This window comes from Chlorocebus sabaeus, chromosome 11, assembly GCF_047675955.1.
Source record: "Chlorocebus sabaeus isolate Y175 chromosome 11, mChlSab1.0.hap1, whole genome shotgun sequence".
NCBI lineage: Eukaryota > Metazoa > Chordata > Mammalia > Primates > Cercopithecidae > Chlorocebus > Chlorocebus sabaeus.
Window position 1 is genome coordinate 64,764,788 of NC_132914.1, and position 72,089 is coordinate 64,836,876.

General features: G+C 39.7%; 1 long non-coding RNA gene across 1 annotated transcript; it reads right to left on the reverse strand.

The window, feature by feature from the left end:
* Nucleotides 1-29,221: 29,221 nt before the first annotated feature.
* On the reverse strand, nucleotides 29,222-49,181 carry LOC140712863 (uncharacterized). The gene is made up of 3 exons (XR_012094666.1): nucleotides 49,057-49,181; nucleotides 46,328-46,478; nucleotides 29,222-29,836 (listed from the first exon to the last, which is right to left on the reverse strand). It is a non-coding gene; the product is annotated as an uncharacterized lncRNA (long non-coding RNA).
* Between the last annotated feature and the right edge of the window lie 22,908 nt (nucleotides 49,182-72,089).

The following is a 72,089-nucleotide window of genomic DNA, read 5'->3' on the forward strand; positions in this document are numbered from 1 at the left end:
GTCTACCCTTGGTAACCTTTGGGGAGTCACGCAAGCAGTTTGACTTAGGCCATCCCATGTGTCCTAATAACACTGTCTCATGTGAATTAAATAGCTTATTTTTAAAAATTCTCTCTCACTAAATTGTCATCTTCTTGTGGGCAAGGACTGTGTCTTATTCATCCTTGCAGCCTCAACACTGTGCCTGGCATCCACGGACAATGCATTTTGCTTAGTTGAATAGAATGCTCAAGACCCTCAAGAAAGGGAGAAGAGAAATTACATTTACAAAGCACCTACTGTGTGCCAATCACTATAGTAGTCCACTTTATGTTTTGTTAAACTCAGTCCTTAGAGCTAGAGTCAGCTGCAAGGGAAGCTGATAACCACTATTTTACTGAGGAAGAAGATAGACTCCCTCCCTCAGAGGCTGAGGAGTGTGCTAGAGGTCACACAACCACGAAATGGCAACATTAAATTCAAACCTGGTGACTCCAAAGCCTATTCTCTTCACATCATGACACAGCCTCCAAGTCTGGTTGTAAGAAAGCATCAGACAGCAGGCATCCATTCCTTCATGTGTTCTTCAGTTCACCTAGATAAGTACTGAGTGTTAATTATGCATTACATACTGTGCTAAGTTCTAAAGCACAAAAATAAATAAGACATAGCTCAGCCTAGGAAGGGAGATAAGTGAAAACAATCATTAATTATATCAGAATGTCAGGTATGGCACTGTGAAGGATCTGATAGGAGAACCACCAACCTCAGCTTCTGGGCCACAAGAAATGCCATCAATAATTAGTGCCAGAAGAGTGTCTCTAGGGACCTACAGGAGTCAGCCAGTGAGTCAGAGGGGTAAAGGGATGGGCTTAGATCCTCATTGGTAACTTGGGGACAATGATACTCTCTACCCCATAGGAATTTTGTGGGGATTAAATGAGTTAATTCAAGAGCATAAAATAGTGCCTGACACACAATATGTTCTCAGTCTGTTGTAGCAGCTGTTATCATTATTTATCTTAGATGAGCCAATCATTTGATGAAAAGTATCATAGAACTGTCCAGAATAAACCAGAGATGAGAACGTGGCTGCAGAGTGCATTTGCCCAGAATCCTGAATCCTGAATCCTCCCGACTTGCTGACTGTCTGACTTGAGCTGTTTAACCATTCTGGCCTCTGGTTTCTCCTCTGTACCTTCTCAGGGTTGTTGTAAGGATTGAGATAAAACAGGTCATATGCTTAGATCAGCACTTGGCAAACAGTAAATACCGTCAGCTTCTGGGCTGCTGCAAGGTGCTGTGGAAGCACTGAGAAGGGTTACATGAACTAGACTGTCAGGGAAAGCTTCCCCCAGGAGCCAAAGCTTGCCTGGGTATGGAAAGCACCACAAGGTGAGCCAAAGCTTACCTGGGTGTGGAAAGTTAATGGGTAGGCTAACCAGTCCTGAGGAGCAAGGACAGTAGCCTGGTCAGAATGACACTGTTAAAACAGAAATGTGGTATGGCTTAGTGAGTCCTGAGAACTGGAAGCAGCTGAAAGATGTTGGAAAATAGAGGGTGATGGCCACAGTGTCAGCAGGTCTGGAGAATGGGGGTGCATATTGCAGAGTAAGCAAAAGGGTTGGAACTCTATGCTGGAAACTGCCTGGCTCTGTTTCACGCATCTGAAGGGGGTGCTCTCAACTTCTTAATGGGAATTCCCTAGAATATTACTAGTCTGCTATTGTTTGCCAACACATGCCATCCATTTTGAGTTACACCATTGTTTTTTTTCCCCTATTTCTAAGTCTCTGAGATGGGGGCACATCTTCCAGTTGATGCTGGTACAATTCCTGCCCACCTGGACTGAAGGTGAGGTCTTCCAGGGAGGGTTTGCCTTTGCTTTGGCCAGTCATCAAGGACACTATCTTAAGTTCTCTGGTTAGGGGTTTTGGAGTTACACTGGCAGTGTCAATTCCAACAACAAAGCCGCATGAACAGCTTGCAGTTCAAATTCTCCAGGGAGATTTGCTCCTTCCCCCATCAGCAACTTTCAGACATATAAACAAGTTTTCTTGCTGTCTCTTTTTTGTAAGTTGTGTTCATTTCTCATTTAAACTTGCACTGAAGAATAGCTGCTTCGTATCCCAGCTTTATATAAGGCTTCCTATTAGACTACCCATTTGGAGCATATTTTTTCTTTCTTATTAGTTACTTTTCTGTCACAATCAATAGCACCTCAGGTTCAGTGGAAAACAGTACTTAATTTCATGAATGGATGGTCTCCTTAATACCTATTGATTTCCAAAAGGAAAGTCAATGCTGAGGTGATGTTTATTTAGTGTGTGCAAATCTATCCTTTACCCATGTGATACAGGATGTTGTCCTAAACACAGAAGTCACTCTATGTATTCCAGACATAAAGCATTTAGCACAGAATTGAGAGTTTTCATGGAAGAGCTGGGGATGCAGAGGTAAGGGTAGCTGCTTGCTGGAGACCAGGGTTGATGATGATGGTGATCTTAGCCAGGACACCGGAGCAGGATGCTCTCAAATGCTTGTGGAAATGGCTGCAATTCTCAAGAATCTTAGAGACACTTCATAAACTACCTCAATCTGCTGAGGCGAAGCAGGTGGTTCTTAGAGTTCTTTGGGAACCACTGGGAATCTCCCTTCTGCCTCCACATCTGTCTGCAACCGCCTCTGGAAAATAATAACGGTTTCTGCACCATTTCTGCATTCCAAATCTCCAGTGAGTTTCTTTCAGTGGCAAATTCTAACCTGGATCCATGCTGGGAAGAAAATTCACAAAACCTGGTTGCCAGACTTAGAGTGGCAGCAGTGCTGAGTTGATAACTGATCAACCAACACACAGGGGAACCAATGCCTTTTTCCAAGAGCAGTATATTACTCTCTCTCTCTCTCTCTCTCTCTCTCTCTCTCTCTATTATATATATATATATATATATATATATATATATATATTTTTTTTTTTTTTTTTTTTTAAATACCACTGGTGAAGAGGAACAGTGGGCATGTGACATTGAAAGACTCCACCAACCACATTTCTCCCATTTCAATTTTTGACTCTTCTACCATCAATGATAGTTAATAGGGACCCACTGGGTCTGAATTAATGCTAATGAATTATAAAATTCATCTACATATGTCCAAAAAGCAAAATTCTGAGATTCTCCAAGATGTATTAAAGTCTCTGATCTTTGGGCTTAGTCCCTGGCTGGCATGTGAGGGGTTGCGTGAGGAGGTGGGAGAGGGGACAGAGAAGGGTGCTGATACTGGGACCTCACATGGCCCCTGAGTGACCAACATGCAAACGCCAGCAGTGTCTCAGCACCTCTCTTCAATCAGCATTCATAAAGCAACCTCTATGTCGACAGGTTCGTGTTAGTCTCTTAAAGGATAGAGGAAAGACGTGACCACATGACCTTGACTTTCTGGGAATTCATAATTGACTTGGGCAGATATATGAAGCAGTCCTGTCTCCTTCTCCTGTCTCTCTTTCGAGGAGGATGCTCCTGGAAATCTGGGCCAGCCACAGAACCCTGTTTGTGCTGCGGATGCTGTGTGGAGAGGTTTTGCAATGCCTGAGGGAAGCTGGCACACCAGGGATGGAGAGACAGTCAGCCGGAGCCCAGTGAGAGCTGGCAAGTTTCTCCTGCCCCAGGCAGGAAACTCTGCACTATTTAGAAGTGTCACAGCAACCCCTGAAAATGTTAATCAGATTGCACACACAACAAAGAAGGAGGGAGGGGGAGTATGACTGATCAGGAACACCTTTTTTTTTGTTTTTTTTTTTGGACATGTATAATAGTTTACTGTTGTAATTCCTTTATACCATGTGTTAGACAACTTAGCTAATATGTTAATTGATTTATACAATTCCTTTCCATTTTCAAATGGAATCTTATGTAAGAAACACCTCTTAATAAGACAGCTGTAAATGTCCTATTCGAAAAGCAACTGGTCCCTGCCATGTTCAGGCATCAGTATATTTCACATCATTTTAAGACCATAGAGGTAATCTGTACTAAGCCACTCTTATTATTTCTATTTGGTATTTATTTTAGTCAGCTGGGGGTTTTTTGACAATTACATTTAATTTGGATATTTATGAATAGGAGTTCAAAGAAACAAACTCTGCTACTTTTATGCCTCCCTACCTGTTTTCTTAAGCACTTGTAGAAATAAATAACCAAATTACTCCTATAGGAGGAGTTCAGCAAGCTACATCGTTTGGGTCAAATCTGGTTTGCTACCTGTTCTGTAAATAAAGTTTTATTTACAAATAAGACTTCATTTGTAAATAAAGTCTTATTTACAAGCCATGCTTATTCATAAGCCATGCTTATTCATTTGCATATTGTCGAACTACTTGCATGCTGAGTTGTGCAGTTATGAGAGACTTGTATGGCCTACGAAGCTTAAATATATTCACTATGTAACTGTTTCAAGAAAAAAAAAGCTCTCCAGATACTGCTGTTTAAGAATATAATTCTTAGTGTAATAACTCAACTCCAGTTCAAAACAAATTTCCCTTTTAAAGGTTACCTTCCTAATCTCTCACTCTTTCTTGGCAAAAAGCATCTTTTGACATTGATTTTGACCAGACTTGGGTTCTAATCCCAAACTTTCACAGACATCTAACAACAGCCAAATAGAATTAAAAATAAATTTTATACATAGATTCCACAATGCTGCTTCCTGCAATGCATGCAAAGTATTCAGAATTAAACATGTTGAATTTTAGCAGAAATTCACAAGGAGGGGAATCAGAGCAGTTCTAAACCAAAATCATGGCAGCAACACCACATGTGAATCTCATGCACATCACATAGTCAGGGCAGTGAGAATGCATTTCACGATAGGGAACAAAGCTCCAAGTTATAATTAAGCTAATTGAACATTTCAAATGTTTAGTCTTCTCTGCTTGATAAAAGCAATAATGGGAGAGCTTATCAAGCAGATGTGTAAGTTAATCATAAACTTCTTCCGGCTTCCCATTTCCCAAGGACCAAGTGTATCTTTGTCTTTGAGTACAGCAGGCCTGTGTGATTCCAGTCTGCAGTCCTATTGTGCAGCTCTCTACTGAGAACACAAGAGCATATAATGCCCTTCTGCTCAAAGGTCAGCTCAGTGCTGTCTCGTAGACAATGGCACCAAAATGTATTTTGTTCACGCATGGTAGATGGATGATTTCCCCACATGTACTGGGCTCTCCTGTTTCTCTGACCCCATTTTCCACCTCTCTGACTCTGGCCCCCTGCTTGCTACTTTCTTCCTAAATATCAACTTGGCTCTCTAACCTGCCTCAGGTATCTGCTTAAATGTCCCCTTAACACAGAAGCCTTCCTTGATTGCAGTTTCTAACAGAGAACCCTGGCCCTTTACAGGCAAAAGGCTTTTCCAACCCCTGCTGTTTAGGAACATAACCTCTCCAACACTCTCTATTCTCTTTAAATGCCTTTTTATATTTTTCATAGCATGTATTGCCATCTGGCATGTTATATGCTTATTCATTTGTTTTGTGCTGCTTGTTTCCTCCATTGAGGGCAGACACTTTGACACTTAGATTTATTGACTGATGAATAACCGGCTTCCAGATCATCTACCTGGCAAATAGTAGGTATTTGGTAAAAGTTTTTGAATGGATAAATGTGCGTTTCTATATGTAGTAAAGTTTGCTTTTCATTTAGAAGGGGGGAAAAAAAGAGGTACCGTGTCTTATGCTTATTAAGCCTTCCATTTTATTAATGGCAGTGCAATGAGCTCATTGAGAAAACATATGTTATTCACAAACAAACCCGAGTTCAAGTCTTTACTCTGCCATTTAACAACTACGTCTGTAACTTAACCTCTCCAGCCCTCAATTTCTTAAACTGTAAAATAAGTACACTAGTACTTATTTCACGGATTTGTTGGGATTACATGAGATGATAAACATGAAGTATTTACTGTGACATGTAATTTGTATTTTAAAACATCTGCTGGGCGTGGTGGCTCACGCCTGTAATCCCAGCACTTTGGGAGGCCAAGATGGGAGGATTGCTTGACTTCAGGAGTTTGAGACCAGCCCGGGCAACATGGTGAGACCCCATCTCTACAAAAAAATTAAAAAATTAGCCAGGCATGGGCAGGGCGCAGTGGTGCACATCTGTAATCCCAGCACTTTAGGAGGCCGAGGTGGGAGGATCACAAGGTCAGGAGTTTGAGACAAGCCAGCCCAATATGGTGAAACCCCATCTCTACTAAAAATACAAAAAACTAGCCGGGCATGGTGGCAGGTGCCTGTAGTCCCAGCTACTCGGGAGGCTGAGGCAGGAGGATGGCATATACCCGGGAGGTGGAGCTTGCAGTGAGCCAAGATGGTGCCACTGCACTCCAGCCTGGGCGACAGAGCCAGACTCTGTCTCAAACAAAACAAAACAAAAAAACACACACAAAAAAAAAACAGAAAAAAATAAAATTAAAAAAAAAATTAGCCAGGCATGGTGATCTGTGCCTGTAGTGTCAGCTACTCAGGTGGCTGAGGTGGGAGGATCACTTGAGCTTGGCAGATAGAGGATGTGGTGAGCTGTGTTTGCACCACTGCACTCCATCCTGGGCAACAGAACAAGACCCTGTCTCAAAGAACAAACAAAAACAGAAACAAAAACACATGTGACTAATGCCTGTTATCCCAGCACTTTGGTAGTCTGAGGAAGGTGGATTGCTTGAACTCTGGAGCTCTGTAGCGGGGCAGCATGGCAAAACTCTGTCTCTACAAAAAATACAAAAATTATCCAGGTGTAGTGGTGCTTGCCTGTGGTTCCAGGTACTTGGGGGACTGAGGTGGGAGAATTACCTGAGCCTGGGAGACGGAGGTTGCATTGAGCTGAGATCATGCCACTGCATTCCAGCCTGGGTGACAGAGGGAGACACCCCTCTCAAAAAACAAAAACAAAAACAAAACAAAACCCATTATCTTTGTTATTTCACAGAATTCAATAATGCACACATTTCAGTTTAAGTTGACTGTCACCTGATTCCTGAATCTGGATTGATATTGGATAAGGAACTGCTAAAACAGAACCTTTACTGTGATTTCAGGAAAAATGCTTAACATGATTATATGACAGATTGAAAGTGAAGTTATTAAAGAATAGAAGAAAACTGAAAATGAGTTCAGTTGAGGGGTCATGTGTTTGATATTTTTGCTCTATGTAAACCTTTTAAAATGTATTTAGTCAAATTGATCTGTCTTTTCCTTTATGACTTTTAGGTTTTGTACCATAGAAAAAAGGCTTTCCCTACTCAAAGATCGTAAGTACATTAATACAATATTTTCTTCTAAAATTGTCATGGCTATTTTTTTACATTTAAATTTTAGATATGTCTAGAATTTATTTTCATATATGATTTTTTTGAAATAGCTCTCCATGTATCCATAATGAAATAATTCACTGTCCCAGTATGGCAGTATTGATAATTTATACTATCATTAATACTCTTAAATAGCTAGTAGAGTTCATCTTTTTCTTTTAGGGTTTTTCAGAAATTTCATGATTTTTCTCAGATGTTAATTTCAGTTGTAAATAAGCCTTTTGATAGTTTGTTCACTATCATACAAAGTTTATTAAAAATTTTCTTATTACAATATTGAATCTTTATGAACAAGATAACTACTTCTTTTTATTTGGCTACTTTTATGCCCTTTGGTCAAATTTTAAAGTTCTAAAAATAGGTATGTTAAGTTTGTTCTTAGATATTTTATAATGTTTTCAGATATTATTATAAATGAGCCATTGTCTTCCATTACATTTTTATAATTCGCTATTATTTGACATAGAAAAACTTTAAAAAAATTTTTTTAATGTTTTTCTTTTCTGTTATTATACTTTGAGTTCTGGGGTACATGTGCAGAATGTGCAGGTTTGTTACATAGGTATACATGTGCCATGGTGGTTTGCTGCACCCATCAACCTGTCATCTACATTAGGTATTTCTCCTAATGCTATCTCTCGCCTAGCCCCCCACCCCCTAGTAGGCCCCGGTGTGTGGTGTTCCCCTCCCTCTGTCCATGTGTTCTCATTGTTCACCTTCCACCTATGAGTGAGAACATACAGTGTTTGGTTTTCTGTTCTTGTTTTAGTTTGCTGAGAATGATGGTTTCCAGCTTCATCCATGTCCCTGCAAAGGACATGAACTCATCGTTTTTATGGCTGCATAGTATTCCATGGTATATATGTGCCACATTTTCTTTATCTAGTCTATCATTGATGAACATTTGGGTTGGTTCCAAGTCTTTGCTATCGTGAACAGTGCCACAATAAACATACATGTGCATGTGTCTTTATAGTAGAATGATTTACAATCCTTTGGGTATATACTCAGTAATGGGATTGCTGGGTCAAATGGTATTTCTGGTTCTAGATACTTGAGGAATCACCACACTGTCTTCCACAATGGTTGAACTAATTTACACTCCCACCAACAGTGTAATAGCATTCCTATTTCTCCACATCCTCTCCAGCATGTGTAGTTTCCTGACTTTTTAATGATAGCCATTCTAACTGGCGTGAGATGGTATCTCATTGCTTTTTTGGTTTGCATTTCTCTAATGACCAGTGATGATGAGCTTTTTTTCATATGGTTGTTGGCTGTATAAATATCTTCTTTTGAAAAGTGTCTGTTCATATCCTTTGCCCACTTTTTGATGAGGTTTTTTTTTTTTTTTTTTGTAAATTTAAGTTCTTTGTAGATTCTGGATATTAGCCTTTTGTCAGATGGATAGATTGCAAAAATTTTCTCTCATTCTGTAGGTTGCCTGTTCACTCTGATGATAGTTTCTTTTGCTGTGCAGAAGCTCTTTAGTTTAATTAGATCCCATTTGCCAATTTTGGCTTTTGTTGCCATTGCTTTTGGTGTTTTAGTCATGAAGTCTTTGACCATGCCTATGTCCTGAATGGTATTGCCTAGGTTTTCTTCTAGGGTTTTTATAGTTTTAGGTCTTACATTTAAGTCTTTAATCCATCTTGAGTTAATTTTTGTATAAGGTGTAAGGAAGGGGTCCAGTTTCAGTTTTCTGCGTATGACTAGTCAGTTTTCCCAGCACCATTTATTCAATAGAGAATCCTTTCCCTGTTGCTTGTTTTTGTCAGGTTTGTCAAAGATCAGATGGTTGTAGATGTGTGGTGTTATTTCTGAGGCCTCTGTTCTGTCCCATTGGTCTATATATTTGTTTTGGTAACAGTACCGTGCTGTTTTGGTTACTGTAGCCTTGTAGTATAGTTTGAAGTCAGGTAGCATGATGCCTCCAGCTTTGTTCTTTTTGTTTAGGATTGTCTTGGCTATGCGGGCTCTTTTTCGGTTCCATATGAAATTTAAAGTAGTTTTTTCCAATTCAGTGAAGAAAGTCAATGGTAGCTTGATGGGGAGAGCATTGAATCTGTAAATTACTTTGGGCAGTAAGGCCATTTTCATGATATTGATTATTCCTATCCATGAACATGGAATGTTTTTCCATTTATTTGTGTCCTCTCTTATTTCCTTGAGCAGTGGTTTTGTAGTTCTCCTTGAAGAGGTCCTTCACATCCCTTGTAAGTTGTATTCCTAGGTATTTTATTCTTTTTGTAGCAATTGTGAATGGGAGTTCTCTCATGATTTGGCTCTCTGTTTGTCTGTTGTTAGTGTATAGGAATGCTTGTGATTTTTCACATTGATTTTGTATCCTGAGACTTTGCTGAAGTTGCTAATCAGCTTGAGGAGATTTGGGGCTGAGATGATGGGGTTTTCTAAATATACAATCATGTCATCTGCAAACAAAGAAAATTTGACTTCCTCTTTTCCTATTTGAATACCTTTCTTTCTTTCTCTTGCCTGATTGCCCTGGCCAGAACTTCCAATACTATGTTGAATAGGAGTGGTGAGAGAGGGTATCCTTGTCTTGTGCTGGTTTTCAAAGGAAATGCTTCCAGTTTTTGCCCATTCAGAATGATATTGGCTGTGGGTTTGTCATAAATAGCTCTTATTATTTTGAGATACATTTCATCAATTCCTAGTTTATTGAGAGTTTTTAGCATGAAGGGCTGTCAAAGGCCTTTTCTGCATCTATTGAGATAATCATGTGGTTTTTGTCAGTGGTTCTGTTTATATGATGGATTACATTTATTGATTTGCATATGTTGAACCCGCCTTGCATCCCAGGGATGAAGCTGACTTGATCATGGTGGATAAGCTTTTTGAGGTGCTGCTGGATTCAGTTTGCCAGTATTTTATTGAGGATTTTCACATCGATGTCCATCAGGGATACTGGCCTGAAATTTTCTTTTTTGTTGTTGTAGTGTCTCTGCCAGGTTTTGGTATCAGGATGATGCTGGCCTCATAAAATGAGTTAGGAATGATTCCCCTTTTTTCTACTGTTTGAAATAGTTTCAGAAGGAACGGTACCGTTCCTCTTTGTACCTCTGGTAGAATTTGGCTGTGAATCTGTCTGGTCCTGGACTTTTTTCTGTTAGTAAGCTATTAATTACTGCCTCAATTTCAGAACTTGTTATTGGTCCATTCAGAGATTTGACTTCTCCCTGGTTTAGACTTGGGAGGGTGTATATGTCCATTAATTTATCCATTTCTTCTAGATTTTCTAGTTTATTTGCATAGAGGTGTTTCTCTGATGGTAGTTTGTATTTCTGTGGGATCAATACTGATGTCCCCTTTATCATTTTTTACTCTGTCTTTTTGATTCTTCTCTCTTTTGTTCTTTATTAGTCTGGCTAGTAGTCTATCTATTTTGTTGATCTTTTCAAAAAACAAGCTCCTGGATTCACTGATTTTTTGAAGGGTTTTTCATATCTCTGTCTCCTTCAGTTCTGCTCTGATCTTAATTATTTCTTGTCTTCTGCTAGCTTTTGAATTTGTTTGCTTTTGCTTCTCTAGTTCTTTTCATTGTGATGTTAGGGTGTCGATTTTAGATCTTTCCTGATTTCTCTTGTGGACATTTAGTGTTATAAATTTCTCTCTAAACACTGCTTTAAATGTGTCTCAGAGATTCTGGTACATTGTGTCTTTGTTCTCATTGGTTTCAAAGAACATCTTTATTTCTGTCTTCATTTTGTTATTTACTCAGTAAGTCATTCAGGAGCAGATTATTCAGTTTCCATGTAGTTGTGTGATTTTGAGTGAGTTTCTTAATCCTGAGGTCTAACTTGATTGCACTATGATCTGAGAGGCTGTTTGTTATGATTTCTGTTCTTTTGCATTTGCTCAGGAGTGTTTTACTTCCAATTATGTGGTCAATTTTAGAATAAGTGCGATGTGGTGCTGAGAAGAATGTATATTCTATTGATTTGGGGTGGGGAGTTCTGTAGATGTCTGTTAGGTCTACTTGATCCAGAGCTGAATTCAAGTCCTAGATATCCTTGTTAATGTTCTGTCTCATTGATCTGTCTAATATTGATGCTGGAGTGTTAAAGTCTCCCACTACTATTGTGTGGGAATCTAAGTTTCTTTGTAGGTCTCTAAGAACTTGTTTTATGAATCTGGGTGCTCCTGTATTGGGTGCATATTTATTCAGGATAGTTAGCTCTTCTTGTTGCATTGATCCCTTTACCATTAAGTAATGCCCTTCTTTGTCTCTTTTGATCTTTGTTGGTATAAAGTCTGTTTTATCAGAGGCTAGGATTACAATCCCTGCTTTTTTTGTTTTGTTTTGTTTTCCATTTGCTTGGTAAATATTCCTCCATCCCTTTATTTTGAGCCTATGGGTGTCTTTGCAAGTGAGATGGGTCTCCTGAATACAGTACACTGATGGGTCTTGATTCTTTATCCAATTTGCCAGTCTGTGTCTTTTAACTGGGGCATTTAGCCTGTTTACATTTAAGGTTAATATTGTTATGTGTGAATTTGACCCTGTCATTATGATGCTAGCTGGTTGTTTTGCCCATTAGTTGATGTAATTTTTTCATAGTGTTGATGGTCTTTCCAATTTGGTATGTTTTTGCAGTGGCTGGTACTGGTTGTTCCTTTCCATGTGTAGTGCTTCCTTCAGGAGCTCTTGTAAGGCAGGGCAGGTGGTGATGAAATCTCTCAGCATTTGCTTGTCTGTAAAGGATTTTATTTTTCCTTTGCTTATGAAGCTTAGTTTGGCTGAATATGAAATTCTGGGTTGAAAATTCTTTTCTTTATGAATGTTGAATATTGGCCCCCACTCTTTTCTGGCTTGTAGGGTTTCTGCCGAGAGATCTGCTGTTGGTCTGATGGGCTTCCTTTTGTGGGTAACCTGTCCTTTCTTTGTGGTTGCCCTTAACCTTTTTTCCTTCATTACAACCTTGGTGAATCTGATGATTATGTGTCTTGAGGTTGTTCTTCTCAAGGAGTATCTTTGTGGTGTTCTCTGTATTTCCTGAATCTGAATGTTAGCCTGCCTTGCTAGGTTGGGGACGTTCTCCTGGATAATATCCTGAAGAGTGTTTTCCAACTCGGTTCCATTCTTCCCATCACTTTCAGGTATACCAATCAAATGTAGATTTGGTCTTTTCACATAGTCCTATATTTCTTGGAGGCTTTGTTTGTTTCTTTTAATTTTTTTTCTCTAATCTTGTCTTCTCACTTTATTTCATTAAGTTGATCTTCAATCTCTGATATCCTTTCTTCTGCTTAATCAATTTGGTTATTGATACTTGTGGATGCTTCACGAAGTTCTTGTGCTGTGTTTTTCAGCTCCATCAGGTCATTTATGTTCTTCTCTAAACTGGTCATTCTAGTCAGCAATTCCTCTAACCTTTTTTCAAGGTTCTTAGCTTCCTTGCATTGGGTTAGAACATGCTCCTTTAGCTCAGAGGAGTTTGTTATTACCTACCTTCTGAAGCCTACTTCTGTCAATTCGTCAAACTCATTTTCTATCCAGTTTTGTTCCCTTGCTCGCAAGGAGTTGTGATCCTTTGGAGGAGAAGAGGCATTCTGGTTTTTGGAATTTTCAGCCATTTTGCGCTGGTTTCTCCCCATCTTCATGGATTTATCTACCTTTGGTCTTTGATGTTGGTGACCTTTGGATGGGGTCTCTGAATGGATGTCCCTTTTGTTGATGTTGATGCTATTCCTTCCTGTTTGTTAGTTTTCCTTCTAACAGTCGGGCCCCTCTGCTGCAGGTCTGCTAGAGTTTGCTGGAGGTCCACTCCAGACCCTGTTTGCCTGGGTATCACCAGCAGAGACTGCAGAACAGCAAAGATTGCTGCCAGTTCCTTCCTCTGGAAGCTTCGTCCCAGAGGGGTGCCCGTCAGATGCTAGCGGGAGCTCTCCTGTATGAGGTGTCTGTTGGCCCCTACTGTGAGGTGTCCCCCAGTTATAACACACAGGGGCCAGGGACCCACTTGAGGAGGCAGTCTCACCCTTAGCAGAGCTTGACTGCTGTGCTGGGAGATCTGCTCTCTTCTTAGCCATCAGGCAGGGACGTTTAAGTCTGCTGAAGCTGCACCCACAGCCACCCCTTCTCCCAGGTACTCTGTCCCAGGGAGATGGGGGGTTTATAAGTCCCTGACTGGGGCTGCTGCCTTTTTTTCAGAGATGCCCTGTCCAGAGAGGAGGAATCTAGAGAGGCAGTCTGGCTACAGCAGCCTTGCTGAGCTGTGGTGGGCTCCACCCAGTTTGAATTTCCGGGTGGCTTTGTTTACACTGTGAGGGTAAAACCACCTACTCAAGCCTCAGCAATGGCAGACGACCCTCCCCTCAGCAAGCTCTAGCATCCTAGGTTGACCTCGGACTGCTGTGCTGGCAGCCAGAATTTCAAGCCAGTGGATCTTAGCTTCTGGTCTCCAGGGAGGTGGGACCCAGTGAGCCAGACCACTTGGCTCCACGGCTTCAGCCCCCCTTTCCAGGGGAGTGAACAGTTCTGTCTTGCTGGCATTCCAGGTGGCACTGGGGTATGAAAAAACCTCCTGCAGCTAGCTCAGTGTCTGCCCATATGGCTGCCCAGTTTTGTGCTTGAAACCCAGGGCCCTGGTGGCATAGGCACCGGAGGGAATCCCCTGTTCTGCAGGTTGCGAAGACCATGGGAAAAGCTCAGTATCTGGGCCAGAGTGTATTGTTCCTCATGGCATAGTCCCTCAGGGCTTCCCTTGGCTGGGGGTTGGGGGAATCCCCCAACCCTTGTGCTTCCCAGGTGAGGTGACGCCCCATCCTGCTTTGGCTCGCTCTCCATAGGCTGCACCCACTGTCCAACCAGTCCCAGTGAGATGAACCAAGTACCTCAGTTGGAAATGCAGAAATCACCTGCCTTCTGTGTCGATCTTGCTGGGAGCTGGAGACCCAAGCTGTTCCTATTCAGCCATGTTGCCAGCAAATATAGAAAAACTTTTGATAAACTTACTAAGTTCTCTTTTTGCCAATAATATACTTATTTTCATTTTTTTTTAATTTGTTTGTTTTTAGAGATTGGGACGCCCTGTGTTACTCAGGCTGGTCTCAAATTCCTGGCCTTAAATGATCCTCCCACTCTGGCCTCCCAAAGTGCTGGAATTGCAGGTGTGAGCCAATCATTTATTCTTTTGAGTTCTCTAGGTATGGGAAAAATAATTTTTCTACTTCTATCCCATTTCTATACTGGATAGTATTGTTTGAAAAGCTGAATAATACTGGAGTTACTGGATATCCTTATCACGTTCCCAATGGTAATGAGAATTTTTCTACCATCTCATCATTAGGCATGAGGTTCTTTATGTCTACTTTACTAAGACTTTGTATCATAAAAGTCAGGTATGGCCAGGTGCAGTGGCTCACGCCTATAATCCTAGCACTTTAGGAGGCCGAGGCGGGTGGATCATGAGGTCAGGAGTTCAAGACCAGCGTGGCCATGATGGTGAAACCCTGTCTCTACTAAAAATACAAAAATTAGCCAGGCATGGTGGTGGGTGCCTATAATCCCAGTGAATAGTTTCTACTCAGGAGGCTGAGGCAGAGAATTGCCTGAACCCAGGAGGTGGAGGTTGCAGTGAGCCGAGATTGCGCCACTGTACTCCAGCCTGGGCCACAGAGTGAGACTCCGTCTCCAAAAACAAAAAAGTCAAGTATATATATATATTTTTGTATACAATTAATTAATTTATTTTTAAGAGACAAGGCCTTGCTCTGTCATCCAGGCTGGGAGTGCAGTGGTGTAATCACAGCTCATTACAATCTGGAGCTCCCAGGCTCAAGGGATTCTCCCACCTCAGCTTCTTGAGTAGCTAGAACTACAGGCATGAGTCACCAGGCCTGGCTGATTTTTTCCATTTTTTGTGAAGTCAGGGTCTCACTATGTTGCTCAGGCTGGTCTCAAACTCCTGACCTCAAGTGATCCTCGTGCCTTGGCCCCCGCAAAGTGCTGGGATTATAGGTGTGAGCCACCACACTCAGCCAGGGGTAGATTTTTTATCTGGTCAAAAAATAACAGATACATATTTACATAATTTATCATTTATATTTATTTAATAATATATATTTTATATATATATTGATTTTATAGCATGTAGGACCTTGAACTTTTTATTATTTTCTTACTTGACTCATAAATATGGTAAATTATATAAACATATTTGTTAACTTTGAACCATTTTTGCATTCTAGAATCTCTTGACTTGGTTATGGTGTAATACTCTTTAATACACTATCCAATTATAGTTGCTAAAATCACACTTAAGATTTTAATGTCAACATTCATAAGTGAGCTTGGTCTTTTCTTTTTAGACTCTATTTAGGTCAGATTTTTGTATAAGTGTTATGCGGACTTTGCAGAACAAGCCTTTCTTTTCACAGCCCTTTTTTCCCCATGCACTCTTGGAAAGTTTAAATAGTATTGAAATTAATTTTTCCTCAAAAGTTTTGAGGATTTCCCTTATGAAACATAGTACTTTTAGGCAATTTAGGATTTTGGTAAGTTTCTCAATTTATTCCATAGTTATCAGTCTGTGTTTTCTGTCTCTTCAGGGTTCAGCTTTGATGATTTTTTTTTCTGAAAAAAATATTTGTTTTCAGATTTATTTGCTTTCAATGTTGCAAAGACTTTGTTAGGAGCCTTCCTATTTCCCATTCCTCAGATTTCTATTGATGGAAGAGAATGTATGAGTATGATATTTCTGACTGCTTTGTCACCCTTGCTGCCTCTCCCCAAGGGAGGGGGAGTGACTTCTCTGGCTGTGAAACTGGGAGCTTAGCTGAACATGAGTGGCTTGGCTTTCTCTCTTCCAAAGGAGCTGCTCCTCAGAATTCACATGCTCACTTTGGTTCCAGGAGAGTGGCCTGGCCCTGCAGGACCTGACAGTGGGTTGGACGGTTTTTTATCTCTGGAGTGTTGGGTTGCAATTCTAAGCCTTGTATTCTAATCAGCTTAACAACAACAGGTCTGACTTTTGATCTTTATTGATTTAATGCCTCTCTGTTAGTTCTCCATATTTTCTCACTTGGGAGGAGGAAAGAGTGGTTTTATTTGTTAGGACCTTCAGACCCTTAATATTGACTTTAATAGATGACTAAGGACTAGAATTTAGGGGATAAAATAAAACATAGAAATGGAGACTTCTTAAAAGCCAGCTTGGGTAGTTTGGGACTATGTCAAGACACCTAGGTATTTGAGAAGTAGTTTATAACCATTGTTGTCCTGTACCTGGTCTTCACCTGGCATGGGCCTTAGTATGGAGAGAAAGAGAGGGCAGCTCTATAGTTCATTGACACCAAATGCTGCACCTTTGCTTTCACCAAAGCAAACAGCTAGGACAAGGATTAAATGATCAGAGAAGAATCTTTTAGATTCAGTTAAAGCAGATTAAGATTCAGTGTGCAGATTTTGTAAGTATTGTGGGTGCAATGAATTTCTCTCTGTAACTTTTTATTCTCAGCAAGGACTGCCGAGAGCTAAGTTATATAAGAGCTCTCAAACTTAAATGTGCAAACAAATCTCTCAGGGGGTCTTGTTAAAATGCAGATTTGGATTCTGTAATTCTGGGGGAGAACCCAAGATTTTGCATTTCTAGCAAGTTTCAGGTAATGCTGCTGCTGCTGATCTGAGAGATGCACATTAGTGAGGTGTTAGACTTTGCTTAGCAGACATTAGATTAGCAGACCCCAGTTTGATTTCTTGTTACCTTGTTTTGAACAGCATTCAAGGTGAAAGAGGCCATTTTGGACTCATGCAGCTTGTCATAGGCTTTGGTTTCAGATTAAGCTCCGCCATGTGGCCTCCAGTTGGCGCTGCATGCGCTAATCACGTAAATTCTGATCTGGCTCCAAATGTCAGTGACCCAGACTATCTCTTTACCATGCAGAAGTGGTAGATTTCATTAACAATAAAAAAAATTAAAAGTAAACTGAACTTTTGTTGTACAGCAAATATGTCATCTTCTTGGTGTGAAATGGAGAAACAATTCAGTGAACTTATTTCAAATTTGTAGGCTAAAGCAGGCGATTTTAGAAGACTTGTGCCTGGAATACTCGGAGAATCATGTTTCCTGGAGAAATCCAGGAGGAACTAAATTGGTATTTAAAAATATGCTTTCCACTACCGTTGGTATTTAAAAATATGCATGCCCACTACCATTAAAACAGGGATTATGAGCAAATGGAAGAAAAATTAAGGAAGACAGACTAAGACTGCAAGAAGAGAGAGAGTTTCCCTCTGAGAGAAAGCGAGACCTTAGAGGATAGACTAGCTACATATATGGAAAAAATATATACTCATATCCAACTGCTTTTAAATATAGGCTTGCAAAAGGAAAGATATTTTGGTATTTATCTGAATAGAGAGGGGTTGCTAGAGAATAGAGAAATCTAGACAAGAATTAGAAGAAGCAATGTTCAGACAGTAAGAGCAAAGAAGGCCCAAGAGTGCTAGCATTATACAAGATTGAGAAAGGAAGCCCCTTAAGAAGGAGGTTAAGCAGTTAAAAACCTTAGCTAGGCCATCCTGAAAGGAGAGAACCCCAGCAGGGAAGAACACAGTCCACTGCAGGAAAAGCTGCGGCAGAATGATCATCGCTGTAAGCCCAGAATATTCAGAAGCCGAGGAAAGAAAGGGCCTTCAGGAGATTAGGACAGTTATTAGCCCTTATGAAAGCCCTCAGGGCACAGGCTTCAGAAAGCCTCATAGGCACTCCTGCTCGGAAATTGGCTGAGAGATCCCTTAGCAGAAACACATGTGAAGACAAGAAGAAAACTGTCCCTTGGAGCCAGGTGTCATGGGCTTCAGCAGTCACATTGGAAGAGACAGCAGTAGCTGCCACAGTGTTGCTGACAGGTACTGCTGAGTCTCTGGGATGTGATAGACCCCAGTGGCATGTATCAGGTTCTACTAAGAACTAGTTCTGACTATGTTATTTTGTTACATTAACTGCTCTAGGGTCCGTGGATTTACTTGAATTATTTTAAACTCTGGCAAGTGTGAGGCTGGTGGGTCATATTTGAGATTTTTTAGTCCTTTGAACTTTCCACTTTTAATCAAAGGGAAAACAAAATCCTATAAAAGAAAACTGGCACACAGGGAAAATGTTTTCTAACAAATGTGACAAAGGCTAATTTTCTTAATGCAAAAAAACCTAAAATGCAGTATAAAAAAATGGGCAACAAATATGAACAAGCAATTTACAGAAGAGATCATTGAAAGCTTTTTAAGCAAATGAAAATACTCAACCTCATCTGTAATTTTAAAAATGCAAATTAAAACAAAGTCCTTTTTTACCTACTAGATTGGCAACAAAGTTTTAAATGCGAAAATGCACTATGCTGAAGATGTGAGAACACAGGCATCTCTGCGTTTCTGGCAGAGTGTAAATTGAAAAACCTTCTTTGAGGCTGAGTGCGGTGGCTCACGCCTATAATCCCAGCACTTTAGGAGGCCGAGGAGGGCAAATCACAAGGTCAGGAGTTTGAGACAAGCCTGGCCAACACAGTGAAACCCCATCTGTACTAAAACTACAAAAATTAACCAGGTATGGTGGGGTGTGCCTGTAGTCCTAGCTACTTGGGAGGCTGAGGCAGAAGAATTGCTTGAACCTGGGAGGCAGAGGTTGCAGTGAGCTGAGATGGTGCCACTGCACTCCAGCCTGGGTGACACAGCGAGACTCCATCTCAAAAAAAAAAAAAAAAAAAAAAAAGGAAAAAGGAAAAAGAAAAACCTTCTTTGGAGAGTAACTTACTAGTATTAATAAAAATGTTTTAAGCCCATAGTCTTTGACCTAGCAATCCAACTTGTAGAAAATATTTCTACAGAAAAAAGTCACATGTAGGCACAAAGATACAATGACTATGTGATTATGAGAGTATATTTCCCAAAGCATTGTTTGTAGCCTGACAGCAATTTCAATATTCATCAATTGGGAAGTGGTTCAATATATTATGGTGCATTTATATAATGAAATGCTATGTGGTCATTAAATGAGTAAGATTTATGCTGATGTGGCTATAGTCTGCAAGATAAATTACTAATCAGAACAATGTACAGAATATTGTGAATAGGATGCCATGGTTTGTAGGGAAAATGTGAGGTAGTAAATTTGTATGCATAAATGCATTGGATATGTTTTATTTTCTATTTCAATGCAATCAGCACTTACCCCTAACTCCAGCCACTGCTGTAATGACCAGTTCTTTGCAGGGTTCAGCAAGCTTCACACTGGTGCACCGTGACAGTGTCTCTTCTCAGGCCTGCACTGTGTGCTATTTGCTCCTGCCTGTCTTAGTCAGTCCAGGCTACCATAACAAGTACCATAGACTAGGTGGCTTAGAAAACCCAAGATCATAGTGCCAGTCCATTCAGCTCCTGGTAAGGGCTTTCTTCTCGATTTTCAAAAGGCTGTCTTCTGTCTGTGTCCTCACATGGCAGAGACAGTGAACTTCAGTCTCTTCCTTTTCTTATAAGGACACTAACTCCATCATGGGGCCTCCAGCCTCATGACCTCATTAAAACCTAATTACCAACAAAGGCTCCACTTCCAAATAATATCATGTTGAGAGGTTAGGGCTTCAACATAGGAATTATGGAGGGACACAAACCTTCAGTCTATGACACTGTCCCAAGGCTTCTCTGAAGCTGCAGCGAGAGAGAGAGACTCTCACACAAACCCATTCAACATTCATGCACTTGCAGTGTAGAAGTGCGAGGAATTAACTGGTTGGATACCCTCCATCAATAAAGGACAGGAACCACTAGATAAATGCTTCTTATTTCACACTCAGGTGGACAGTTGAGAGTCACAGCTTATGAAGCTTTCCAGAAGCCCCATCAGAATCCAGCTCTTGTTACTCACAGTAGTGGACAATTCAATGCTCCATTTCCTTATTGCCTTTTTCTCTTAACTCTTTTAGCTCCCACTGATTGCTACTCCTTCTTCTTGGGATCATGTTGTCAGACGACCTACAAAAAAGCTTTGTATCAGCTCTGATTTCAGGAGAACCCAAGCTAAGAAAATATATATGCTTGCATATGTATAAAATAGTTCTAAAAAATAAAATATGTAACCAGTAACCATTGTTTACCTCTTTGATGGAGACAGAGCTATGAGAAGAAAGTCCTTATTTTTAGTATATGTCTTTCTGTACCTTTGAATTTTTAAAAATGTGTACATGAATTACATATTAAAGAGTTTTTTTAAAGTGTGACATTTTGGGTCACATTTTCACTCAAAACTTTCAGACTTTGCTGCATTATTTTGACCTTGACAATTGCTGCAGTAAGATTTGAGGTCAGTCTCAGATACTTTTTTTCCTTATCAGTGACTTACTATTTCTGCCTTACTTGATGAAAACTTTATTCTTGAGTTTATATTTGATATTCAGCAACTTTACCAGGATATACTTTGTGTCAATGTTCTGTATCAACATTTCCCTAAACCTATGTACTTTTAGTTTGCACATTTTCCCTTCCATTTTAGAAAATATTTATTCTATTTTATTTTCAGGTTAGTTTTTTCTCTGTTCCATGAATTGGGTTGTCACCTTCAAAGAGTCCAATTATACTTGTGTTGAAATGTCATTGTCTTTCCATTCTGTTGTCTTTTTATTTACTTTATAGATTTCCTTTTCCTTTGCATTTAGTTTGCTTATTTTAAGTAAGTTTTTTCTTTGGTCTATGTTACCAATGTTCTTAGCCATATATATATATATATATATATATATATATATATATATGTGTGTGTGTGTGTGTGTATATATATATGTGTATATATATATATATTTTTTTTCAGTGCCCTTATGTTTCCAGTGCCATGTTAAGCATGGAGTAATTGGAACCAGACAGCCAGATTTGAATCTTAGCTCCAAAGCTTTCCAGTTGTGTGACTTGAAGCAAATTATATAGCTTCTCTGTGAGGAAGTTTCTATTTTAAAGTCTTCTTCTCTTACATAATTATCTACATCTCTGAGTAAGAGAACCTTTCAAGGTTTGTGTTTCATAATAGGCAGTCGTACAAAGTCCACTTGGCCTCTTGAATTGCTGACAAAATGGTTTCTGGTGATTCCCAATTCTTTGAAAGAGGCAACCCTCACTCTAAGTTTGTTATTTTGGCTCTTCATTCAAGTCCTGCTGAGAGGCAGTATATTATAATGGCTGAAGAGAATGGGCTCTGAAACCAATCTGCCAGGTTCAAATCCTGGCTTTACCCCTTCAGAGCTCTGTGTTCTTTGCAAAGCTACTTAACCATTTGTACTTCAAATTCCTCATCTGTAAAATGAGAAAAAAATAACCCTTACCTTACAGTGTTCTTGTGAGGATTGTATGTGTAATGTACTCAAAATATTTTAACAGTGTCTGGCTCAGTGGGCTCTTTATAATTATTCAGTCTTATAACTACTATTACGTACTCATCTTTTTTATAATAGTGTTTTTGAGCTTTAATTTGTTTATGTAGTCTCCAATTATATTTTTCATCTTATATTGTTTTATTAGCTTTTTTTTGGCTATCTTTTTCATTGTTTTCCTATTCCTCTTAAGATTAGAGCATTCATAATGGGAAATTTTCTTCTAATCTGTTCAGTTATGTTTTCTCCCAGAACGGATGGTTTATCTACCATATATATCCTTTTTTTGCCTTTTTAAAAATGATAACATCTTTTGCACAGTTGCCATGCTCTCCCTTTCTCCTTTCCACTTTTCTTACAGTCAGCTTTATTAAGACCTTGTGTTTCTGTCTCGTAAGTTTAGCTTGCTGGTAGAGTACATTTTGTTTTCTGTATCCTATGGCCCAGAGAATGGATAATTCAGCAGTAATTTTGTTTAGATTCACCGGCTAGAGCCCTTTCTACCACTGTGGGGCTTTATCCTCTGTTAGTGGATACTGTCTTTAGACTTCAGATCATTTCCCCAATTCAAGATGGGGCCTTGGAAGCTCTACTTCTGACAGAAATGATTTGTCTTAGGTGTTCATTATCTGGCATCGCTGTCCTCCCTCCAGCTGCCATTGCCATACTTATCTCAGCAAGTAGAGAAAAAAAGAAATGCGGAACCATGAGTTTGGCAAACACACATATTTTCAAGTTAAGTGGCTTCAGACAGGATGACTGTCAGTTGGTAAGTGAAACTCTTTCTCCTGGGTCGCTTATTCCTTGGAAGTTTTCCCCTCACTTACCCGTGGTCTTCTATTCTACTTCTATTCTATTCTTCTATTCTGTTTATAACTACATGCACTTATCATGTTCCTACTTTGCTTTTGAGTTTCTTTCTTGCCAAAAGAAAAAAAAAAATTACAGTGTTAAGCTCCTGGAAGTTTTCCTGCTCCGAGGAGGTGTTGTGTGTACGTGGTGGGGCACAGAGGTGTGCTACTACTTCCACGTGGTTTCCTTCAGGATAATTATACGAGGCCTTCTGTTTAGTTTTCTTCAAATTAGTGGCAGGGGTAGGAAGCAAAGTTTAGGACCTTTGCTGTTTCCTACAATATTGCCTCCCTTCTTTCTTTGATTATTTCTGGCGGTGTTTTTTTGTTTGTTTTTGCTAAATGCCATACTTTTTGTCTTATTTGAGAGAGGCAGAGAGTAATGATAGAAGCTATCTTGAGAATGTAAGTTTTAAATAACCATGGTGCCCAGTTTTCCACTTCCTATATCTGTAAGGTAGCCATCCGATTTCTGCTTGAATATTCTCTATTATGATCATTTATATTTCAGTTACAGTCATACCATTTTACTGGGGAAGGGGAAGTAATTCTAATTAGTAATATTTTGTTTCTCTAAAATTTTACCTGAATACTGCCTTATTTTATCTTCTATGTATTGCACCTAAGTCTGTCATGTGGAGTTATACAGAGTCAATTGAATAATTAAAGAGTTTATACATCTATATTTTCAGTTTTCTCTCCTCTGGGCCAGTGGTTCCTACCTCCTTCAATCCCCCTCATGTGATATGATTTCACAATTGCTAATTGCTCTCCTAAATATATTGGTAAATATCCAGATATTACATATTGATAAACATCTAAATATCTAGATAATTGGTAAATATATTTTAAGATGTTGTGATTATAATGGAATATACCAATCCAAATGACTAGAAGAGGCAAATGACTCTCCTGGTGCTGAACCATGCATATTAGCAGTCAGTAGCAAGGAGGATAGGACTCTCTGATTGTAGGTGGTGTCGCCTGAAGAAACAGGATGAAGAACATGTTTCATTAGTGTTTTGCAGTTGTATGCCTGAGAATCTAACTCTGGCTAACTGAATCAGAAAGGGAATGTATCAGAAGGGTATTGTGGATTTCACATAGTTGAATGAAAAACCAGAGAATCAGACTGGGAAATAAGACAGAAACCAGGACAAAAATTACCTGTTTGTTAAGGTATTACTGCTGAAAAAAACAAACTTCAGCAGTTCCTTCTATCTTCCCAGCACTGTTTTCAGCAGACAGAGTCCTAAGTGGATGCCTGATTGGCTGATCTTGGGACACATACTTGCTCCCTGCATGTACTGAGGCCATGAGAAGAAGGATCTGGCAAAACAAACCTCAGGGACCTCATCAAGAAGGCAGAGGACCTGGACTACCCATGGCATCCAAACTGAGCACAGTTTTAGAGATAATTCCCACAGAAGAGACAGGATTTCTAGAAAATGGAAATAGCCCGCTATTGGAAAAGAATGGTCATTTACTGAGGTGCAACTATAATTTGGTAAAATATAATTTTGTTTAAAATCATTTAATTTTGTTTCACATCATTTCCCTTTGAAGATATTTGAATTCCCAGGGATGTTAATATTATCAAGGAGATTTGCTGTTTCACCCAAATATGGATGTCCACTTTGGGATTAGATCCCAGGCCTGCCTCGTTCAAATTTCCTTTTCCCTCAGCCTTTTCTTGCAGGAAAGGTAACTATCGAAGGCTCTACAGTGGAAATAAATATCTATGACAGGCAGAGCAGAATCAACAAGGAAGCTTGGCATCCAGTAGTGAGATTATCCATCCAGCTAATAAAAGGAAGTTCAGGGGTTGATCTCTAATGACAGAGTTTGTGGGTATCAGTTCCATAATGATTCATTTGTTTAATAAATGCCTACTGAATCTTTAATATGTGGCACCATAGGGCTGGACAAACAGGTCTAGTTATAGACATTTGTTCATTTTTTTTCAACTTATTCAAGTATTTATTGAACAACTATTATGTGCCATATACTGTTTTTGGTTTGGTATGGAAAGCCTGTAGGAATCTCTGTTGTAATTTTGGGAATTTGCCCAACCTGCCCTTTAGATGGTGCTAAGCACTGACTTGTGTGCTCCCAAAATTTATCTGTTGAAGCTCTAAGCTCCAATGTGATGATATTTGGAGATGGGACCTTTGGGAGATAATTAAGGTTAGATGAGGTCATGAGGATGGGGCCCTTATGATGGGATTAGTGCCCTTATAAGAAAACACACCAGAATGCCTGCTTGCTCTCTCTCTCTCTGCCATGTGAAGACACAGTATGAAGGCAGCTTATTGCAAGCCTAAGAGAGAACCCTTGCCAGAATTGGACTTCCAGTCTCCAGAACCATGAAAATGTAAACTTCTGTTGTTTAAGCCACCCAGTCTATGGTATTTTGTTCTGGAAGCCCAATCTGACTAATATGGTTGGAGTCCAGTGCTTTGCCTGAAGAAGGTACATCTCTAAAACTAAACATTTTGCTCATTCAAACTTAGTCTGAAATAATTAAGACTTTAGTCATGAAAATCTTAGACAGAATCCATTCAGTGAGTACCTTTATTCTGAATTGGCAGGCAGTTGTTCTGATAGATCTGCAAAGATTCTTTTGACAACAATTTCTCCAACTTCAGATATGTTGAAAAACAAAATAAATATGTTAATAATTAGCATGATGTAATGAACTTCAGTAGTAAATTGAGACTAGAACAGATTGGGGTACCAAGAACCTTGGTTGTAAGTGGCATATACAAACATAGTTGCATCAAAACTTGCTAAAGTGGCCAAGTGTGGTGGATCATGCCTATAGTCCCAGCACTTTGGGAAGCCGAGGCAGGTGGATCACCTGAGGTCAGGACTTTGAGATCAGTCTGGCTAACATGCTGAAACCCTGTCTCTACTAATAATACAAAAATTAGCCAGACATGGTGGCGCATGACTGTAATCCCAGCTACTTAGGAGACTGAGGCAGGAGAATTGCTTGAACCCAGGAGGCAGAAATTACAGTGAGCTGGGATCACACCATTGCACTCCAGCCTGGGCAATAAGAGCAAAACTCTGTCTCAAAACACACACACACACACACACACACACACACACACACACACACACACAAACAAGAAAGCAAAACAACAACAAAAAAACTTGCTAAAGCACTGGAATTATTGAGGCCATTTATTAAAGAAATGCTGTATAAAATAATAGCAGAAAAAATGAGGATGGAAAGAGATTTCTGAAAAAGAATTACAAGTGACTGTAGGGAAGTATTAGTTTTGTTATAGGATAGTCAGGAGTGCAGAATACATAAAAGACTTGATTTTGCCTATAAAGCAGTAGTTTTTATTAAAGAATATAGCAAGAGGAATAGATTGTTGGAAGGATAGTTTGGTTCATCGTCAGAAACTCACTGCCTTCTAGCCTATCCCTCCCTCCTTAAGAGGCATGCGCTACTGGACTTTAAATTTCTTTGGTTCAACGCACAGGAACAGCTTAAGTTGTACCTCTTTTCAGCTGGTTTCATACCTTTGTAGAACATCCGAGGGCAACATACGTATCACTATTACATTTGGATGGTGGAAGTACTGACTCCACTTTGCTCATTTTAATCAATTCTAGTCTCTTTTCACATTATAAAATCAATATAATTTTGATAATATAAACAAAAATATTTACAGTTCCTCTATTAGTATATTTATTGGAGGTACTTCAATACATCATTTCTATGAGTAACTTTATTGAATTATGCATGTGGACCCAGATCTTAATGACAACCTCCTCTCTCTAACCTGTAACAAATACGCTGTAATGGGCAGGATAATGCACCCTGCCACACACATACACACACACGAAGGTGCTCACATCCTAATCTCTGGAATCTGGGAATATTTTATGTTACATGACAAAGGGGAATTAAGATTGTAGATGAAGTTAAGGTTGCTAATCAGCTGTTGTTAAAATAGGGAGATCATCCTGGATTATCTGGATGTGTCCGGTGTACTCACAGGGATCCTTGCATGTGAAAGATGGAGGCAAACGAGTTTGTGTCAAAATGTGTGAGAAGGATGTAATCTGTCATGGCTGGCTTTGAAGATGAAGGGAGCCATGGGCCAAGGAATGCAGGCAACCTCTAGAAGCTTGAAAAGTCAAGGAAACAGATTTGCACCTAGACCTCCAGAAAGGAACACACCCCTGCTGACGCTTTGAAATCGCTAGGTGACACCCATGTTGGACTTCTGATCCCTAGGGCTATAATATAAGTTGATTGTTTTAAGCCACTACATTTGTGGTAATTTGTGACAGCAGCCATAGGAAACATATACTTGCTGTACAGTAATCCCTTGGTATCCATGGGGAATTGATTCCAGGACAACCCCCTCTCCCATGGATACCAAAATCTGCGATGCTCCAGTTTCTTACATAAAATGGTGTAGTATTTGCACATAACCTATGCACATCCTCTTGTATACTTTAAATCACCTCTAGATTACTTATAATACCTATAATACAACATAAATGTTATGTAAATACTTGCTATACTGTATTTTTTAAATTTGTATTGTTTTTTATTGTTGTATCATTATTTTTTATTTTTCAAATATTTTTGATGCTTGGTTGAGTAAACGAGTGCAGAATCTGCTGATACAGAGAGCTAGTGTATGTATTTTGTCTTACACCTCAAAGGCAAAGTAGGTATTTAGAGAGATCAGACAATTCAAGAACATGGCTATCTACCTTCTAGAATTCTGGTTAAAGATATTCAGGAATACAATATAAAAAGATGGATCTCTCCAAATACTGATATTTGCATCAGAAGAGATTTTGGTTATTCATATAATGATTGAAATGAAAACCACAAAGACTAGTGAAGAAAATACCTTTTTCTTCAGATGTAGAACAGCTTTATGGAAGGTTTAAAATTAATTCTAAATTTCAGTTTTTTCTGAATAAATGGATCCTTGGAACCCTTTTGTTGTTTATCAGATTGGAGGACATCTAAAATGAAGCATGATGAAAATTCCACCCATGAAAATAGATCTTTGCAAAATGTCATAGGAATTATTCCCAGTCTCAAGTCCATATGCAAAAGTCCAATATAGATTTTTTTTTTTGGCAACTGTAAAAATAGTATTTCCCATGTACCCAAATTGTGAGTCCTGCTTATTAGAAATAATTAAGATAATAATAATACATTGCTCCTCACTCTGGTGTCTTTAAATGGACTTGGCTGTCCACACACTAGTGTACCTGGAATGTGCAAAAATCTGCCACAGGAATTAATGTCTTATCTCTGACTATTCTGATCCAACCTGTTGCTGTTACTTCTCTCTTTCCCCAGTTCCTTCTTAGGCTCTCAGACTCAGGTTTGATAATTTGCCCTTGTTCCCCATACCTTTGTTCCCCATGCCATTGACCAATCTATTTGGGACACACTTTCCTGTTTTCCCTTGGGACTTTAGGACCCCGTTTTGGTATTTGCCTTTATCTTAGTCTGCTTGAGCTGCCATAACAAAATACCATAGACTTGGTGGTTTAAAAAACAGATTTATTTTCTCACACTTCTGGAAGCTAAAAGTCCGTGATCAGGTTGCCAACTATGTACAGTTCTGGTAAGGGTTCTCTTCCTGGCTTACAGATGGCCGCCATCTCCCTGTGTGCTCATATGATTTCTTCTTTGCATGAGCATGCACAGAAAGAGACAGCAAACAAGCAAGCTCTCTGGTGTATCTTCTTATAAAGGCACCAATCCCACCAAGAGGACCCTCATCTTCATGAATTCATCTAAACCAAATTTTCTGCAAAAGACCACGTCTCCAAATACCATCTCATTGGGGGTTAGGTCTTCAACACATGAATGGGAGGTTGGGGACAATTCAGTTCATCGCAGCCTTTTTTGTCTCATGAAGCTTGATTCGAGGTAAAAGACAACCAGAAGATGGCTTTCAAACGGTAAAAACTTAATCTCATTGATTCTATCTTTAAGGAATATGCTGCCTTTATTGTTGTCTTCAAATTGATAGCAATGTATATTTTAAAATTCTTATTTAATTGCAATATCCCTTAATATGAGATCTATCCTCTTAACAAATTTTAAGTATACAGTGCATTATTGTTGACTACACATACAATGTACAATAAACCTCAGAAGCTTATTCATCTTACTGAACTGAAACTCTATGCCTGTTGATTAATAACTCCCATCTCCTCCTACTTCCAGCTCCTGGTAACCACCATTCCAGTCTTTGTTTTCTAAGTTTGACTATTTTAGATATATCATCTAAGTGGGTCATGCAGTACTTTCCTTTCTGTGTCTGGCTGTATTTCACCTAACATAATGTCCCCAAGGTCAATCCATGGTGTTGCCTATTACAGAATTTCCTTCTTTTTTAAGGCCAAGCAGTTTTCCCCTGTATGTATATACCACATTTTCTTTATCCATTTATCTGTTGATGGACATTTGTTTTCACAACTTAGCAATTGTGAATAGTGTTGCAGTGAACACAATAGTGCTAATATCCCTTCAAGATCCTGATTTCAATTATTTTGGATACATACTCAGAAGTGAGGTTGCTGGATCATATAATAGAAATACATTTTTAAGGACCTTTTAAGGTTTACTGTGAGTATCAACTCTACTAATTTTCTTTTTCTGTAAGATATTTTATTTCAAAATCTGAATTCTTCCACCAAGGGGATTTTTAGGAATCAAATTCTCATAGTTGGTGAGAAACCGGTATATTGAACATATAAATTAATTACATTGTATGATATTTGAGATTTTTCATTAGCTATCATCTGAAATATCACATTAATATTCATTCATTGGCTTTTTGGTATAAATCTTACTTTTAAATCAAAGTATAGAAGAGATTTTGAGAGAAATGCTCTCAAATAGCATAGCATAGATGAGACATAATTGATGATTTTATTATGCTTCAATGCCAATTGTCTTTAGGATCCAGTAGGGAAACAGAGGGTGGCATTAAAAAAGTTTGAGTTGTGATTCAAATACCAGGTGTCCAAATGGAAACCTCTATATTAGAAGCATATTTTTCCTACAGAATTTTATCTAAGATGGGCTGGAAGGGATCTGGAGACCTGCAAGAATGTGTTTAGGGATGGCAAAGATAAAAGTCTCTGAGTAATGTGGGAGGAAGACTGGGTGTTGATGGTGTTTCCTTGACTGCCGTGGTCCCAGTAGCTTCCTCCTCTTGAGTCTGGCTGTGTTCATTGTTAATGTCAGGAAATCAGGCAGCATTCTATGGAATGATGAAGAGGATCTCAGATAAGTGAGAATTAATTACATGGGATAGGCATTGCCTAAAAGCTGTCATTCTTCGGTTGAGTGCCTGCAGGGGACAATTGGATCCTCCTACAGTATAATTACCACCTTATAGTGGAGTGACCTGATTTGTAAAAAGACAGCAGTGATAAAATAACATTTACATAGCAATTTATACTTTACAAAGAGATTTCATGATGATTTCTTTATTTTATCTTTGTAAAAACTCTGCAAAGTAGATAGGGCAGGGAGAGCTACCCTTTTTCTAAAAGATGAAGAAACAGAGAGAGATTGACTTGCCCCTAATCATACAACTAGTGTGTAGGAGAATCCTGGCCTCCCGGGAGCGCTCTTGCCACCACACCTTGCTCTACTGGTGAGTAGGGAAACCACCCAACTTTTCAGACCCACAGCGCAAGAGAATGTGCAGCCTGCTGCAAGGGTGTGTGTACATGGATATGTGAAAGTTTGTGGTTATGCTACAAACAGGGAGCGTCACAGTAAAAGACACTATTTTATATAAGAGAGGTGGCACAGGGAGAAAGAGAAAGAAGGAGAGGGAGAGAGAATGAGAGTAAAAGTGAGAATAAGAGGGTAGATCTTGAGGAAAGAAAGAGGAAGATGGAACCTGAAAACTGTACACTAAAACTAAAAACCAAAATGTCAAAACTTTTTTTGTTTTTGTTTTTCAAGACGGGGTCTTGCTCTGTTGCCCAGGCTGGAGTGCAGTGGAGTGATCATAGCTCACTGCAACTTCCAGCTCCTGAGCTCAAGTGATCCCCCCAACCCCAATCTCCCAAGTTGCTGGGACTACAGATACACACAACCACGCCTGGCTAAGTTCTTTAAAATTTATTAATTAAAAAAAAATTTGTTTTAAAGATGAGTTCTCACTGTGTTGCCCAGGTGTCTCAAACTCCTGGCCTCAAGTGTTCCTCCCACCTCAGCCTCCTGAGTTGCTGGGTTTACAGGTGCATGTCACTGCACCTGGAGTAAACATTTCCTAAGGGAACAAAATAAAAGGGAGAGAACTCACAGAAATGAGAACACTCAAGTCTCAAGCCCTATGTAGTAGAAGCAAAACACTATCACTATAAAGAAACGCCTGAAAAAACATGCAGTCTAAACTCGCAGAGCTCCTTATCTGGAAGGAGCATACTATCTAAAAGGAATGATATCCGTAAAGCTCACTGGAGATAGGCTCAGGGTGGTAGGTAGTTGGATTTTCCAGGATCAATAGATTGCTGGAGGCGAGTACCAATAATGGAGCCAGTGGATGGCCACCTCTAAGAGGCTGGGTCATGTTTCAACTTTTCTTGTAAGGGAAACTCCCTAGCCCCATGGTTTCCCAGCATTCAGGGCAGCACAAGAACCATTAATGGGAAGAGAAGGTAGGTGCTAGACTCAAAATCTGTACTGGATCTCTCTTTCACTCTGACTTGGCCACTTCATTTAGAGTCTCTTGTTGCAGGGCTTTGGTCAGGAGCTCTTTTATAGGCCTGCTAATGCAGAGGGTATAGTTATCATGTGAAGAAGTTCTCTCTGATCCCTGAGGGTACAGAAAAGAAAAGGCTTGCATGAGTACTGAGTGCCAATGAACCTATTAAAAAGATGTTCTGTTTGTTGCACCTCCTGGAACACTTGTTCAATCAGTGCATAGAGCCTGAGCATACTTTGGAACTGGGAGGGAGGACAAGTGCCTGAGGAGTGCACCTGTCAGATATTGCTTGTTAACGACTGTCTCTTTCCACTAACCCTGGACATAGCTAGCCAAGCCACTGTCATCAATCAACCCGTCTGAATTGACATAATAAATGACATCTCTTTGCCAACTTTCTCCTGGATATCTGGGTAACATTACACACTTGTTACACTTTTGTGATAGGCAATGTACAGTTTTGGGGGGACATGCAACATGAGAAGGTGAGACAAGCTTAGGTTCCCCAGGTGAATTTTTGCCCCTATTTTACCATGGGCCAGAGTCATTCAACGCTTTAGTCCTTTGAAAGATGTAGCGGCAAGAATAGAAAAGGTAAGGTGATGTGCCACCCAGGTATGGAGCCCTCCAAATGCTATGGGCATATAAGCACTCTTGGAAACATATCTGTCCACTGTGAATGAAAACTAATGGATCAGAACCAACTACTTTTAGAATAAAATATCACAATAAAAATATGGTAAAAGAAAATAAATAAGAGAAGGAGAAAACATCCACAGATCACTGGCTGCTTGGATTTTTCAAAGAAAAGTATGTAGCTGGTGCTATTTTTACGCATCTCTGGTATATTTCCAAGGCCACAAAATGAGTTGACAATGATTTACTGACTTTCTAACATAATTTGCAGCTGCTTTGTATCTCAAACTGAGTCTCAATTTAATCGTGAATTGATCGCAGCTATGGGTAAAATGCAAACTTCAATTTAGCATTGGGTGAGAGAGTAAAGTCAAAACAACCACTTGTTTCTTGATTCAGCCAAGTAATTGGTTGATCTGGGGAAGAAGAAAACAATTGTTTGAGAAAATTGGTCAGAAAGATCTCAGCAGACTCTCAACACAGGCCCAGCCACTGAGCCTGCAGCCATGTCCTTATTGCTCTTTCCCCAACATACTGTTCCCTCAACACACCAACGTTCTGTGATTATCTGATGAGACCACTAGAAACCCTGAATGGCTCAGTTGTCTCTCCTGCCAGTCTCCTTTCGTCTTACTAAGGTTTATTATGTGTGAAAGAAATAAATGCATTAAGTGGAAAAGTGATAGAATTGAAAAGACAATGAACAGCTGCATTGAAATACATCTTTTCAATTTAGTGCTTTATTTAAGGGTTTCAGCTCAGCATAGAGACATTATGTTTTCTTGAGCCATCCAGGAAATCATATCAGTTACAAGAAGGCTGGCTCACTTGAGCCTCTGATTTGCCTGCCCATTTAATGGAGAAGATAAAAGGCTGCATTACAGTCTCTACTTTGTCCTTCATGGGACTCCATCTCAATTCTCTTCAGTCATCCACACTCTTTTTTTCCAAAGACCTATTGACTTCAGCGAGGTTTATTATTGCAAAGGCAATTTGGTTAGATGCTCAAAAGAAAAATGCTTGACTATCAGAAACCACTATCTAAGCTAATTGCCCTTTGAGTGCAAAGTAATACAGCTAAGAATCCTTGGCAAAATTAAAAATGCATCCAACCTGACAATTTTCACGTTGGGTTAAGGTCAAATTACTTATACTTATTCATAAATGAACTTTCCTGACCTTGTTTTATGATTAAAAATTGTATAGCACATTGAATAATTACATAAATATCCTTAGTGTACGTTGGATACATTAATAGCATTATGGGGATAGGGAAGCTACGCAAGGCCCCAAACTCTACCTCTAAAAATTGTATCCTTTTATCATGTGCACCCATAGCCCCTTTTATATTTGTTTAGTACTTCCCTCATTATCTTAAAGTTCTATTTTATTTATTTACCTGTTTATTTTACTGGTATGATTTTTCATTTGGATGACTACTCTTTAGACCTGTTGAGAATGCAGACCCCCTGGGGGCAGCTGACCAGCCTTAAAGTGAAAACTGGTGTTCACAAGTTTATCACACTGTCCTTGCTGAAGTAGCTTAAAGCAGATTCTAGTTAACATACAAATCTCTTGTGAGAGCAAAGTTAGGAAATATGGTAGAAGTCAAAGGGTATAATGGTTAATACTGAGTGTCAACTTGATTGAAGGATACAAAATATTGATCCTGGGTGTGTCTGTGAGGGTGCTGCCAAAGGAGATTAACATTTGAGTCAGTGGGCTGGGAAAGGCAGACGTACCCTTAATCTGGGTGGGCACAATCTAATCAGCTGCCAGCATGGCTAGAATATAAGCAGGCAGAAAAATGTGAAAACAGAGACTGGCCTAGCCTCCCAGCCTACATCTTTTCCCTGTCCTAGATGCTTCCTGCCCTTGAACATTGGACTCCAAGTTCAGTTTGGGGACTAGGACTGGCCCTCCTTGCTTCTCAGCCTGCAGATGGCCTATTGTGGGACCTTTTGAGCATGTGAGTTAATACTCAATAAACCCATATATATACATGGGTTTTCCCCAACAGACTATTCTTTCCCCAACAGACTGTTCCCTCAATGGCATTGACATTCTGTGATTATCTGATGAGACCACTAGAAACCCTGAATGGCTCAGTTGTCTCTCCTGCCAGTCTCCTTTCCTCTTACTAAGACTTATTATGTGTGAAAGAAATAAATACATTAAGTGGGAAAGTGGTAGAATTGAAAAGACAATGAACAGCTGCATTGAAATGTATCTTTTCAAGTTAGTGCTTTATTTAAGGGTTTCAGCTCAGCATAGAGACATTATGTTTTCTTGAGTAATACAGGAAATCATATCAGTTACAAGAAGGTTGTAATAAACCCTATATATGGGTTTATGAAGAAGGTGGGTATAGATAACTGCATTTTTGCTAAAAGGGAAATTGATCAGTGGGTTACCAGAAAGTATTTTGTTTAGATGCAAAGAAATGTAGCATGTTTTTAAAGCAATGATATAGCAGAAGGGTGAATAGGAGATTCAAGAGAAGGAATAATTGCAGTCAAGTCGTATATACCCATAATAAATCCATATATATGTGTGTATGTATGTGTATATGTATATATTCCACTAGTTCTGTCCCTCTAGAGAATGCTGACTAATACAAAGGGACTTCAGAAAACTCTGTTAGTCCCATCTTTATCTCTCTCTTTTTAATTTCTTCTTCCTTTTTAGCGTCTTTCAACATTCCTTCAACATTTCCATTTATAATAAACAATCTTAAACACAACTCATTCCTCTGCAAAGATGTGGAATGTTTTTCCTATTTTCCTTACATTAAGTGAGTCATAACTTACTGAAACTTAGTGGAAAACCTACTGACAAAAGAAGACTACCGATAAGATAAAACCACTGGGGAAATGGCGTGAAGCAAGGAAGAGGTCCCTATGCCTCTTGAACAGGGCTGATAAGAGTGAAATAGGTGCTCTTCAGAGTCAACGGAAACAGTAAGGATGGTGGGGTTTATTCTAGGACCACATAATAAGAGGAATAAAAGTGCTATCTATAGTAATTACATTTTTTACATCTACCATATTGGCCAAAAAATTGATAACATGAAGATGTGTGGAAATGCATTCATAAGTTATTGGCAAACATACATTTTTACATGCTTTATAGATGTCCATTTGCCAATATCTATTAGAATTACCATTGCATATAAATTTCAACCCCCAAATTTCACTTCTAGGAATTCATTGTTCAGATCCATGTACATGTGTAAAGACATATGTAGGAAGATATTTCTTGCAGCATTGTTTATAGTAGCAACTAAAATAAACAGTAATAAGCAAATGGTAAAATAAAATATGGCACATACAGCTCAATGCTATATGTAGTCATTTATTAAAAAATGAGGCAGCTCCATATGTACCCATAGACATGGAACATTCCTTGCCTCAGTTATCTATCATAATGTCATGTAATACATCATCAAAAATTTAGTGGCTTAACACAATAAACATGTATTTAGCTTAATCATCTCATCTGTAGGTTGATGATTTAGGCTGTGCAGTTCTTCTGGTTTCATTTGGGCTTTCTTGCATATCTGTGGATCAGCTAGATGTTGGCCAGAGTGATCAGAGGAGAATCTTTTCCCCATCCACCATCAAATGTGCCATCATACCTCCATTGGTGCCCATATATTGTGCCTTCCCTTGTGTCATAGCAGGTGTGCTGTCCTGGCTCCTGTCTGAGGCTCACTCCTCTATGAGGTTATCTACTCATTGACTTCACTCTGCGATTATTCCTTCTCTTGAATCACCTACTTATCCTTCCGCTATACCATTGCTCTAAAAACATGCTACATTGCTTTGCATCTAAACAAAATACTTTCTGGTAACCGACGGATCCACTTCCCTTTTAGTAAAAATGCAGAGTTATCTATACCCACCTTCTTCACTTCCTCACTTTCCATTCTTTCTTGAACCCACTCTGTCAAGCTGTTGTCCCCACCAATCCACTGATACTACTTTTGCCATGATTTCCATATTGCCATGTCAAATGATTCTTTCTTCATCCTCATCTTTCTCAAACTCTTGGTAGCAGTTGGCATAGCTGATCACTTTATCCTTCTTGAAACTCTCTCTTCTTTTGGCTGCAAGGAAACCTCTCTCCTGGTTTTCCACCTATCTCACTGGTCACTATTTCTCATTTTCTTTGGCTGAATCTTTTTTATCTTCCTAACTCTTAAATGTTGGAATACTCCAGGCTCAGTCCTCAAATCTCTTTTCTTTCACAACTCATTTCCTAGATGATTTCATCCAACCCCATACTTTTAAATATCAACTATATGTTGATAGATCTCAAATATACTCCTCTATCTTGTGAGAAATATTATTCCCTTTCTGTGGAAAAATCCGATAAATAACCCTAGACATGTATCTTTCATTAGTATTGATTTTACTTCTTAGAAGTTGATAGTTGGGTGGAATGGTATATTTTTCAATTCTCTTGCTATTATTAAATTGCTCTTAAAAAGACAGCAACATGTCACATTTCTACCAGAAATAGTGGAGTATACTTTTTCTTGCAACTCTGGCAATAATAGGTATTCTCATTTCATTTTTATGTCTGATGGGTTCAAGGAGATGTAAACTTTTAGTAAGTGGTGGCAACAGTCTATCTAGTGTAACTGACTAGCTAGAGTAGCAGAGTGAGAGGTGGTAGGAGGGTTATTGTTGAAATAACTAATATCCTGTGCTGTGTACTGTAAGAGAAGAAAAGAGAATAGAAGAGGATGGAGTTTTCTGTAAAGGTTCTAGTAGAAAAGCTGACCAAGCTTCCTAATGTGATGAAGATTGTGGTCCAGAGACTTTTGGAAATACAGTAAATGTCCACTTTAGGCAATTGTATTGATTAATATCAGGTGCAGCTGAAAGTAACAGAGACAATAACAATACAAAAAACAATATCTCATTTGATAGTCTGGAGGTAGCAATTCAGGAATTCAAGGCTGGCAAGGCCCTGCCCAGTGTCAGCCTTTTCTATCTGTTGAGCTGAAATTCGTGGCCTCAGTTCCCAATGTCACCTCATAATCAAGTATGGCTGCTGGAGCTCCAGCAATTACATCTACATCAAGTGTAAAAAGGAAGAAATTGAAGAAGAAGAACAGATTCCATCCATTTAAGGACATTCCTAGAAACTGCACACACCAATTCTGCTTATAGCTCATTGGCAAGACCAGGAAATGTCTATTCCGGATGGTCAGCTGAAAATTGAGAGTTCTTTTTCCAGGTTGACTGAGAGAAGTAGAATGTATAATGGAGGAAATTAGACATTTCTGAAACAGCTATCGTTGGGTCTCAAGTAGAAATTGTCTAAGAAAAGGCTTAACTACAATGATGATGACAAGTTCCTGGGTTTGGGTTATTAAACAGAGCCTTAGATAGGAACTGATTATCTTGAACTAAATAGACATGATTGTGTTCATTTCTACAAACTTCCTAACTTGTGATTCTCAACTAGCGTTGATTTTACCCCCCAAGAGACATTTAGCAATTTGAGACATTTTAGTTTATCCTAATTAGGGAGATGGTGGATGCCACTGGCATTAATGGGTAAAGGCTAAACATCCACAGTATACAGGACATTCATACAATAAAAATTATCTAGTCCAAAAATGTCATCAGTGCTGAGGTTGATAAACCTTTCCGTAAACAAGTCATAAAGGCTTTAGTCAAATTTCAGGGTCTAAGCAGAGAGCTATGTGCATTACCAATTTTAAGCGATTAAAATAATTAAATTTCATATTGCTCTGGCTTAATCTGGGCCATGGAATTCCTCATTTGATCCACTGGGCAAGAAATTAAGTAATTATTTCCCCAAAACACAGTGACCTCTTTTTATGTAAAATTTTTGTGTTGCTATGTGGCAATGTGACCTATCATTATAACATCAGTACGATCATTTCAGAATCACTTTCAACCCTCCAGACTTTTCTGTCCTTCCTGAGATGGTTGATGTTTTCCTTTCTCTTATTTCCTGTTTCTCGCTGCACTTACCACATTGCACAGTAATCACATGTTGACATGTCCACATGTCCGAATCCCCCACTGGATCACAAGCTCCTTTAAATCAGGGACAATACTTTATTTATTTTTGTATTTCTAGTGCCCAGTGCAGAGTATGCAACTTAGCAGGTGCCCATAAATACACATTGAACTGAACTGAGCTCCTGTTATCCTTGGGCCTCTCTTCATTCCAGTCCTGCTTGGATATCTTCTGGTTTGGCACTCACAGCAAAGATCCTATCACTACTTATGTTAGGCAAAATGCTTCCCATTCTGGCACTTCATCTAAAATCCAGAGGGTGGGAAAATTCAGAGAACAGGAACTAAGGTGTCAATAGTTTAGCTTCTCCTGTGCCCTCTCTGAGTCAGCTGCCTTTCTGTGGTTACATTTTCTCCCAACCACAGCCAGCTTTCAAATATAAATATCAACTAAAAACTCATTGAGGTGGTTTTTGATGTAGGCAACAGAAATTGAGTGTGTTCCATTTTAAATTTTTCTTAAGTGAAGGATGATACCACCTGGCCTGAAGTTGGCAGGTTGGTTCCAAGGAGGTTGAGGAACAAAGGTGGAGGAGGCAGGAAACCACAGGAGTGAAAATGTTGGCAGGCCCAGGAGTAGGATGAGAATTTACTGCAAACTGGCAGGTGGTGTCAATTTTCTGTTTTGGTTCATGGAAGAGGTTAGCTATCATGAGAGTCCACAGGCCTATCCACGCATCCTTCAGCAGGCTTCTGTTGAAGGATTCTTCTGCCTGGAGACTAGGTAAGGTGGTTTCTCTTTCACTAAGAACATATCATATCCAACAGAATCCAGCACATTCCATTTAGAGACTTTCTTGAGACCAATTTATATAACCTAACATCTATTAGGTAAAAAAGGATCTTCTCACAGCACCATGAATAGAGACCGCTTCTTCTGACCATTCATCCATCCTCATGTTTTTTTAGGGGGGGGCGGAACAGGGGGTGATTTGGGGGTTATGGTCTATTTAATGAGATGAATGGCCAATAATCTTTTAAGAATGTCAAGAATACAATATCTTCTATACTGCTGTGATGCCTCTATTGAGATTTACTGAATGGCCGTGCATGAAACTTGAATTGACCAAGACCATTTGTTCATTCATACATTCAGTCATGCAAACATGCATTTAATTTATATTAATTGAGCTTTTACTAGGAGCTAGATGTTCATGAAGATTGTAAGACACTTTTACTAGGAGCTAGATGTTCATGAAGATTGCAAGACACAGAGCATGGTTCTGTCCTGGTACAATCCAGGCAAGATAAAGATAAAACGTGGTATGGGGATAAGAACAATGGTGACTAAGAGCTTAGGAAAATGGTACAGAGTCAGAGTGTCAGTGAGTTCAGAAGAGTAAGCAGTTCTTCAACACAGACTCCAGAGGTCAGGAAAACTTGATGAGAAGTTGAAAATTGAGCTGAGTTGGCCAGGCATGGTGGCTCAAGCCTGTAATCTCAGCACTTTGGGAGGCTGAGGCGGGCAGATCACAAGGTCAGGAGATCGAGACCATCCTGGCTTACACGGTGAAACGCCATCTCTACTAAAAATACAAAAAAATTAACCAGGCGTGGTGGTGGGCACCTGTAGTCCCAGCTACTTGGGAGGCTGAGGCAGGAGAATAGTGTGAATCCGGGAGGCAGAGCTTGCAGTGAGCCCTGATGGTGTCACTGCACTCCAGCCTGGGTGACAGAGTGAGACTGTCTCGAAAAAATAAATAAATAAATAAATAAATAAATAAATAAATAAATAATAAGAAAATTCAGCTGAGTCTTGCAGGGTAGGTAGGATCTGGACGTGCCTTAGGGCTTTACACCAGTGGTTCTTTTTTCATAGAATGCTCTAATGCTTGGCTAAATCCTCTTAATTTTTTTTTTATCTCAGATTAAAAGTAATTCCCTCAGAGAAGGCTTCCATGACCCACTGGATTAGGTAACATGCTACCTTTGCATGTCATCAGAATGCCTTGTAGTTCTGTGTAGCACTTATCAAAACTAGAGTTTAAAGCTCCTGAAGGAGGGACTATGTTTGTCGTGTTCACCTTTGAATCCCCAGAACCTATTAAAGTTTTTGAAACTGAGTAGGTACACCATAAATATTTGTCCAATAAATAAATGAATACGTAGGTGTAGAGAAACAGTGGGTGTTCCTGAGTAGTATGAGCAGATGTAGACATGAGTCTTTGCATGGCAGGCTGTGACGTTCTGTGTAGATTGCATAGTATACCTGTGTATGGAGCAGTGGAACGTGATTGTGAGGGTGGGATGTCTAATATCAGGGAAGGAGGTTAGTCTTTTTCTATTGGTCATGAGACTGTGGAAACAACATACTGAAATTGATAATTTAGGAAAGTAATCTGTTTATATTACAAGAGTGAATTTGATAAGGAAGAGGATTTGTACAACTTTGTATCTTTGATAATTAACAGAAACAGGACTGCCTTTCAAGAATCTGGAGTAGGAGCTAGTTTATTAAACAGTGACTTCATGTTTTCAAACTAGAGACAATAAGGGTCAAATCCCTACCTCATAGAGACATGGTGATAGCAATATATACATGGAAAATGGAAGCCCCTCATTCCTATGATAGGTTGTGTAACCCCCATGCAGATTTATTCTGAGGATGCTAAATATACCAATCAGACTGGTCCTTCATTTAGGAAATTGCACAATGAAGCTTTAAGGAATAAAGCGTAGTTCCTTCCATGAGTTCATCTGAACTGAAATGTCTTTTGAAAACTCAGATAGCAATATCCTCTCCCACTACTCCCCTGACCTTTCCCTTCCTTGATTCCCTTCCTCTTTAATTACCTGAACTCTGGCTCATGTGTGGAGAATTTATTTCATTCTACAGCCTCCCAAGTATTTACTCGTAAAGGGATGTCCTAGAGGCAGAATGGATCCATGTGATCCTGAACGCTGATTATGTGGCTTCCACCATCCTGTGGGCTCTTCACTCTTCCCTTCATTAGACCTTCAGTTAGACTATAAACTCCTTGAGGACAGGGTCCAATCATAATTCACCGTTTCATCCATTTATCATTACCTGCATTTTGTGCAGAATAGCTCTCTGGCATATTTGTTGAATGACTCAAGAATGGGTCAGAAGTTTAGATGCAGTTTGCTGGCTCTCATCTGGGAATGAGAGAAAGTCTCATACAGACCCTCTAGAACTAGGACTTTTCTGGAATCAGAGTAGAATCAGTCTCACCAATTTTGGTGGGTTCTGGTTTCACTTTAGCCAGACTTGGCTACCTGTCCTTTTAGTCATCTGACCAATTTAGCTGTGCTACTAGGTCCAGGCTTCTTACTTGGGAGGGGCCTGGCACATGCTAATAATTCCAAGTCAGAGTTGCAGTAGAGTTGAGAGGGATAGGAAATAAAAATGTCCCATTCTGCGACTGGAAAGTATTCTATTAAGATCTATTAAGATTCATGAAAATGACTGTCTAACATTATGGTATGTGTGGAATTGCTCACACATATGTGTATTACGCACATGTAATAAACACGTAAATGAAGTTTGTTGTTCATTTCACCCCATCTTGTAAATACAATTCAGACAAATGGAAGAGTTGGCAGAGCAGTGGAAACGGCGTTAGAATCAGATTCTATCTTCCCAATAATTTAATAAGACTCAGCCTTCTCACCTATAAAATAAGGAGTTGGAATACAACAGCTCTTAAGAGCACTTCTAGCTCTCAAATTCCATTATTCATCAGCCTGCCAGATAATACATCTTCCCCTGCCAAATATGGACTCAACACCCCACCTGTTCCAGAAGCTCCCCCAGATACCCCTATCCACCTCCCTGGTTTCAGCCTCCTACTTCTCCAGCCTTCTCCAAGGCATTCTTCTCTCCCACTGCCAGCCCACATCTAAAAAAATGACTTCTTTTTATCAACTCTTTTCTCTTTGCTTCCTCTTTCTGTATTTAAACCAGATTCGTTTTCAATATTGTTTGTTCACTGACTAATGAAGACAGTCTGCAGTATGATTTTCACGAGTCCTAGGCACTTTTGCCTTCATGAGCCCCTTACTCCATTAAAAAATATTAAAACTGTTATTTTACAACTGTGTTAGTATAAAGTATTATTTTAATACTTTATATTAAAACATTTTCTGCAGTCTCAAAACTATTTTGTGTGTGTGTGTGTGTTGTGTGTATGTTTACCACTATGCCTAATGGATAGGTTGGCTCTGGAGGAAATAAGTAATCAACTAAGTATAGTATGGTAATTATGCACATGTCCTGTGAATAAGCAATAGACCTACACCCAAGAAAATTATCATTTTTTCTTCAGTGGAGAGAAGGAAAGGTCAAAAACAATTCAGGAAGTTCGAAATAGTAGATCAGGGTTCAGGAAAATCCTCCTTGACTTGCTGGTCTACTATGACCCTGAAAGTCCTCCATTTAGCAGGCAGCAGTCTACCTAATCTCTGTGCCATCATTTACTCATCGAACATCGTATATGCTGCAAGCACTGTTCAGGTGCTTGGGATACATCTGTAACTATCACAAACAAGGTTTCTTCTTTTCACCTCCCTGTCATGTAAATCTGAATAAGAAGACATAGCTTCTTGAAATGCATTATTTCCCACTTTATGCAGTGGGAGCAAGGGGCAGATGTATTTCCCAGTGGCTTGGGGGTAAGGAGACAGCAGCACTCAGAGCTCCCTGGCGATGCTCATTAGGGAAGGCTCTGCCTGAGGAGTCCCTTAGTGGCAGTCATATGATTACTAAAGATTATATTTCTGAATCAAGATTGCTCTTCTGAAGCATGTTTGGGGGGAGTTCCTTGCAGGTGCTTTATTTCTCTAAGAGTTGATGTTAAATATATTTGATATTGATGTAACTATTGCAACATAAATATTTTGCCTTAAAATAACAACTTTGGTTCCTTTTAAATTTTTGTGGAAAAAAAAAAAGGATGACCCGATTTTATTTTCAAGGTAACAGGTGGAGGCTTCCAAATTTTCTACATGGAAGTAAGAAAAAGAACACCAAATGTTCTGTGTTTGCAGGGAAAACTCAAAGCATAGCTAATTCAAGCAATACCATTTGTTAATTTATCACAAGTGGGAGATGTAAAGAGGACTTTTGAACCGAAATCTAATAATCCAAAATTAGGTGTGGTCCATGGTGCTAGGCATTTTTTACAGGTGAGTTTTGTTCTTGTTCTTTGAAACTTGGTGGCTATTGAAAAGACTTTAGTGTTATTTTCCTATTAGTTTAGACTCTAGGCTGGCTAGTCTTATTGTTTCCAAAGTTGTAGAGGAAGTTGTTGGCTCCCACTGGGAAAGAAAGGAAGACATTAGACGCTATCTTATAAAGGGAGCTGCATCTCTTTTGAGATTCATGCATAGAAATCAATTGGGTAGAGAGCAATTGCATGGGATGCTAACAAGGGTAGAGATGTTACCAGTCATCGTTCTAAGTCTTCACTGTCTCCAAGCTTACCATGGTCTGTACATGTTATTTTTTCTGACTTTATTCTACATGCTGAGTGAACTGATCAAATTCAAAGAATAAACAGTCATTATTTATAGGGAGCTTTTGGCATGGACTCTTACATCACATAGGGTCATTCTTTGACCCCCTGCCCCCCCCGATACACACAAAAAGCTACTTAAATCTAAGTATCTTTTGTTTATAGGAAGATTCTTATGAACAGCAAGCAGACTTTTAAAAACAGAAAAATTTCACTGTAGTCTGGATGGTTTGGGGCTTATACCATGAAATAATAAAGTCTGTATAATGTACTCTTAATTATGAGCTCATTTCTATGACTTTTTATTTCGCTCTGACTTCTTATTTTATATAAGGTGATTAATTATAGATTGATAATGAATGAAACACAGACTTACATGCCCACGGATTAAATATATCAGTCATTACATTTAGTGGTGAGCCTAACAATGAGAGATGTGCTTCCCTTATGGTGTTTTGTTCGGGGTTAGTGTTAACTAGAATCCTGGGGGAAATTTGGCAAGGAGAATACTACTGAATTAAAACTTTCCTGAGCCGCCTTAGTTCATTGAGCTTAGCAGCAAGAAAGAAAGCCAAATTTGTCAGTGTGGAGAGGTCTTAATAAAAGCAGCCTTTGCTGTTTATCATTTCGTGGCTGACAGTCCTCCAATTGCAGGCGCCCAGAGACTTAACCGTGGCCCCCAGCTCACACGAGCACGCTGTGAGCCAAGAGACTAGGCCGAGCAGCCTTCATCTGGCAAATGCAGCGGGGCAGAGGCAACAGCAAGCATTAAATGCATTTGCCATTGGGTAGGCAGCCTGAAGAGAGCTTTCATCAAGGTTTTAAAGGAGCTAGCAAAAAAAAAAAAAAAAAAAAATCACAGCTCCTCACAGACTCCCTCTCAGAGGAGACACCATGAAAGAGACAAGGAGCCTCATTTGCAGTAATTAGAGGCGCAGTGTCATCTATACATAAATATTTTAGATTTCAGCCATGTAATGAGTTTGTCGTGAATATCAAGACTGAAGGAACGGGAGTGAATGGCTGCACTGAATCCTGACACCAAGAAGATCTCGAAAGACAGTATAAGTGGTTTTGACAAGAAGATGGATTTCCAGGCCTTTTGAAAACCACATGAAATGAAGAAGAAAAAACTCATCCAAAGCATCACATTTTACAAGCCCTCATATGTGATTAGAGACATAAATGCAGCAAAATAACATAGGTACAAACGTGGACACAGAGTCCAATCTAGGTCCAGGTGACGCAGGGTTTCATTAGAGAGGAACTATCTAAGATACCTTCTCTTCTCCTCATGGCTTTCCCTGTGGAAGTCTAAGAATTGTGACAAAGAAGCCTTTGCTTCTTTGCTTTTTACAGAAATACAACTGAATTTGATTCAAGATGTCAAATTTTATCTTCAAAGCTCTAAATAGGTTAGATTTGAGCTGTCTCTCTAGGAAAGAATAATAATGAAACCACCAAAGTTTTAGAAATCGTAAATTCATTGGGTACAGCTTTTCAGGCCCTGGAGACCTGATATTTTGATGATTTTGAGTCAGGACAAAGAATGCCTGTGCTTGCACATAATTAAGAGTGCTTAGAATAATCTTACCTTCTAGGCCAACAAACAAAAGCATCATCAGCATCATATTAATTACTATCATTTGCATGTCTCTCAGAGCCCTGCATGGCAGTTTGCAAACCAGCGTCCTTAACTTTGCTGCCACATAGACATTAAAATTTTCTGACCAAAAGCCCTATGGTTGTCACCCTGGAGAAAAACCTGTAGTTTGGCAATATTGCTCAAGAAAAAATGTTTTACCTCTTCATTATCAGGTCAAGCAAATTTAGCATTTCAAGTGACCTTTACAGAAAACTATTTTAAATTGTGATAACTGCACTTTGGTTGTCTGGAAAAAAATCTGTAATGTGCAAGTAGAACATTTGAATGTTGCATATATCACCTTATATTGGAATTTAAATGTATTATCAATTCCAATATTAGGGGCTAATCAATTCTATGAGTGTGTTAAGTGGCATTATATGTTCATTGATTCTCTAGAATCTTCAGAAATTATTGGAAAACATAGAACAGGTTTTACCCTTGACCTAGTATGATAATAAGTTGAGGAGTTGTCCTAATACTTATAAATATTTAAAAATACAGCAAAGATCCATTATCCACAATTCCAAGGTCTCAAAATTTCTGAAAACTGTAATAATTGACCTGGTGGCAAAATTTAAGCTAAGTTTCTGGCAGCACAACCTAACACAACCTAGCCTTGTTGACATAAGGATATTTACAATCTTTAATTTGTTCAATGTAAACATTAATAAATGTTTCTGTAGAAATATGAGTGTGCCTGATTACAGAGTACTGCATTGGAATTCACATGTAATAATGTAAAGAACACTTACTCTTATACCTTTAAAACCCAAAGGGTTCTGAATCCTGAAATGTGTTGGCCCCAAAGTTTTGTTGAGGAATTGTGGACTTCTTTAACCTGTGTGTTAGGCATGAATCATAGCCCAAGCTATGCTATGCAAAAACATTACTTTGGATGTTTCTTTTAAAACAGCTTAAAGTTGAATCTGACATCCCCAAAGCACTAAGTCATGGCTGGAACACTCTCTCCCGTCTACGTAACTGAAGAAGACATACCGGGTGCCCACAGATCAGGACAAGGTCTTCTAATCTCCACTCCATCATGGTTGCCCCTTAGTTCTCCCTACGGTAACAAAGTCATCCCGATTTGCCAAGAACTTTCCTAGTTTTAACACTGAAAGTCCTGTATTCCATGAATTGCCCCAGATAACATGGGACAGTTGGTCACTCTAGCCCTTCCCCAAGCCTGCCAGGGTTTTGCTGACTCTACCTTTTTGCTTGGATCTTGCTCTTTTGAAGTACACCGTGCAGTTTGGAGGTCCGTTGCTTCCTTGAGACACAGTAAGGAGTGGTTCCAATTTGGGGTGCTCACGGGATCCACAGATCTCTCCTTTCTTTCCTCTGTCTCCCCATCTCCTGATCTGCAAAAACGTGCACTTTCTCTCAGCCCTCACCAAGACATCTCCCATTGTCTTTCAGTGGGCTTATGTTTACACAAACAGGAAGAACACTAAATTGAGATGGCATCTGCTTTCTTCCCAGCAAAAATACCTGAGGCACAGAGGCCAAAAAAGCCTACTTAAAGTTGAGGAAGGGGAATACAAAGAGAACAAGCCCAAATTAACACATTAATAAACTGCCCTGCCACACTTCATCTGTTTTACAGAGGCTCCCTTCTTCATTAATTCAATATGGTGAAGCCTTTAGAGGGAGCACCTTCGTTCTCATAAACCCTTTGTTTGGACAGTGAGGCACAGGTTGTACTATCATCTTACACTTCTTTAATTGTTGTATGCTTTAAAACACTCTTTCACATACATTATCTCATAGTAGGGCAAATATTATTATCCTCACATGTAGACAGAGAAAGAAATAAAGACCTGAAGAAGTGTAAATGATGTCATCATCAGCACCCCTCAGTCAGTATTTTTTGGCAACTCCATGCAAACAGTTTTTAAGAGTCTCAAAAGCCAAATATTACCGTCTTGATAGCTGCTTTGGTTTCCTAAATTCAGAGGTTTTTTCTTTTTTAAAGTCTTTTGAATGAGTCTCTAAGGATTGATATCCCCAAATAATATTTGCATTTGGCACTGTACAGTGGATACAAAAACAAAAACAAACAGTCAACAAAAAAGAATACTGCTCTTTTACACTTGTGAGGACAACAAAAGCTTAAATGCATCTAGATGCAAAAACATTTTCAACACACAGTTCATAGGAATGTCACCCAGATACAGTAACTGAGAGACAAATGGGATTATTTGTTCTGGAAGAAAGTGCATCGGTATTGTGATGGTAAACCAGCCTCCTCCATTGCCACTTTGTTTCTTCCCAGCAGAATCACAAATTCATTTAGGTACCTACTCCACCCCATGAACCTCAGGAGAAGCTGAGTTCCAGGGGTGGATGTAATTGGTCTAAAGCTAGCATTATCTCTTCTTTCCAAGAATTAGCCAGAAGTTCCATGTGACTCATTCTGATCAACAGGATGGAAGAAAAGATTTGCTGGAAGCTTCTGGAAAAACTTTTACACATGTAAGAGACAGATATACAGTTTCCCTCTCCCAGCTGATGGGAGTGAAGATGCTGGTAACCTCAAGCCCTCCTGGTAGCTGTCCTACATCCTGAGGGACCTGCCTGAGATGGTATTGATGGGAGGATAGAGAGGAAGAAGTTCCCAGGTTATTGATAAAATCACTGGACAACTGGGTCAGCCAATTCTGAATCCTGTCTTACCTCTGGACTTTCTTTTATGTAATGTAACACTTGTCCTAATTATTTGAGCCAGATAGAGTTTGGTTTTCTGTTCCTTGCTGCCAAGAGCATCCTAACTGACACAAAGAATTATTCCTCTTCCACGTTTGTCTTTCTTTCACAGATGAAGAAATAGGGACCCAGAGAAGTCATATAATGTATACCAAGGTCACACAACCATGATTAAATACCTTTTTTGTGTGTGAGATAGGGTTTCACTCTGTCACCCAGGTTGGAGTCCAGCGGTGCAATCTCAGCTCACTGCAACCTCTGCCCTCCCGGGCTCAAGTGATTCCTATGCCCCAGCCTCCTGAGTAGCTGGGACTGCAGGGGTGCACCACTGCACCCAACTAATTTTTGTATTTTTTGTAGAGATGGATTTTGGTAATTTTGCCCTGGCTGGTCTTGAACTCCTGAGCTCAGGCAATCCACCCACCTCAGCCTCCCAAAGTGCTGGGATTACAGGTGTGAGCCACTGCACCCAGCCTGTTTAAATGCCAACTTTATAAACCTAAGATTAGTTGTAAAGGAAATTTTAGAGATGGCTTTCAACATAAGTTGGGTAGCAGATTTATAACAAAGTTCTGGCTGAATTTAGAATAGTAATAAGCTGAGTAATAATACTCAACAGGGAATCTCGGATAACTTCAAGGCACCTTTTGGAGTCCTGAAGTTTCAATCTAGAAATTCCTTATCCTCTCAGCATTATGTCTGCCAAGCCTACATACCAAGAAACCTGGTCCTGGGATGTTCTAGACAACAAGAAGTTCCATTTAACCACCTTCCTTTAAAGCCAAGGGCCAGACTTAGGAAGCCAGCTTCTTGCTTTCTCTCTTCAAGCCCCTACCTGGGTGCTTCTGGAGTATGAGAATCAAGGTACCCAGAAAAAAGAAACCAGCAACCCAAATTGGAGAGAATTTAGACCTTAAAATCTTCTGGGCTCAAAGATTTTCTCATTGGTATCTGCCTTCTGATCATAAAGGTCCCAGAAAACTCAAAACATGTCTTGCAGATCTGAAGCCACCCCGCATCCAGTGTTAGAGTAGCTCAGTCCCCTGTTGTTTTCTACGTTCTTCTCCTTTTCTTCTACTGTGTTTGCCCACACCTCCCACATCTCCACCATATCCAGCCTGGGAAAGGTGCAGCCATGGCTGGGTAGGGGAAGGAAAAGGAGGGGTGATGTGCTGTGCCCTCCCTGAAGCCTCAGCCCCAGAGTGGGGTATTCTTCTATCTCCTAATCCTTACATTTCTGCAGTGGTTCCTGTCTCTAAACTCTTCATGTCTCACTCCACAGTGTTTCTTGATGACATGAGAGTTTTATCCGAGAAACATGGGAAAACTGGCCAGTAAGCCCCTCAACCCCAAACCACACCCACTTTGTGTCACAGCACAATTAGTACGAAGTCCCAGTGTTTGTGTCTGCAGCTTACAGTATTGTTTGCCACCTGCCTTTGGGAGAGGCAGACCTCCTTCAGGGTCTATCAGCGGCAACTTATTGTTTGTATCTTCTATTTGAATTTTTAATATGGATACATTGATAATTTTAATTTAAAATAACTTTCTGCATTACTTCACAACCTGTTTCTTTTTTTTTAGTTTGTGGTAATATGTTGAGAATAGTATGTGATACCCGTAGTGGGAGGGAGGAGTAGATTCCTTTTAACGCGGTTAGAGGAACTCCTTGTTGCTCAGACCAGCACCAAGGCAAGCATCAGTAACAATTTTTCACTGGTAGTGTCCCAAACTTGCCCTGCAAAGCTTAAAAGGAGACGCTCTTCTATGAGGTCCACTGCTTGAATCCAATGCATGTGCTATGCTTAGTGGAGTGTGTTTAGAGCTCCTTTTTCCAACATGCCAAAAAAAAAAAAAAAAAAAAAGATGCCTATGCTACTTCTTGCTTTCTGTCTATTTCTTTCTTGCCCTTAGGCTTAAAAGTAAGCATGATGGAGAACAAGAGAGAAGGCGTGCCCTGGCAACCATTGCCAGGAAACAGATTTCACTGAAGTCATAAATTAGAAAGATAACCCACTTACCGGAGGTGGGTTCATATGCAATGCTGAAAAATCTGCCAGTGTAGAGAATATTGCTACCTTTAGCTTCAGTTTTTTTTTAATCACTCATGTTTGATAATTATAAAGATGTTTAAAGAAGAAATCATGGTGTATAATACTATCACTGTGTAAGCTCTGCTAATACTTTTTCTCATGTAAATGTTTTCTTATGTAAAAATAATAAATATACATGATAACGCAAACATCAGACAGAAATATACAAAACAGAAAGTAAAAGTCTACTTAACATATGCTTCCTGCTTTCTTTAGTTTTTAAGCTTAAATTTGCTAAAGGAGCTTCTTACTTTCAAAAACTTCTTTATACACACATATATAAATGTGTGTTCTTTCTTATTATTTATGTAAAAGAGATAATGCTGCTCACTTTTTTGGTCTTATATCTTTATTTTTCACTTTTTGGAACTCCACATCAATATTTTAATGCTGCTGTATGACTACATCATATTTTATTGAACCAATCTGCTTTGCAAATGTATTGGTCGATACTGTTGTCAATGAATGATTAAAGTACTTTAGCACATTAGAATTAAAATGAAGCTATGATATCACCTCAATTACCATTTATGAATTTATTATCACTACTTAACAAGTGTTTATTGCACACCTAGTATATACCAGACATTTTCTTTCTTTTTTTTTTTTTTTTTTTTTTTTGAGACGGAGTCTCGCTCTGTCACCCAGGCTGGAGTGCAGTGGCCGGATCTCAGCTCACTGCAAGCTCCGCCTCCCGGGTTCACACCATTCTCCTGCCTCAGCCTCCCGAGTAGCTGGGACTACAGGTACCCGCCACTTTGCCCGGCTAGTTTTTTGTATTTTTTAGTAGAGACGGGGTTTCACCGTGTTAGCCAGGATGGTCTCGATCTCCTGACCTCGTGATCCGCCCATCTCGGCCTCCCAAAGTGCTGGGATTACAGGCTTGAGCCACCGCGCCCGGCTTACCAGACATTTTCTTAGGTGCCAGGGATATAAGTAGGATAATCGTCTCTGAGTCAAAAGGGTCATAGCCTAAGTGGAGGGAGATAGCTCAGTAAATCAATAGTTACTGTCACTGCTGAGATATGAATAACAAAAGATGCTATAGCCACTGAGATTAGAAGCCCAGTGTAAACCTAAAGTGTTAATAACGAGAAAATCTTAGAGCAAGCCACATGTGAGAAGGCTTGAAGACATGAAGTAGCACAATGTATTCATGGACGTGCAAGAATTTGGGGGTGGTCAGAGCACAAGTTTCGTGAGTGAATCCAGCCTAGGCAACAGAGCAAGAGTCCATCTCTAAGGTCCTTAAGCTAGAGACAGAGACTGGGGTCAAAGCCATACCACAAACTTTATCCCAAAAGCCATAGGGAGTCATTGAGGTTTTAAGTACTGTGGGGAGAAGGGAAATGGGAGTGATGTGATAATTTTTAAATAATTTAAGAAAAAAGCAAAAATTAAAGATGAAAACAGAGAAACATCTGGCTACAAATTCACTCTCAGCATAAAGAAAGGAAATAAGAGCTAGATAAGAAAAATAAACAGGCTGCAGGTGCAGTGGCTTATGCCTGTAATCCCAGCATTTTGAGAGGCTGAGGTGGGAGGATCGCTGTAGTTCAAGACCAGCCTGGGCAACATGGTGACACTCTGTCTCTACAAAAATAAAAATTAAAAAAAATAACTGAGCATGGTCGCTCAAGCCGCTAGTACTAGCTACTTAAGAGGCTGAGATGGGAGAATCACTTGAGCCAGGAGTTTGAGATTATAGTGAGCCATGATTGCACCACTGCACTCCAGCCTGGGTAACAGAATAATGAAAACCCATCTCTTAAAAAAATGAAAGAAGGAAGGAAGGAAGGAAGGAAGGAAGGAAGGAAGGAAGGAAGGAAGGAAGGAAGGAAGGAAGGAAGGAAGGAAGGGAGGGAGGAAGAAAAAAGAGAAAGAAAGAGAAAGAAAGAAAGGAAGAAAGAAAGAAAGAAAAAGAAAGGGAAGAGAAAGAAGAAAAGGAAGGAAGGAGAGAGAGAGAAAAAAAGAAAGGAAGAAAGAAAGAGAAAAGAGAGAGGAAGGAAGGAAGGAAGGAGAAAAAGAAAGGAAGGAAGGGGAAAAGAGAAAAGGAAGAGAAGGAAGGAAGGAAGGGGAAAAGAGGAAAGAAAAAGGCAGGCAGGCAACAACAACAGAAACAAATTTCAAATGAAAAGTGGGTATGACAGGATACTGAGAGTATGAGCAAGATAACAAATTACTAAAGGATAGTTAAGAAAGGTAAATGAAATTTTGGATACAGTATTCTAACTTAAATCATTCTAATGAATTTAATTCTCAATAAATATATTTCATAAAATTCATCAGGTAAGATGATCTTCGGCAAAGAAAAACTAGGATCCTTCTGAGTGGTGCACTGGAGCCAGCTAAATTGGTCATGGTAGGAGTATTTATACCATGGAAATTGGCCAACACACAAATCAGTTTTGGTTTTGCTTTTGTTTTCCCCCAGAGTGCCTGTTGTTAAACATTTATCAGCACATTATTGATCCCTCCTTGAGTGAAGGAACTAGGAGTCATTGAAAACATCCACAATTTAATTCCTTCCAGAGACACCAAACTGTTTCTATGCCTCCTCCCAATCCCCTCAAGTCCTAAAACCTATTTCATTGTCAAGATTATCAGCACATCCAAACATGTACTGTAAGTCACATCATTACATTTGCAAAGAGATAAATTAAAAAGCATAAGCAAAGACAAGTCCTATGACTCTTGTTGCCCAGCCCTGGTGAAGACCAAGAAGCTGATGACATGACTAGTGGCAACTCTCCATTTTAAGAGCCTGTTTCCCACAGGTGAGAGGGACCCATCACAGGCCTGCAGTGATTCCGATGACTCACAGGAAAGCAGTCCAGCTTGTTTGGCCAGTTCTTGGGTTATTGGACAGTCATCAATAGCTTTGAAGTTACTGAAGTCTCCTCTGGTGCCCTGAAGCTTCATTACTTCCGCGAAATTCAGAGAGAGGTATTCATTTTACTGTTACCACTTTGGTATCATTTATGTTTTCTCTTTCCAGAAATTTCTGTGCCACAGCCAAAGTAATGGGACTGGATCTTTCTTTTTCTTTCTTTTTTTTTTTTTTTTTTTAAGTGTTCGTGATCATGCAACAGATACACCCACAGCCAGTGAGTTTCAAAGCCAAAGGAAAACAACAGGCCTTTGATTAGGCTGTACCTACTCCAGTGCAGGAGGGCACTGCAGCAGCTGGGGGAGCCTGGCTGCACCACCTCTTTTCATTCTCCAGAGGTGGGTGGAAAAGAGTGTGTGGGTTGGAATTAAGGAATTGGGTTGACTAGCCCAAGGCTGGTTGGGAGCCTGCAGTTCAGGGAGAGATTATTGCTTTATTGGCTGCGGTTTAAAAAAAAAAAAAAAGTGACCATCTTACATCATCTCAGCAGGACTGAAAATTTCACATGATTATCAAGGTGCATGAAATACTAGACAGATCCCTGAATGTAAGTGGAAAGGGAAAGGAGGGGTTGGTGGAGCAGAGGTAGATGCCCACTTTCTCACCAAAATAGAACATCAGGACCTACTAATGGGTGCAGGAAAGTGAGTCAGGTCTGGCCTTAAGGATGTATCCTGAATACCCACCAGTGCTCAGTTTCCTTATTGATATATCACTAGATACCAGCTATCATGACTTCTCTGCTCCTTTCCTGTCAATGACCGTCAAACCGAACCCTGCTCGGAAAAACTCTCTTTGCTTCAAGAGGGATTGTGTGGGCTTAGCTCAGGTTCATGGAAACACCTTGCTTGCTGCTTTCCTGCGGAGTGGATGGTGAAAGGAGTTGTTAGCACTAGTCAGCTTTTTCTTATCAAGTAACTTCATTATTTCTAGGGCAGTCACATACCGTTGTTTGTCCCAGACAGAGGGGCTTCTGGGACACAAGACTTTTATTGCTAAAATCAGGAAAGTTCCTGGCAAACTGGGATGAGAAGTCGCCCTAATTGTCACAGTATCTGGTGAGGTGCCAAATGAGTAAGGGAGACAGTCAACACTAATGAAGTTTGGAATTGGTAGCTGGGAGTTTTGTACAGAGCTGTGTATTTTACAATGCACTTTCACACACACTATCTCATTTTAATCTTATAACAAATTAAAGAAGGCAGAGGAGGTATTACTTTTGCTTCATGTTGAAGAAAAAATTGAGCCACAAACATTAAGTAACTAGCTCAATGACACAGAGCTGGTTAATAACAAAACTCGGGTGTTGCTTCCAACTCTCTGTGGAGTGAGACAGGGAACGATTGATAGCTGGAGTCCAGTGTTCTTTCTGCTGTACCATGTTGTCTCTCTAGTTATAGGGAGAATAGAATTCCTTTTTCTCTCATTATTTGCCTTTGTTTTTTCTTGTTATGATGCTCTGTTGTAGAGTGACAATCTTGCAGTGAAGAATAATTCAATGGAAATTCAGAGCTGTGTCCCCAACCACCAACTATCAGGAAGCACAGATGCTCAGACATTTGCTGTGACTTCTGCCCAAAGGCAAGGTAAAATGTCATTGCCAAGGATTACATTCAAATGACCTGTAATATGGTTTTCTGGTGGAGGGAAGAACTGAAGGTAATACTAGTTCATCAGAGAATGCTGAGTAGAGAATCGCAGTGGTAGGGAGATGAGAGAGCTGTGGATCTTAAGGCAAGATGACAGGCTCAGAAGTCAACAGCCTTAAGCAGAAGCATGCAGGGTTCCGAGATGAGAAACATGACTCAGCATTTATCCTTTCCTGTAAAACATAGCAACGTGTTAAGGCTGCATTTGAAATTTTACTCTAAGGCCAGTGATAATATCTAAATTACGGTCATGACATGCATAACTTGATATCAAGTAAAATAGAAATATTTCCTAAAATTAAAGAAATTACAACCAAACTCAAACCTATCATTTCTGTATTCAATGACAGTCACAAAAGTATGAATATCTATGGGGAATTATAATGAATCTACAATTTCTCTGGCCAGTTCTCTTTCTTTTAGAATGTCAAGCAGCATTTGATTTATGATAATGGCTCAGATTTTCAAGATTAAATTCATGTTGGTATACTGTCTTTTAAAGCATGAAAACCCATTCGCTACAGAATGATATAATCATGATCTGCACGATAAATGAAAAGGCCTTATGCTGGCAAAACAAAAATCTCTGAGATGCAGTAGAGCGATATGGTATACTGGTATGTATGGGGTGAAGAAAAGAGCTAGGGTTTTGCAATCAAGCAGATTGAAGTTCAAATTCCAGTTGTGTTAGTGTGTGATGTCGGGTGTTAAGTCTCAATTTTTTTATCTGTAAAATGTACATCTTGTAGATTTGTTGTACTCTTAAAGTTGTGGCCTCATAGATTTGCCTCCTCAGCTTCCTCTGCCTTGTTGCTTCTGTGGACAGCACGCGGAACGGGGAACACAAGAAGGTTTCAAAAGATTTAAAATCATGGTTTTTAACACGGCTAAGATGTTATGTGGTAAACTTCCACCTATCATCACTATCTCTCCTATACCAGGAGTAAGCCATTATATTTGTTTTACAAAGTGCTATGATTACAGGCATAAGCCACCACACTCAGCCCCTCAGAATTCTTGAATATAAAAGTGTTCTGATTTATTTGACTACAGAAATGACTGGAAAATCTCAGCATTTTAAACTTTTTTTGTATATTCTGTTTCTAACTGCAGTAAGATAAACATTACAGTTATGTATGTATATTTATATTTTTTTCCATGTTGGGGTATTTTCTGATCTTTCTCTAAAAAGCCATATATGACAATTAGCAGTAAGATGGAAAAGATAAAAGCTATATTTGAGTTAAATTAGGTAAAAAATAGATTGTTTTCCATTTAAGATTTCAAAATATTAATGACCTAAAACAAAACAAATTTTGCTATTGGTCAGTTTTACTCTGGTTGAAGTAATGCATCTTAGAAATAAAAGAAATCTTAAATAAGGAGCATCTTCTAAATGTTAGCCAGGGGAGAAAAAACAAAAAACAAAGACGATGAGGCTTATCTACCGTTAAAGACTGTTTATATCCTCCCAAAATTAATCTGTTGAAGCCCTAACCCCCAGTGTGATGGTGTTTGCAGATGGAGCCTTTGGAAGATAATTCGGTTTAGATGAGGTCCTGAGAGTACAGCCCTAATCCCATGATATTAGTGCCCCTAGAAGAAGAAACACTAATGAGTTTGCTCTCTCTCTCCACCACATAAGGACACAGCAAGAAGGCAGCCATCTATAAGCCATGAAGAGAGCCCTCACCAGAAACAAACCATGCTGGCACCTTGATCTTGGACTTCTAGGCTCCAGAACCATGAGAAAATAAATTTCTGTTGTTTAAGCCACACAGTCTATGGTGTTTTGTTACAGTGGCTTGAGCAGATTAATCTGTTTATGAAAGGGAAGATGCACATACACGCTATGGCTGGGAAGGAATGATAACTCATCATTGAACCTAAATGTAGGGGATGTCCTGCCTAAAATTTTGACTATGCTTTTATTTGTGTGTAAGTATTTGTTTTTGTTTTGTTTTGTTTTGTTTTTGCTCCTGGGTCAGTCTTGGGAGGGTAAATCACTACTGAAAGGAACATGGCTTCGTCCCCCAAAAAAGGGTGAACATGTAGACCCTCTGGGAGTAATCAAGGCCTAATATTAAGGAAAGACAGGGAAAGGTCAGGAGGCCTTTACTTCTGTGAGTGACTGGGACCCAAAAATCCAATCAAAGCCTGCTGCGGATTAGGACCTCAAAGTCAGTAGCTTCCTAGCTTCACTCTTGGTATTTACATCCCCAGGAAGAAAAGAGGGATGCTGGTTGGGGGTCCTCAAATGGTAGGCTACTAGGCCACTAGTGACATGGCACTCTTGAGACAACTGGTGCATTGGAGGATAGTTTGAAAGTAAACTCCAGTGAACCTGGAGCTCCTTACCTAAGCTTGTATTTGAGGAAAAAAAAAAAAAAAAAGGCCTTGTTCAAAAAATCCCAAATGGCAGAACCAGCTTCCTGAAAGACATGGTTCCTCATTTCCATCCACCCGCAAGGACCTGGGCCAGAAATATTCCTCAGTGCCCTTTAGATCTTATGGAACAAGTTTTCTTCAGTGATACCACATGTTGGTGAGAAGCTATGGCAACAAATGTCTGATATCTGCTTAGGTGTGGAAGTCAGGCAAAGTCCTCTATTAAGAAAACCCCACAGATTGAGTGGCTTAATCTGTGTTTGCCTTTAGGGTTCTTTGATATTGAAAGACAAAGGGTAGTCTCAAGAGTAAGAGACTGAACTTGATAATCTGGCATGTGGGTATTCAAGTTGATTTTTGAATTTAATTTAAAATAGAAAAGAAATGTGTGTATCTCTGCAGTTGACAAATTTGATTAACTACAGGCATAACTGTGGCAGGGTGTGCATATTACTTGTCAGTAAGTGCCCTTGAAAGATTTAAAGGACCATGATCAGAAAGGGATCATGGTCTGTGTGTTTCTTTTCAAATGAATGAATGAATTTCTTTCCTGGCCGAAGTTGAGAGACTGCAGTGAGCTATGAGCTATGAGCTGTGATCGCACCACTGCACTCCAGCCTGAGTGACAGAGCAAGACCCTGTCTCAAAAAAGAAAAAAAAGGAGAATTTATTTCCCAAATGGTTAAGATGCTATTGAATATTAAAACTAAGTGAGACTGAAAATGAGAAACTCATTTCTGTATTTGATCTTTTTAGCAATATTCTCTTAATTCCTCTCTCAAGCTACCTTCATGGATAAATAGGAAAAACAAGTAAGATCTAACTCTGCAAAAGAATACAGTTATAATTTTATTCACCATTTGTTAATCTCTATGAAAATGGAATATCTGGTGAGAACAAATATAGTCAGAGTAATATCCTGATGAACAGATCAGGTATAAAATCTGGATTCTAATGAACCATATTAATGTACCCAATTAAGTGTTTTAAGGTGAAAATCAATTATGTTTTCTGGTGTTGTCTTATTCCTTTCATGCTTCTATAACAAAATACCTTAGGTGGAGTATTAAAAACAAAAACAATTTGTTTCTCACAGTTCTGGAACTTGAAAGGCCAAGATCAAGGTACCAACAGATTTGGTGTCTGGCAAGGACTGCTCTGCTTCAAAGATGGCACCTTCTTGCTGCATCCTCATATGGCAGAAGGGGGCAAATAGCTCCCTTCCACCTCTTTTATAAAGTCACTAATCCTATTCATGAGAGCTCCATCGCCATGACTTAATTATCCCCTAAGGACCCCAACTCTTAATACTATTACATTGATGATTCAGTTTTAATACATGGATTTTGAGGGGACACATTCAGACCACAGCTACTATTAAATGTTTTGAGCTAGAATTAAATTTTTTCTTACCTTTATGAACACAGCAACACTTCCAGATTCTACAATAATTTCAAATGAAAAAGAGACTGGTTTCAGCCACAAGTTCTCTTAAGCTCTCATATAGTTTGGCTCTGTGTCCCCACTCAAATCTCATCTTGAGTTGTAATCTCCACATGTCTAGAGAGGGACCTGTAATCCCCACATGTTGAGGTAAGGAGGTGATTGGATCAATGGGGGTGGTTTCACCCATGCTGTTCCAGTGATAGTGAGTGACTTCTCAGGAGATCTAATGGATCTGTAAGGGGCTCTTCCCACTTGGCTTTCTCTTCTCTCTCCTGTCGCTTTGTGAAGAAGGTGTCTGCTTCCCCTTCTGCCACGCTTGTAAGTTTCCCGAGGCCTCCCCCTAGTTATGCAGAGTTTTGAGTCAATTAAACCTCTTTTCTTTATAAATTACCTAGTCTTGGGCAGTTCTTTATAGCACTGTGAAAATGGACTAATACAAGCTTTTTATCTTATCATCTCTTCACTTTCCTTCCACTCCACACCAAAATCCCACCCCATCTCCCAAAAATTTATTTTAAAAAGCCTTTCATACTTGAGGCCAGGAGTTCCAGACTAGCCTGGGCAACAAAATGAGACCTTATCTCTACAAATAAATAAATGTTAAAAAAAAACAAGTAGCTGGGCATGGTGGCATGTGCCTGTGGCACCAGGTACTTGATAGACTGAGGCAGGATTGCTTGAGCCCAGGAGGTTGAGGCTGCAGTGAGCTATGAGCTATGACTGCACCACTGCACTCCAACCTGGGCAACAGAATGAGATCCTGTCTCTTGGGGGAAAAAAAAGGCTTTTCTAGTGAACTCATTAGCATTAGTATTCTGGTAATATTCTTAAAGATCTGATTAAAAGAGAGTATATAAATTGTAATAATTATAACATGAAGAATCTTGTAAGACCAAAAAGTACACATTTCTTAAACCTCCAAAATCAATCTTCTTTCCCTAGGTTTTAAACCCATCATGTATTATGTAAAACAAAACAAAACAAAAAAACCTTAATCATATTTGAATAATAGGAAAATAAAATGGTGAGTTCTTGGTTGACTTTTTGATGTGTAGGAAATATACTTGCACCCTGAAGAGTTGAAGCAATTTATTCTGTCATGCAAATGTGAAGGTTATGGGTAACTTATCTTGCCATGACAGAGTATTTTTTTAAGTTGTCAAAACTATTGTGGCCTTGACTATCCACAGACATTTAATGCATCTGCAGATTAACAGGTTAATAGTTCTCAATCTGCCACCTCTATTCAAACACAAACTCTAGCTCTTGTCTAAGGTTTATTAAATTGGCCAGTTTGTCTTTTCTTGTGAATTAGCTCATATTCACACATTGAAATCTCAGATCATATCTGTAGTTGACAAGGAAAACAACAACATTGGGCTGTGCTGTTAAAAGGTAGATGACCTGTTAAAATAAGGAATAAGCAAAGAGATTAAAAAAAAAGAGAGAGTGAAAGAAAGTTTCTGCTCTTTTTGAAATCCATGTTTTCTTAATATGATTCAGCCTTGTTTTGTGGCTGGTGAAGTGTTTTGCATTTATAAATTTGGGCTCAGTAACTGTTTAGCTCAGAAAAGCCAACTGTATGTCATTAATTGTTGGACTGTTTATACCAGTCTCATTTCTAACTGGAAAAGGCCCCTGGAAAATGTTTTCAGAATCCAAAAAGACAAATTGCTAATGTAGAGCATTTAAAATAAAACATCATTTTCCAATATATCAATTGTTTTAAAGTATTTTCTATGCTGGCATTGGCAACGTGTATCACTGTTGATGATAGGGTATCTTAATCCTCCTCTTACATGTTGGAAATTTCTAGTGGCTTTCATTGTATATATATGTTTAATAATGGTTGGCAGGTATTGCAATTTACATACATTTTACATAGAACTGATTGATTATGTTTTGTTTTGTTTTTTGAGATGGAGTCTAACTCTGTCCCTCCTACTGGAGTACAGTGTTGTGATCTCGGCTCACTACAACCTCTGCCTCCTGGATTCAAGCAATTCTCCTGCCTCAGCCTCCCAAGTAGCAGGACTACAGGTGTTCACCACCATGCCTGGCTAACTTTTTGTACCTTTTTCAGTAGAGACAGGGTTTTGCCATGTTGGTCAGGCTGGTCTCGAACTTCTGACCTCAGGTGATCTGCCTGGCTCAGCCTCCCAAAGTGCTGGGATTACAGGAGTGAGCCACTACACCTGGCCGGAACTAATCAACTATGTTTTTGTTGCATCTTTGCCTGTCTCTCCCACTGGGCTATAAGCCCCTTGAGACTGGGAATTGTGGCTTTATCTTATATACTTCTGTCTAACACAATCCCCTTGTTGTTTGCATGCATTTGGTTTTCTGTAAACATTCATTGGATACTTGCTAGGTGTGAGGCAAGCTGCCAAGGTTTCTATTTGAGTTACCTCATATCCTCAGAACAACCTAATAGCTTAGGCATATTATTGCTGTCATGTTTTTAGGTGAGGAAGTGAAGGCATAGAGAACATAGACTTTGACAGGTAAGTGGCAGCCTCAGGCTTCAAAGCAAGGCAGCCTGATTTTAGAGACTTTGCTTTTACTTTCATGACTAGTGCTTTACATGAATTAACTGGGGTGAGAGAACAGAGGCGAGGATGGTCCTAAAAGGACACTGAGGTAGAAAATAGAGATCATTTTCTTAAATCTTGAAGCCAGATCTTTGAAAGTGGTTGATTGCTCAGCCCCAGTCTTCATACCCCCACCCATTCTCTTATATGGCCTGTAATTTACTTGAAATACCTGTATATCCACATTTGGTACACAGTTACACTCCCTAGACATAGTAGAATAAGACCTGAAGTGCTCCAATCAGAAATCCGTACTTTGAAGATGATTAGTTAAAATTGAAAGGATCTCAATAAGGAAGTGTAGTATTTTCTACACTCTAGTAGTAAATATTTTAAATACCACTATCCAAATATGCCCTCCGAGGGTTGATGATGCAACATAAGGATACTAGAAAGTGCTTTACTATGGTGAAATAAGCTGTGTTTATGATACATGGTTACATGGAAAGATTTGTATGGAAAACTCCCTTCCTTGTATGAATAAGAAATGGGGATCTGAGTAGCCCTTAGCCGAACACCTTTTATAGATTACCTAGGTCTAAGACTCTAATTGGTCATGCTCCCCACTTTATGGAGGATTTTGTTGGCTAATCCGCCTAGCTGATCCTGACAATAGAATACATGTTGCATTTGCCCAGGAGAGCTACTTTCATGCAAAGTGTTTGTCAGAACACCCAGAAAGAGAGCCATGATTTCACCAAGTTTACAAGAACTGGTTTTAGGACTATGTTTTGTATGTGAAAATCTGGTCTGAAATGTGCTAATAGGAAAGTTGTGGAAAAGCAGAGACATAAAATTCCCACCGTCTTTTCATTATCTGAGGCTACTAACAGTGGTAAATTGTAAATGGCCAAGGTGGCTTAGGGAATTTCACAAAACCTAACTTTCTTCTTTTATTGAGATATAAACCTTGACATTATCTCCAGCATTTATGACTCTTTAGTTAATAATAATTAACTATTCAAAAAATTATCCGGCCAGGCATGGTGGCTCACGCCTGTAATCCCAGCACTTTGGGAGGCCAAGGTGGGAGGATCACAAGGTCAGGAGTTCGAGACCAGCCAGCCCAATATAGTGAAATGCCATCTCTACTAAAAATACAAAAATTGGCCAGGCGTGGTGGCACATACCTATAGTCCCAGCTACTCGGGGGGCTGAAGCGGAAGAACTGCTTGAATCCAGGAGGCAGAGGTTGCAGTGAGCCAAGATGGTGCGTGCACCCAGGCTGCACTCCAGCCTGGGTGACAGAGCGAGACTCTATCTCAAAAAAGAAAAAAAAAATTATCCATTACATGATGCCATTTGCCTATTTTTGAAATTCTCTTACTTTGCACAAGATCAAAGTTGTATAGACCATCCTTGTCTATTATAGGATATCATACCTGGTCTATTATAGGGACATTTTTATGAATGTTTTCTGGAAGTATGAACAGATGATATAAGACTTATCCAGAGGGCTTACAAAAAAAGTGTTGACACTCTATATCCCATCAAATTACTCTACAACAAACCAGGGATAGAAAACTGCAAATTTGAGCATCGAATGAGAGAATTCCCAGGGATACCAGAAAACTCTCACAGCTTCTTTCTCCTTTCTAAAAAATGCGAATTTAGTAGTGAATAACAAAAGGAGGATTTACAAAGCTAGAGTTTTGATCCTAGTTGGGGAAATCAATTTCCAAAGTATGTTAGCAGAAACATCCAATAGTTCTTCTAAATGCATCTCTGCAAATTATTACCATTAAATCTATGTTAACTGAGGAAAAAAATCTACCACTCAAGGATTCACATAATAAAGAAGATGAAACTAGAATTCTCTGTTTTTCTGCCATGACTATTATATCTACTATTTGGCACAAATATTTCTTTTTTTATGTTATTTTATTTTTAATTGACACACAATAAATGTACATATTATAAGAAACAATATTTCAGTACATGTACACGTTGTGTAATTATCAAATCAGGGTAATTAGCACATCCATAATCTCATACGTTTATTGTTTCTTTGTAGTGAGGACATTCAAAATTCTTTCTTCTAGCTGTTTTGATATATACAGTACATTACTGTTAACTATAGTCACCCTATTGGCACAAACATTTCTGTAAGGCTGTTTCTAGTTTTTTATTTAGGTACATATTCCACACAGGTGGATTTTGATTGAAAAATCAGAACTGCTTATGGCTCATGGAAAAAATACTACAAATTTTCAGGGCAGCAAATCTCCAATTGAAAATTCCACATTGATCTAATTATTGAAGAGTTTTTTGAGAAAGTCTTTCAAATGTGGTCTTTTTTTGTGGGAAAGGATTTAGGGGATTTATCAGGTTAAAGCTATTTGGGTTCACACCTATGAACTCATGGCTAGAAAAGACTCTGAAATTCCTTTTTTATTCTTTTTTTCTAAATTAAAGTGTAAAACATTTGGGTCAGGTTGTCACTGATGCTGTCATTCCTTAAGCGTCTATAGACTGAGAGATCCCATATCATCCTTTTATACCTGTGTAACATGCACATTACATCTCTGTCTTGAAGCTTCACTTTACGTAATTTAGTGGAAATGTTTAATCTGTGTTGCCATAAATTTGGACTTACTCTCTGGCTTAAATTAGGTTGCATTGGGAAAAGTTTGCAAAGTATTTGAAGAGCTATAGTACTTAGCATTTACTAAGTAAACTTAAACATTGTTTGATAGTGATAAGCTATTTGATCCATCATACATATATCAAGTACCTGCTAAAATACCAGGCACTCTGCCACACAAGGAGAACTTTAATGTATCCTTGCCCTTAAGGAGAACGTCCTTGTTGGTCACCAGGAGAAAAGCTATAGTCTGAAGTAAACTCATCCCACCAAGAGAACTGGAATGACTACGTTTGAGCCAAAGAAATGTCAAACACAAGGGTTACTACCTGCCACTGTGCTGGTATTGCTTTATAATTTTGTTTCTCTCTTCCTGCCTGGCTAAGAGGAGAAAGAAGACTAACATTGTAGAGGTAAGTAATTGAAAGCAAAAACTTTAATGACTTTCTCCAACTCACTAGTAGGCTCCAGGTTAGAACACTCTTCCAGAAGCGATGAAGCTTACAGAAATGAAAATGTTAACGTACCTTCAAAAACGTGCCACAACTGGTACTAGCCACAGTTGGCATGTATATTTGATTTACAAGGAAATAAAAGCTAGAAAATAGGATTCCTAGCCCTGTCTTTCAGTCATAGTGTAATTTTTGCATGACAAAAAGTAACTCTTTATAGTCGAGCTTTCCAATATGGCAGCCACTAGCCACATATGGCCATCTAAATTTAAACTTAAATTACTTAACATTAAATCAAATTAGATATTCAGTTCCTCCATCACACCATCCTCATTTCAGTGGATGGCACTCCATAGCACACAGGGTTCCTGGCTACTGTACTGGGGACACAGATCACAGCACATTTCCATGATCACAGAGAGCTCGGTTGGACAATGGCTGTTTCACACCAGTCACTTCCAGATGTCTTAATTTGAAGAAAAAGGTTCAAGGTGGCTCAGACCTCATTGCTCCTCTGTGTTTGTGAGTGTTGTAATTGAGTGATTAGAGCTAATGCTTGTTTTCATGGTAGAGTCCAGGTGTTATCTATGGAAAGGTAAGCAGGTAGAGCGGGTAGAGCATCTCTGGAAGCACCAACACTACCATTATTTCCCTTTTGCCATAGCTATTGAGTCTTACATCACAATGACGTGAGTAGTTACCGTTGTCTCCAAATCCTTTGCTAGAAGAAACCCTAGATCCTAAGTCCACTCCTTCTGTGTCAACCTGGCTCACAGATCCAGCTCAGTGGTCACTACTAAAGGCATTACCCTCACTGCTGCTCCCAGCATTGCCCACTGCTTATTTCTACGGCTCTAGATATTGACCAAACCATTGGTAATTCCTCTTTGATTTCAGAGATTTGGAAATTATTCAATTACAGAACCACCGAAAGAGTGAATATTGAAGATATCCATCAATTTGGGTGACTAGGATGTATACTGAAAAAGATTTGTGGTATCCTTTGTTCTCACCAAAATTCACCCTTCATTTTAATTATCTGCTAACTCTGTCTGGCATGTTAGCAATACTATGTCTTGATCTATTTTGGAAACAAACATATGAACATCTTTTTAGCAATTAGTATAAGTATTCAAGTACTGATACCTAGTACAATAGATAAAGTGTATAAGTACCCTTGTGTCCACTGGGATCAGGCTTTTCAACCATATGTGTCAAGGCTAGGTCAGGATTTATTACCAAAACCTTTCCCCAAAAAACTTGGTTTTCAGAGCTTATTGGATTTTGGAATTGCAGAGGAGGGAGTGCAGACCATTAGCTCCCTCTTATTTCTCTTTCAGTGTCTTCTCATCTGAGAACGTTCTCTGACCACCTACACTAGGACTGCATTTAAAGAGCCTCCAAAGGCAACTTGCAATTTTCTATCATAGGTTTCCACAGTGCAAGTTCTTTAAAGGCAGGGATCTGTCCCTTTTTGTTTCCTGCTGTACCCCTACGTCACCATACCAATTTCAGTGCTGGCAAAGAGTAGGCACTCAATAAATACTTATAGAATGGATGAGGGAGTGAATGGATGTTGGATGAATGACTCCTGTCATAGCCTCCTAGCAGTGGCCTCTTTCCTCCAGTATCTTTCTATTTTAAATTTCCGTGGCAAGGGATGTCCTGTGTTTACTGACATCTGTTTTCTCCTGTTCATGGACACACAGCTAGCCTACATTTCCCAGTCCTTCCTGCAGTTAAGGAGGTCATGTGACTGACTTCTTGCCAATGAACTGCAGGCAGAAAACATGCATGTCCCTTCATGCCTGCCCCATAAACCCTATATGTGCTCTCCTCCTTCATCTCCTAGCCAAACACAGAGGCTCCAGGAGAGAACTCTGAGGCTCTAGAAGATGGCAGAGCTACAGATGGAAAGATGCGCTGCAGGACTGTGTGGTGTTTGCTGCGGCTGCCGTAACAGAGCACCACAAACTGGGTGTCTTCAACAACAAAAATCTATTGCCTCAGTTCTAGAGACTAGAAATCTGAGGTCAAGATGTTGGTAAAGTGGGTTCCTTCTGAGGGCTGAGAGGGAAGGATCTGTTCTAAGCCTCTCTCCTGACTTGTAGATGGCCATCTTCATGTTCACATAATGTATTCCCTGTAGGTGTGCCTGTGTCCAGTTTCACAGAAAAACCAATTCTGTTGGACTAGGGCTCAATCTACTCCTGTATGGCCTCATCTTAACTAATTACATCTATAACAGCCCTCTTTCCAAATAAGGTCATGGCCTGAGGAACTGGAGCTTAGGACTTCAACATATGAAATTTTTCAACCAGTAACAGGCCACATAGAAGGCCACTTGCCAAAGAAAGGCACATGCATTACACTTTGCAAAAGACACTTTGTGTTAAGCCACTGAGATTCTAGGGTTTTCTGTCACAGCAGCTAGTGTTTCTTACCAACACTAAGATACCATCTCGTCACACTAACCTTGGCTTTGAGAGTAATAAAAATAATAATACACTTATATATTATGCTTTTTGGAAATGCAAAAAGAAAAAAAAAATTAGGCTTCAAATTGTTCCTCAGCCTTCAGACTTATAATTCTGTCGGGACTTGCAGCATCTGATTGCTCCAGAGGATGGGCTGTTGTCTGGAAAGGGTCACTCTCAGTTGTGTGGTAGCAAGAGAACAGGCCTTGAAATTGGTGGACCTGGGCTTCAGTTCTGTCTCTACCCCTAGAAATGCAGCATGACCTTAAGGCAAATCATGTTTTCCACTTAGCCCTTGTTTGGTCATTGGAAAAAAGAAAACAATCCTTCCCTCTTGGTGGTGTTGGGAAGATTAGTCAAATTAAATTAATCTTCCAATTAGCACAGAGTCTGGCACGGAGTAAGTGCTTAATATGTTTTCTTTTTAAAACAAGAAAAGGAAGATTTTTTATTTGGGAACTGTGATCTCACCCTTCTACATTGGTATTCAGTGTCTGAGGGACATAGGACTTGGAAGCCTTAGTAAGACAAACCTAGGGGCTGATATTTGGAGGAATGGCCTGAAGAAAAGGAATTATGAGTGTTCTTTTTTTTTTTTTTTTTTGAGACAGAGTCTCACTCTGTCGCCCAGGCTGGAGTGCAGTGGCCGGATCTCAGCTCACTGCAGGCTCCGCCTCCTGCGTTCATGCCATTCTCCTGCCTCAGCCTCCCGAGTAGCTGGGACTACAGGCACCCGCCACCTCGCCCAGCTAGTTTTTTGTATTTTTTAGTAGAGATGGGGTTTCAGCGTGTTAGCCAGGATGGTCTCCATCTCCTGACCTCGTGATCCGCCTGTATCGGCCTCCCAAAGTGCTGGGATTACAGGCTTGAGCCACCGCGCCTGGCCTACGTGAGTGTTCTATAGGAGTCTGAGGGCCATGCAGGGAATTTAACTCAATAAAGCTGTCCATCACTCACTATTATCCAATGATGAGCAACATTTTAAGGCAATGAGTTTTCTGTCCAGCCAGCTAGACCATGGCTCAAAGAGTAGTCCTGCCAGGTGTGGTTTCTGGGTGCCAAGAATGGCACGGGTGAACACACAGGGAGGCAGTTTCCTAAAGTTTGGGCTGTGGGTTGGTTTTGGTGGGATGACTTTGATATGATTCAGATGAGTAATTGGAGTAGATTTACAACACAGACATTCTATGATTAGAAGGTCAGCAAGGTGCATTCACATAGAGTTAGACATAAAACAGGTGCATTCTTATAGAGTATGAGGAAACAAAAAGTTTGCTTGAAAATGTGTGTGCTCTAGAGAGAGATTAGAGTGGCGAGCCATGGCAGCATGAGTGGCCACAATGGAGAGTAGGGAAGAAACCACCAAAGGAGAAGAGTGGGGGTAGTGTGGGCACTCAAGAGCACACTTCCCTTCCACACTTTTCATAGAACTGGTCCCACTCCCCACTCAAAACGGGCAGAATATTTGTCAAAACATATCTTCACTGTCATGAGCCTTAAGTTCTCTAGTAATCACCCCATCAAAACCAACCCACAGCCCAAACTTTAGGGAATTGCCTCCCTGTGTGTCAAGCCATACCATTATTAGCACCAGAAACCAGGGCCCGGTAGGGCCACCCTTCCAACTGTAGTCCACACTGCAGGGCTTCAGACTCCCTCCGAGGCAGCATGGTTCTGAGAAACTAGAGGGCAAGCTGTTGATTCCAGACTTTAAGGACACAGAGTGGGAACTGCTGACTCCAACATTTACTAAGAGCTTGAGTGGGGATCCTTTGGAAAACCTCATAGTCAGTTAAACCCATCATGCCTCACTTTATTTTTATCCTAATGACTGGCTAGATATAAGCCTCTCTAACGTCTGTGCTCTTCCCCCAAGCTGCTTTGTGCTTCCTCTCTCCTATACAATCTCCCGCTGCTGCTCCTTGTTCCCTCATCAATTTTTCCTCTGAAGCATATGGAAACTCTACACCATGGCAAATGCATTCCCTACCTCCAGCTCCATGGCCTGATTGAACCCTGGCTCTCCCTACAATACACCCAGCACTTCTCTTGCAGTTGTTCATTCTCACGCACATACACACAGCATGTACCCCTGAGGAGGTGGGTTGGGTACCAAGTATCCCCCCTACCCCCTACCAGCGCCATTTCAGGATTATTGCTTCTCTCCCATAGTATAAGAAATCCTGCTTCTGGGAAGGCTTATGCCATCTGGCTCTACTTTCAACCACATGCTTAATTGCTCCATAAATGGTAGGAAGGACTAATTTTAGCATTTCTGTCATTTAGCAAGTCACAAATTCTGCAGCATGAATTAATCCCATTTAATCTAGGTTGGTATCCTTGCTCTGTCCCTGACTAGCTATTTGACCTTTGGAAAAGTTATTTAACCTTTCTGAGCTTTAGTATCTTAGAAAATGGGAGTAAAAATATTTACTGAAGGAGACGACTATGTGAGTTGAATGGCACAATGTATATGAAACATCATAAAAAGCACAAAATGTGAATTGAATTTGAATAGAAACATCTTTTAGGGGGTGAATATAACTCACCCTGAGGTAATCAAGAGTAAGTTATTGCTATTTTGTTAGTTAACACTATTTGATAAAACTATTTTGTAGGATATGGTAATGCTGGATACATGTCATTATATATTTGTTAAAAGCCACCGTATGTGCAACACAAAGAGGGAAGCCTAGTGTGAACTGTGGATTTAGTTAATAATAATGTAACAATATCGAATCATCAATTGTGAGAAATGTGCCACACTACTGCAGAATGTTAGTGACAGTGGAAGCTGGGGGAAGAGGAAGGGAGTATTTGGGGACTCTGGACTTCCCGCTTACTTTTTCTGTGAACCTAAAACTGCTCAGAAAAACTATTAATTTTTCAAAAGCTATTTCTACAAAGCAGGTTTGTTCCCGAGTTGATAATTGTTGAAGCTGATGATAGGGACATGAGGATTCATTATCCTTCCCCTCTCTAAATCTTCCATGATCATAAAGTTTTAAAAAATGTATTTGCTTCAACTGAGTCTCTGACTTAATCAACCAGAGAAAGAGATCTGACATCTCCAAATAACAGGTGTTTAATTCATCTAGTATTTACTGGCAGCCTGTTAATCATCAAACTCAGTGTTCAACCGAGTGTGTGGGGGAGGTTCTAGAACACTTTACGACAAGCTTGTGCAACCCGCAGCAGGCCACATATAGCCCGGGATGACTTTGAATGCAGCCCAACACAAATTCATAAACTTTCTTAAGACATCCTGAGTTTTTGTGTGATTGATTTTTTTTAGCTCATCAGCTATCATTCGTGTAAGTGTATTTCTTTTTTTTTTTTTTTTTTTTTTTTTTTTTTTTTGAGACGGAGTCTTGCTCTGTCGCCTAGGCTGGAGTGCTGTGGCCGGATCTCAGCTCACTGCAAGCTCCGCCTCCCGGGTTCCCGCCATTCTCCTGCCTCAGCCTCCCGAGTAGCTGGGACTACAGGCGCCCGCCACCTCGCCCGGCTAGTTTTTTGTATTTTTTAGTAGAGACGGGGTTTCACCGTGTTAGCCAGGATGGTCTCGATCTCCTGACCTCGTGATCCGCCCATCTCGGCCTCCCAAAGTGCTGGGATTACAGGCTTGAGCCACCGCGCCCGGCCAAGTGTATTTCACGTGTAGCCCAAGACAATTCTTCTTGTCCCACTGTGGTCCAGGGAAGCCACGACATTGGACGCCCCTGCTTTAAGACATGTTGAATTCCTCCCCCAAAAGTTTAAATCTTGTTGCAGAGGCAAGAGGACTACTTGTGAAGTAAGTGAACAACACCAGAAAACTGAGGTCCATGGCACAGAAAATGTTAAGTAGAGAACTTAAGTCCATGGCACAGCAAATGTTAAGTTCTAGCAGAAGCCTGAGTAAAATGGAATAAAAATTCTATCAATAAACCTGAAACTTTTTCAGTATCAGAATGTCAGGAGTTCTGTCAGCAAAAATATATGGATTTTTGATTGACTTTGAGGCATAGATTGTCACATTCTGTTCAGCCTGGATTTTTTTTTTTAACTCCAAAACATAAGATATGATGCCAAAACCATGTAGTAAGAGTTCATTCTTGAACTGAAAGCAAGGAAAAGATGAAGCAATCTAAAAGCATGCTTTAAGAGCTACGTTGTGCCCAGAGTTGGGCTGGATGCTGTCTTTTGGGCAGAGAACAGTACCAAGCATTGAGTTGTCAATGAAATGATCATTTAGGTGGTTACTGGTCTTAAGAATATAGTGTGGGCTCTGTAGAGAGTTTAAATAAGGAGAACAGTTTTGTTTCTGACTAGTTTAAAATAACATGTTTCTGTGCATACATGTTTGATAGATACGTTTTGAAATTTGTAAAAAATTGTCGAGACCTTAGAGAGTACTTATGGTAAACTTTGCCTTATTAAAGAATTAAATGATGGATCTGCATGAGATTTTAATGTTAATTCTCACAGAATTTATATGTTGTGACTTATCAAAATGTAGGAATAAAAAATTGTATATTTAGGTTTTCATAGAGAAGTGTTGAAATTACAACTCCTTGGGAACCAGGAACATTTGGGACTCTTTGTGCAGGGCTATTTGTTATTCTAAAATTAGATCTCGAAATCAAATTTCCTGAAACATAAAGTCAAGGGGGTTGTGAATTTCAAATTTTGGCAGCTCGTGAAGCACACAGGTATTTTGTGATGACTTTTAATTTAGATCTTGGAAAAGGAGAGTAGGGATTTGAATCTAATTAATTTTTTTATCTCTCTCTCTCTCTCTTAACTTGTGGAGTCTTTTAAATGGTAAATAAAGTTTTGAGAAGAGGAAGAAGAAAATCTCTGCTCCAAAATTGCTTTCCTCAGCTTCTCAGGGGAGCTTTTAAATCATTCCCTGTGTTTCTAACTGCTGCCAATTCCTAGAAATTCCCAGGTTTTAAGAAATAAATCCAAGAAACCAATCTGGAGAGGAGAAAGAAAGGTATCTGTGCTGAGCGCACTTGAAACATAATAGCATAATAGCAGTCATTTAGAGAACGCAAGTGTGGAGGCTGATGCTTTACCTGTCCTAATTCACATGACCCTGCAACCACTCTGCCAAGGAGCTGCCTCTATTTTCAGAGGAAAAAACTGGCACCCAGTTTGGAATATTTCTAAGGGCATGCAGCTAGTATGTGGCTAAGGATTTGAATCTGGATCTGTCTGAACCTAGAGCCCCAACTTCACAACATGACGCTTTCATTGTTTTTTAGTTTGACCTTCACACTCCGTGTCCACAATATAAGCAGAGGAGAATAGGTGAGGTTCTTGTTCCATTCCCTAAATAGAGACTCTCTGAACAAAGCAAAGAAGTGAGCCCCTCTTGGCATAATTTAAGGCAGGGGTCCCCAGCCCCCTGGCTGAGGACCGGTACTGGTCAGTGGCCTGTTAGGAAGTGGGTCGCACAGCAGAAGGTGAATGGCAGCGAGCAAGCATTACCACCTGAGCTCCACCTTCTGTCAAATCAGTGGTGGCATTATATTCTCATGGAGCAGGAACCCTATTGTGAACTGCATATGTGGGGGATCTGGTTGCATGCTCCTTATGAGAATCTAATGCCTGATGATCTGAGGTGGAACAGTTTTATCTTGAAACCATCCCCCTCCATCCATGGAAAGACTGTCTTCAATGAAACTGGTCCTCGGTGCCAAAAAGGTTGG